The 60,948-nt window shown below is 38.8% G+C and overlaps 2 protein-coding genes across 2 annotated transcripts in view; both read right to left on the minus strand.

Moving 5' to 3' along the window:
- LOC308379109 (diencephalon/mesencephalon homeobox protein 1-A-like) overlaps nucleotides 1-2,181 on the minus strand; it is a gene marked incomplete at its 3' end in the record, with an annotated part of 11,747 nt that extends 9,566 nt beyond the window's left edge. The window contains exon 1 of the mRNA XM_080856165.1: nucleotides 2,131-2,181. The remainder of the gene's footprint in view (nucleotides 1-2,130) is intronic.
- A 15,702-nt stretch (nucleotides 2,182-17,883) lies between these two features.
- unkl (unk like zinc finger) lies at nucleotides 17,884-56,913 on the minus strand (the record flags this gene model as incomplete). Its single annotated transcript, XM_080856428.1, has 13 exons — nucleotides 17,884-18,529; nucleotides 18,884-19,065; nucleotides 23,605-23,784; nucleotides 23,871-23,963; nucleotides 24,835-25,000; nucleotides 28,056-28,213; nucleotides 28,331-28,415; nucleotides 28,608-28,725; nucleotides 34,408-34,543; nucleotides 45,766-45,899; nucleotides 51,187-51,363; nucleotides 55,172-55,381; nucleotides 56,849-56,913. 13 exons carry the CDS (start codon nucleotides 56,911-56,913, stop codon nucleotides 18,242-18,244), a joined length of 1,992 nt encoding a protein of 663 aa, XP_080712554.1. The 3' UTR covers nucleotides 17,884-18,241.
- Between the last annotated feature and the right edge of the window lie 4,035 nt (nucleotides 56,914-60,948).

Here is a 60,948-nt window from a genome sequence, read left to right on the forward strand (position 1 = left end):
TGGTGTGCAAACGCCGTCAAAACGCATCTTCCACTCAAAATGGCTGACTTCCTGTGGACCTGCCACCATGGCGTCAAGAGACTTTTTGGTGCGTCCATGCATGATGAAGACGTGTACCAAATTCCGTCAAACTACGCCAAAATAACCCCAATGCGCAGGGTTTTTTGCAATGTTCTAGGGGGCACTACAGAGCCATTTTGCTCCATCCATAGATAAAAACTCTACCGAAGATAGACGGTTACAGGCTTGATGTCCCTGGCAAATTTGGTAATTTTTCGAGCACTTTGACATGTATGCGATTGAGTTATAAGACACTTTGTGTTTTGTGGCAAGCACTAACAAGTTGGCAAAGTTTGAGGGTCTGCCACGCCCACACCTTCCGATTAATGAGAAAATACAATATAACTTTTAGTAGCCCATGGCTGAAGAGTAGCCGGACCACATTTCAAGGCGTTACCATTAAAGCTGTCGGAGGAGTTCGATCAGATGCGAGGTGTGCAAACGCCGTCAAAACGCATCTTCCACTCAAAATGGCTGACTTCCTGTGGACCTGCCACCATGGCGTCAAGAGACTTTTTGGTGCGTCCATGCATGATGAAGACGTGTACCGAATTCCGTCAAGCTACGCCAAAATAACCCCAATGCGCAGGTTTTTTTTTCCAATGTTCTAGGGGGCGCTACAGAGCCATTTTGCTCCATCCATGGACAAAAACTCTACCGAAGATGGATGGTTACAGGCTTGATGTCCCTGGCAAATTTGGACATTTTTTGAGCACTTTGACATATATTCAATTAAAACACCTAATTTTTGCTTTTTAATTTTTAACTAGGTGGCGCTATACATATAATGACTGGTTATGGTATGGGTTGACATGGCCCCTTGACACAAATATACAAGAATAATTTGGCCCTCCAAGGCCTTACGGTTCTCGGGATATTAAAAGAAAACTGTGTCGCGCCACCTACAGGCCAGATGGTGTATAATCATATAAATCAATTTATTGCATGCCCCCCCGTGAACGGAATTCCACGAAACTTAACGTGCAGTCAGAAGGTGTCATAATGATCCCACACCTCCGATTTCGTGCAGTTCTGACCTTGTCAACTTACAATTAAAATGTTTTACAACACTCCATTTTTGCTTTTTCATTTGTAACTAGGTGGCGCTATACATTAAATAAGTGGTAGTGGAATGGTTGACGTGGCCTCTTAAGACCAACATACAAAAAAAATGTGATCCTCCTTAGCCCTACGGTTTTCGACTTATTCACAGAAAACTGAATCGCCCCACCCTCTTTAAAACGGGTCCAGTCCGACGGGGGTGTAACGGATCAAAACGAAAATCAATGGTTCCACGCTCATCTAGTGGGGCTACATGCCCACCTAATTTCGTGCACCTTGGTGTTTCAGTGTCCTGTTAATTGTTGACAGAAAAATCGGCAAACAGAAAAAAATAAAATAATAAAATAAAATAACCAGAAAAAAAACTCCGACTAAACGGATGCTGTCGCGCGGCGGTCATAATAATAATAAAAAAAAAAATACTTAAGGAAGCTAGCTTTAGGCCAAAACTCCTTACTGCTGCTTTGAGTTGAATTGGTCTTTGGCATTTTGACTTGTCAGGGTATTTACAGAATATACACACTTCAACAGTAAGATATGATCCACAGGTGTTTGGTCAGTTTGGGAGATACAAAGTGTGAACTCAAACAATTAGCTGGGCCTCCAGACCTTTTGGTAGGGACAACAAATATGGTAGTGCCTTCATTTATATGCAGAGCTGTATTCAATAGTGCCCGTTTCAGTGTGTAATATTTAATATGACAGCTGTATTTTAACAAAATGTAATAGGATTTACATGCAATTTAACCTAGTCCTTTGGGCATACTGACCTTATAGAACGTAGGCCAAAACCATTCTGCTCTTTTCTTCATGAACGCAGAGTGTTTGCCATTTCATGATCTGTTGCATTCTATCAGTGAATGCAGTATAGTCTCCACTGTTCCCTTGTTATAGTTGTGGCACACTATATATATATATGTCGTCTATTGGTGGCCAGGTTTGTCTGCTTGTGGAGTAGCCATATTGTAGCATGTATAGGCACAGAGCTGTGCATTGAGTAAATCTCACCTCTCAAAGCCTCCTCCTGCTTACTATCCCTCTACAGGGCCCGGTCTCAGATGGGTTGCATTTCTGAACTGGGTTCTGCTCAAGGTCTCTTCCTTGCCACCATAGGTTGTCCTTGCTCTAGGGGGTTCAGGCCTTGGTCTCTGTAAAGAGACAATGAGTATTTTAGAATTGATTTTAAGGTCCTTCTCCTTATATACAAAGCCCTTAATGGGCTATGACCAAGTTACACCGTAAACTCCGTTGTCAAATACTTGCCTTCAAGAAACACTGCAATCATCTAACGCTGGTTTATTGGAGGACAGCTGTAAGGAAATCGGGGAAGCAGCCTTTCTCAATTTCTCCCCTAAGCTATGGAACACACTGCCTATAGGTATCAGGGAAGCCAGCTTGCTAAACATTTTTAAAAGAAAGCTAAAAACATATATATTCACCTTAGCCTTTAACTAGCTATGGCTTCGCACTATCTTACTGCCACATTTTCTCTATTTTATTTAAAATGTATTTTACTTTGATCTTGGTTTTTCAGCGTCACTTTTGTTGTGCTGTCCACACACTGGCTTCAGGCCTTTTTAACTAGCACCCATTGCCTGCTTCCATGCCTGCTACCATGTTCAAGTTCAGTGCGGGACTGTTCTTGTCTCAATTCAGGTTCCAAACTGTTTGAAAAGGATCTACCTTTCCTAGGTGTGAATACATCTCATTAGTATGGGAAGAAAATAGCCTATAAATTCACAGATAAAGAATAAAATGAAAAAGTGATGCAGGTTATTATTACGCCGTAGATTTAAAATGTTTTAAATGCACATATTCTATTTGAGAGATAGAAGCTTGCTGAAGACTCAGTGTCTTTAGTCAATTAGTCATGTCCTCACCATTAAAGGGGTTAGTAAACAATTGAGCATTTGATGTAATGTGTTGATGAGACATTGATTTGAATATTGACTCAGACAATAGTCATTTAAGATGATCAAGATGTTTTGAAAGGTTCTCAAGGAACTCAATAGATAAGAAATCTTTGATCTCGTTCTCATTAAGGGTAATTGGGCAAAGGAGATGGGTATCTCTTTCATTCTGTTTAGAACTGCCACTAGTGAATTAGTCATTAGTGAAATGCTGGTGAAGTGACACGATGGTGACTTGTGGCAAATATTTTTTCAAATATGTTTATCTTCACTGTCTGAAAGGAGTGTGTGCAAAAAAAAAGAAAAAAAATGAGGAGGACTGAGGGTATTTTAAGCAGTTCTTTGGATCTGTATCCTTCTGGCAAATATTATTTTCTGCCAGTCATATGACAATCAAATTGTATTACTGTTTCAGGAGTTAAATAAGGACATTAAAGTAGTAAATGCTTATAGACAGATAAAGTGTGTTGGCTTGTAAAAAACTTGAACCTTTACCCTTTGAGCACTGGGTGAGTTACACATCATGTTAGGAAGATCATCTTTATGATCTATTTCACAGAAAACACTCATTTACATCCAATTTCCAATTCATTTTAATGTAATCCTTTACCAATACAAAGAAACCTTCAGTTGACCTACAGGATTTTAGCCTGGATACCAGTTGCTCCGTTGGGGAGAAATTATCAGTTTTCAGAAAAATTATCTTACCAATCAAATTGTAAGGGCAGGCTTTATACGATGATGGACAGATGATCAACTAACGCTTTAGTTGAATTAACGGTAGATTCAAAATCGTACCAAGATGGCGGCGTCTCGGGAGCCTGTATATTTTATGTGAATTAAGCTATCTACACAACTTTTTTTATGTCTACATTGACTCGGTTAGTTATGTATGTGCAACACGATTGTTGCAGAGTATTGTAGGTATAAACTGAAGCTGTAGACCATTATTGTTAGGTTATTGCTAACGCTTAGACCAAAAATCCATTGAAACACATAGTAGCTAGCTAGCCTCGCTGCTAACAAGTATTATGCATATCTCACAGATATTGACAGCGCATTCATTTTGAAAGAGCAACAGAGAAACGCGATCAAGGCATTTGTCGATCGAAAACATGTTTTTGCCGTCCTTCCAACGGGATCCGGTAAAAGTTTAATGTATCAGATGGTCATACTACATTGCTCTGATTGGTTCTAGGTATCCAATTGAGCGAAGAGGCATTTATTTTCCTGGTTCGTGAAACACGCCCCATAATTACAGCTCAATGGAGCAGTATCAGACTCATGACTAGAATTATGAGTATGACATCGTCAGGCTAACATGAATTTTATGTCAAACTGTTAAATATTAAATGTGGTCCAACACCAGCATTGTTGTCTGGACCATCAGCCATCTTCTTTGGGCCCCCTCCTGAACATGACATGAGGGCCACTACTAATGCAAGTAAAGGAGCTGACTATCTGGAGCAAGAGTGTATAGAAAGGATTAGAGAGAAGAAAGGAAAAAAGAAAAAGGTTTGACTCCATCCTGCCAATATGGTGGCACTTTTGCACTCAGGGGAAACACGTGCTGTGTAAAGTCGGTGAGTGACCCAGAATTAATACACGATTGTTTACCTACTTGGCCTCAGAGCAATCAATTGATCAGTAAATAATTTACTCCTACCATAGGCTGATTAAAGTTCCATTTCAACTGCAAATGGCACTCCTTCCCAATCAAGCTGTCTATTAGCACAGGTTGCACTTGGGGTCAATCTGAAGAGAGTTAGGGGAGTCCTCCTCTTCAAATTCTTTTCGAGAACTTCAAAAGATTACTTTACTGAGGAATAATTAAATCAGTAAGCCTATTATTCAGTAACACTCAAATTAAAAGTTCTTACACAGTTCATACCTAGTTAGGCATCTGGCATACCACCACCTTCTAGTACTACTACTACCAATAATAATAATAATGGCTACATAAAACTGTGTATGCCGTTTAAAAAAGGTGTAGGCAGACAGTTTCAGTGAGTAGATCAGGTGGAGAGACTACACCAGTATCACACATTGGAAACAGTCTAGACTAGGATGGGAAGAAAGAGATAAAGTGAGTGGGCAGAGCTTGGCTAATATGCGTACATTTACTTTATTTATTTTATGGTTGGTGTAGTGATATAGTGAATGTTTTCCTGGCCATTTGCATTTGCTGGCAAAGGTCACGCTATAAGTGAGAGGAAATGTGTTTAGTAGACATCAAATTGATAAACAGATAAAGAGATAAAGAGATACAACTAGGTAAACAATTAACAGTAGGTAATATGGCCACTTCATCATTATTAATGCCTTAGCAGAATGTGATATAGATGGAGATGAAAAGGGGGAGGTAATATGCATATACAGACGTGGACAAAATTGTTGGTACCCTTCCGTTAAAGAAAGAAAAACCCACAATGGTCACTGAAATAACTTGAAACTGACAAAGGTTATAATAAATAATAATGTACTGAAGGCCAGTTTCATTAGTTTTATTTTTTTAATTATTCTGTTGAACAACAATTCAAAAGCAATGTCTGATTTTGATTAGTTAATTTTCAGTTCATTTTTATGTATTATTACCTTTGTCAGTTTCAAGTTATTTCAGTGACCATTGTGGGTTTTTCTTCCCTTAACTTAAGGGTACCAACTATTTTGTCCACGTCTGTATATAGTTCTTCAACTACTTTCAAAAATGTGGTATTGCACAACATTGTAACTGATGTGCCTTGTTGGTTCAAGAAGGTTCAGGCACAACTTGAGGTATGTAACATAATGATATGGTTCATTTAGGAATATAAACTGAAAATGATACATTTTATTAAAAAATCATATTCCATATTCAGTGGTGCATTTCCACTGGGGTAAAACCACACTGTCTAGGAAAAAGCCTTTTTGGTTTTCATCGCTTAGGCTGGACTGGGGCCATGGCCCAAAACAGCCTCAGATTTGGGGCTGAAGAAGGGACAACTTAATTTCATTAAAAGTTAAAATTTCTGTGTCATGTAGGCTGCTCATGGGACTGTTACTAAGTTGGCAAGCTTTAGAAGTTTCTTGATGTTCTCTGTTTTGGGATGTACACAATGTTACAACTTCAAATGGTAACAAAAGACTGAGGTCATTCACCGGTGCTTAAGACAGAGGAAAAGCCTTGGGCTGGTCTTAAATCTCAAGTCTGTCTAGTTGCAGTAATGGTCCCTAAAAGAAATTCATTAGTTTAAATAAACCGTTAGGAAAGATTGCTCACCCCCCGGAACCTTCTGGTAAATTGTTTTTATTCAGACAAATAAAAGGGAGCAATATGCAGAAAAATGCACCAAACGATGTGATTGTCTCTTTATAATACATGGCAGGACTTCATGTTTTCCCCCATTCATTTTTATGTAATTAAGTGATTTGTCTCCTCCCTTGTGTCTCTGCTACTTTTCCATTAGGATCAGTATACGGCAGTTTAGGCCTACAGTGCAGAGTTCCGAACATAGCTTAAGTGTGTGAGATAACCATAAGTTTGCTGTTTTTTTTGTTTATGTTAAAAAATTAATGTTTTTTTGTAAAATTGGCAAAAATAAAGCATGAGCGAACCAACAGCGTAGAAAAGCCAGTCTGAGTCCAAAGCCGTGTCCGATTCATAAGTGCTCAAGTCCAGGTCGAGTCATGAGTTCAGAAAATCAGCCCAAGTCCTGGACTTGAGTACTACAACACTGGTTCGACACTGGTAATAAAAAAATAATAAACACAATGACATGTTTTTCTGAAATGATAGGCTACAGCCTGTGCCATGGGATTTCCTTTTCTTTCATGAAAAATATATATTTGAAGGCATTGGCATAATATTGTCGCACATGTATACATATCAGAAAGTCTTAGGAGGGAGAGATTCACACCCCTGATAAGCACTCATTTGTGGCAGAAAGTGTTCTTGTAATATTTATTGCACCCCTTATAGATGAAATTTGTGTCAAAAGAATGTGGTCTTCTTTTTCTGTAGTTTTGTCCCACTCAATAAATGACATGACACAAAGTAAATGTGCTCATGGGGGTGCTCCTTAGTCGCAGAAATGAGTAATTTTACAGGTACACGACACATTTCTTCATTTTGAATCTATGGTAAAGATTTGGTGTGTCCATTTTAGTGGTATATGATGCCCAGACATTTTTAGAAAACTAAAATAATCTGAGGAAACAGACAATAAGGTTAAAGCAACTTCCATGCGTGGACCTCTAATAATTAAATGAGCTTCATATAATAATAATAATACAAATAATAATAATAATAATAATACTACATCATGTGTAAGCACTTAACATTTGTATGCGTACATTTTTTCACCATGCAGGATCTACACATCCTAGATGTATACATATCATGATTCTTTGAAGGCACTGTAATGTGTAACAGCTTTACATTTGATTCTTCAATAATAACGGAAGCAATACTTCTGCACATTTGTAACATCTACAAGGCACAATTTAATTACTGCTTTGCTTTTATAGGATAGACGTTTTATGCAGATATGACAACCTTTTACTGAAAGTAAAAAAACATGGAAACTTACAGACAGTTAAAGGCTTGGCATCTAAATAAAGAAACTCACGGTCAACAACACACCAAAACATATCAGCCTTTCAGCACAAAGAGTAGAGTGTGTAATAAACTAACCAACTGCACATGTGCAAGAGCAACTGAACAATTCAAATATTTTACTCTCTCCAGAACAACAAAATACACTTTGATTTAAAAACACTACATAGGTAAAGGACTGGTATTTAGCAAATGCTTTCATTCAAAGCGACATACAGACAACCAGTAGCGATCGGCAAACAAATCCAGGTCAACTGCTTGCAAGGCAGCGACGCAATTACATATAAAATTCAAACATAATTTAAAGCACTTACTCACATGGTCTCATGACAGAATTTTAATTGATTCATCTGACATTCCTTCATGTCAATCTCTACCTATACTGAAATACAGCTTTGACTTAATGCTTCAGTAAATACAATTCTGGAAAAACTACAACATGGGCATAACCTCCATTAATAGCTTAACAGGTATTTGATAAAAATGAAAAGAAAAAAAAAAGTATCTAGTCAAAGGTTTCATATACACGAGTCACAAAGCAAATGTGATAACTTTGGTTTAAGATTTGATCTGTGCAGTGATTTCAACCTGGTGTACCATACTATGAAGTGGCAATATGATCTGTGATCCACTTATCTCCATGACCACAATTATGTGCTAAAACTACTACTACTGCTCTCCCCATATATAAAGCACTGTTTACAAAGTTGAACTTACATGTATTTATCAATAAAATACATTATTTTCATCTTGTGTTTTTTTCTTTCTATATCAGTGTTTAAGTGTTTAACAACCTATTATATAGTTATACAAATTTGGTAACATACAAACTAACCTTATTGACCACAACACCACTCACAGAAAAGATCTTCTGAGAACAAATGACCAAAACCTTCCTTTTCTTCACAATTTCTAACAGATGTAGTGAACATGCTGTTGAAGTACAAGGCTGTTTTCTCAGATATCACAGAGAAATGTAACATTAGTTGGTCTACTCTAAGCTTATCCCACAGTTTAACTTTGAGGGTACATAATAAAACAATACTGTTTTTGAAAACATTGTAGATTATAATTCAAAGTGCAATCGCAAAGTGTTTTAGACCCCCTTTCAAGTTTTCCACATTTTGTTGTTTCATCTTAAAATGGATTAAGCTCATTTTTCCCCTCATCGATTTACACACAATACTCCACAATGACAAAGCAAAAAGTGTTTTGTAAATGTTTTAAGAATAAAAGAAAATTAAACGAAATATCCCATTTAAACAAGTATTCAGACCCTTAGTTATGACACTTACAATTGAGATCTGGGGCCTTTATCAGTGGTCCTTGATATGCTTCTCCAACTTGATTGGAGTCCACCTGTGTCTAATTGAATTCATTGGACATAACTAGGAAAGGAACACACCTGTCTATGTAAGGTGTCACAGTTGATGATGTATTTTGCAGTAAAATCCAGGCCATGAGGCCGAGAGAAGGGTCCGTAGACCTATGAAGCAGAATTGTGTCAAGACACAGGTCTTGGGAAGGATACAAGAAAAATTCGGAATGATTCTCAAACAATGAGAAGCAAAATCCTCTGGTCTGATGTAACGAAGATTGAACTGTTTGGCTAAAATTCCCTGCATGTGTGGTGGAAGTCAGACACTGAGAATCACCTTTTCCAGAGTGATCAGGATCTCAGGCTGATTGAGCTTGAACAAATTTGGGGGAAACTTCCAGAAGAAAGGTTTGCCAATCTTGTAGGATCGTTCCCAAGAAAACTTGAGATTGTCATTGCTGTCAAAGGTCTTTAACCAAGTACTGAGTGAACTGTCTTGTCTATGTAAATGGGATTTCAGTCTTTTATTTTTAATAAATTAACAAAACACTCCATAAAACTGGCTTTACTTTGTCATTGTGGTGTACTGTGTGTAGACTGGGGAAAAAAATAATCCATTTTAAGATGAGTCTGAAACAAAACAAAGTGTGGAAAACTTGAAAGGGTCTGAAATATTTCCAAATGCACTGTACTGTTTTGATATCCCCTATACTGTTTTGTGTAGGGCTGTCCCCTGACTATAAGAACTGTACAGTTTATACTACCTGATTAAAGTGACCCATTCCGATTTTTTTATTATTACTTTAGTTTGCATCCATTGCCGTGTCGGCTGGTTGTTTACTTTTGTTTGGGTAACTTTCGTTTCAAGTGTAAAGCAAGTGTGAACACAGGTATGGGTCACTTTTAAAAGTACATGTAAACAGGCCATGAAAAAAAATCAGATATAGACAAGAAATCTGAACTGGGCATCAAGACCTGCAGTGTAATTCATCAAAGTCTTGCCATACTCATGCCTTACCTAAAGTCATCATAGTCTTTGGTTTACTACATTTCTGGCAGTTGACTATTTGCATACTATATGTTTCATGAATTATTTAGTTTGGCTTTGTCTTGAAGTTGTATATTCATAGGAATGATGTTTAGACTATGCTTCTTGTCATGCTTCTTTACTGAGCACATCATTCATATGCAGTACTCCTGAAATGTGGTATGAAAAGGTATGTCAGAAAAAGGAAGATCCATAAGAAATGAAAATCTAAAAAGAGATCTTCCTATTATCTCCTTTCCTCCTAGTAAACAATGAGATGAACTATAATTAAAAATGACATTTAAGCTTTAAACTCCTCATTTCTGGATGGACTTGTAGTTAACAGGGTCACACATTTTAATTTTTCTACTAAATGTGGACATCTCAGTAGAACCTCCTGTTTTTCTCTCAAGACAACATTGGTGTTTGGGTGTGAGGCACATATTTTCACAATAATTTAAATTAAACTAGCCTCTGAGAAGACTGTTCAAAACTGTTGTGGAGAGGGTTAGCTAGGAGATCTTTTAGTCAATGATGGTAGATTTGTACAATAAAGTGCCTCATCTCTCACATCTCAGGAAGTTTAGGAGAAATATCTGTGGTTAAATTGATCTGTAAATGAAACAATAATGAGTCACATGAAAGATCAATCTTTGAGAACTAAATATTTCTTATGGGGATACAAATGTATTGTTAATTGTGCTGTGGTTTACATACCACAGCCCAATTTGTAAGATACTGTACCATTCAACACATAACTGTTGATCATGCAGTGGCACTGATTTTTTTGAACATTTAGCATTTTAAATGCCACTATTTTAAAGATAGAAATTCAATGTATTCAATAAATGCAGAGCGAGTATGCAAAGTAATGTTTTGTAGAGGTACAAGTTGAAGGTAAAGGTTTTGTATTCTAGTCATTAAGATGAGCTCAATCGCAGTCTTTGGAGGTGGGGGATTGAAGCACACCTTTAGTTGGGGACAGCCCTGGTATAGTCAAAGCAATAACGTCCAGGTAAAGCAGTCACTAAACAATCTATTTGGAGGGAGACTGTAGATGCATCCAAACCCCCTCACTGAAAATGAAGCGTAGGAGATCATCCACAGAGGTTTTAATTTAGAGAAAGAGCAGAGGAACTGACAAAGCTGAAGCCCTCTTCTTTTCATACATCAAAAAGAAGTATGTCTGGCTTGACAGAAAAGCAAGCAACAATGCAACTGAGAACAGTCCTTACATTGATTTGCAAAACTTTGACTGCCTGTGGTTGTTCAGACTATTAAACCTCTCAGAGAGATTTATTTTCCTATGATAAGGCACTTTACAGTTTGTGGTCAACCTATGACCATACATTGTTTTGACAAAATAATGACTGCAACTTGGTCATACATTTCCAATAGGCTAAAACATACAATATGTGCTATTTATGTCAAACAATTGTTCAGAAATGGTCCGATTTGGTTGAAAATGTTAATAATAAAGTAGAAGTATTTTAACGTTCATGACAAAATGATAAAAACCTACACATGTAGAATGCATACCAACTCTATACCAGGATTACGAGCATTAACAACCGATGGTAGAGTACACACAGAGCTTCATACATGTTAACATATTCAGAATAAAAGTTAAATCTTACAAAACAAACAAAAGCAAACATGAAGCAAAAAAGTAGAAATCCATTTAAAAATCCCCAATTTAACAAAAGTGCTTTAGAATTAAGAAAATAGATTTATTTACATACAGCAATAAAGACGTATGACAAATTGCGTGAATCCAAAACTATAAATTCAGTTGTTACAAAGACAAACTGATATCCTACATAGCAACAGTAAGGGCAATATGCATTAGTACTTCTTCTTCAGTGGCCTACATCTCTAGTACCTTTACTTGTATATACAAACTTCACTAAATTAACCTTAAGGATATTCTCTTTCACTAGGTACATAATTTGTACTTTTGGTGAAGCATACCAGTTCTATTTCTTTGCATGGAAAGGGTATAGCCTATTATTTGTCCTGGGAACAGTTACAATTATGCCACAGTTATTAACTTGTCTCTCTCTGTCTTTCTTTCTGTGTGTGTGTGTGTGTGTGTGTGTGTGTGTGTGTGTTCAGTGTTTTTAAACAGAAAGTGTAAGAATCTGTGAATTGAGCTCACAGAACCCTATAGTGGGAGTGGATGGAAGTGTGAAGAGAAGCGAAACTGAATATGTGTGTATAGGAAGCACTGGACAGCAAGGTGTGCTTATTGTTATTGTATTGTGGACAATTTATTAGCGTTTTTTTTTGGAAACGCAGTTCTTAATAAAAAAAAACGTAGAAACAGTACCTAAATGCACGTAGAAACAACGGAAGCAGGTGTTTACAGGCCATTCCTAATGTAAGTGCACTACTGATGTGTGGTTCCAAACCAACAGGGCTATGCTACATCACTATCTAGCCAAACACTGCAAATGAGATGTGTGCTCACTATGTCTGAGCTGAAAACATTTACATATGAACAAGAAATACCTGAGAAGTCATGACTCTTTCGATGAACCCTTAAGAGTTGGCACCATAGTCAGTAAAAATAAGGATATGATAATACCATTGACATAAACCTTAATGCCTTTACCTTCCATTAAATTCACTTAAAAGTAATGTTATTGATTAATAAGTACCAAAAACAAGTTCAACGTAAAGGTTCTTTTTTTAGCCCCAGTAAGACAGAATGAACCTGTATTGAGTGTTCCATTCACATGCATAAGACATGGTCATTAGTAATGGTTTTAGTGAGGATCACGCGGTAGAAAGCCCATTGTAAACATAACAAAATACCATTCAGTTTTAAGCCTTTAACTGTTTCCTGCCTACCACTTCTTATTTAGGGGTTAGCTGACTGCTTAATCCAATAACAATAAATACTACAACCATAATTTCCATCCTCAAGTCCTGATTATGTTTGAATCTGAACCTGTTGGGTAGCGCTCAATATCGATCAATATCATAAAAGGGTTTTTTCTGGGGATCAAACCAACAGAGTGCACTCTCTGCTCAAGCCCTGAACAATTCAATTAAATTGTATTAATATAACCCCATAACAATAAAAAGTCTCAAGGCACTTTACAGAGCCCAGGTCCTGAAACCCCTGAACACAATGCAGTAGATTGTTCAGTCATAGATCCCAAAGCCTTTCCATCTTCCAGTAAATCTCTCAGCTCCAGCCAATTTCTATTGACTTGGCCCTCAAATCTCTCTGCCCCAGGTCTCTGCAAGTCAGTCTTTAAACTTTTTCACTTCAATCTCTCATTAAGCTTTCCGAGTTTCAGTACAATAACCATCTTCCCATGCCAATACTTTTCATTAGATTCAAATTTCCAACATCAAGGCATACATTATCCATAAGCTAGTTTCAGCTCTGAGGGCCTCATTTACTAACAGGATTGCGCCAATTTCAGGCGCAAAATAGCGGGTGAAAACATAAAACCGTATTTACAAAGGAGTCACACTTTAGATTACCGCTGCTGGGGGTGTACAAAGGGAAAGTGTGTGTTCGTCGCAAAGAGATGGGAGGAGATGCGTAAAGTGCGCCTTATTATGTATTAGTAATGAACCAAGAGCTGTTTAAGCATGACAGCTACTATATCAAAAATATGCGTGTGCGAGAAATTTGAAAAACACGAACATCAGATTCTTTATATTTGATATATCATTTAATATAGGCATATACAAAAGTGTCCCACCAGCTAGCTGTTCGGCCACGTCTTACCCAGAATTGCCGCTATTTGTATGGTTTACTTTAAACCGTATTTTCACCCATAGTTCAAGCACACCGGGTAGGCTACAGTGCTCTCCTTTATCGGGGTGCTATTAACACTAATGGCCGGGGTAAGGCTCTAATGACACGACAACGTTATTGTTTGATAAATAGGATGCAAAATACCGTGCGGTATTTGGGGTTTGGCAAAGGCGCAGATTAAGCTACGGTCGCAACTTTAGTAAATGAGGCATTGAGTACCCTCCTTTTCCGACGCCACAATAGGCTCATTAATTAAAGGTACGCAGACAACAGCCACACCTACTTATCATTGCTAATATTCTCGCCACCTCCCTTATGTGTGTAGTAGGCTGCTGAGAAATTTAGTTTTTGGGCTGCTGAAGCAGTGACTCTACCTGGCCTGCTTCCAGTTTTAATTCTGCCGTAGGCTACATCCCTGTGTCTCAGACCTACAGATTATAGATAGCGACACAATTCAGGTTTTTATCAAACAGAGCAAACCGGTCAATTTAAGAAAGACCACTTGATTCCCACCTTCAGCCATTTCAGTGCCTAGTTCACTACATCCACCATGCAGCCCTCACTCTGTGACAGATAAAAGTGCCCCTGCCTCGCCAATGGTTCCAGTCACTCCTAAAATCTTTCCTACGTCTGGATTCCTCCCACAACGCCAATTCATTTAGTAAGGATCTGCAACTATGGCTGCAATCAACAAACTTTTTGAGCAGCAATTAAAAACACCTGGCAATTGGTCCTCAGATGCCTACCGATCTTACATCTGTATCTGTAATAAGAGTTTCTCATTTGAGTGAAAAATTACTAAATTAAAAATATATTTTTTTTTAATTAATTATCTGCTTTCTTCATCCACTATATTGATAATGAGAGTTATTCTGGAGCAGCTTGTTATGAAATTGGAACAAAGTATTAGTTTCCCTCAAACAAATAAAAGTCCACATTTCAGCTATTGGAGGTAAAAATTGAATTAGGTTGATCATTTTTTTTATGTCACTTTGACAGTTAGTGAGAATCACTCGTATATATCCCACATATATGCAAATGTTTTATTCTGACTAAAGTAAGTATGGTTTCATCTGGTTGCTTCTTGATTGACGACCAATATTCCACATTCATTTGACATTCACACAACACAGCTGGATTCATAGTGTCTATCTCATTGAAAATGAAATGAACTAATTACACATTATGTATTTCTGCCTTGTATTCAGTTGTTAAATTGTAACTAGTGATTGTGGCATTACACTTATAGCATAGGCTACAAGTTGGATGGTCAACACATTTATCTTCTGTTCAGATTTCTTTTTAACAATAGCACAGGATTATCATTACTCATGATTACGGTTTTGGATATAAACAAGAACAAAGGCTCAAAGGTTTGGCCTAGTTCAAGTGACCAAGCAAGGCATGATGTTTTATTTTCAGGAACATTCTAGTAATGATTAAATTACAATGTAGTTATGGTTGGAAATGTTTGTGAAATAAGATAGGCCTATCTAACATGCATATCTAAAATGAGTGCATGTAATTAAGCTAGAGGACACACACACACAGAACACAACATATTCATGTAGCTAATATATGATGCCGGTCATTTCTGTGTCTCATGATTGTGTTAGCTGCTAGTATATTTAAGTGGGGGTTGATGAGAAACAAAAATCACAAAATTTCTTGCATTTGTTTTTTTTTTCGAAATCACCACCACTTAATTCTGATCACAAAAAAAATCACAATACTGTTTGAGGACCCTCTTCTATTAGTTTTATCATTTAGAAAACAGTGACCACTGAATGCCATTATCTGTTCTAATCTGTTTAAATCTACTGTGAACACCTATTTACAGTGGTGAAAAAATATATATATTGTGTGTTAGTGGTCAAGACTTTTGAGCTCTGAACATTGTAGACACAGGTTTTGGCTATTTTGATAAAAGCATTCATTACTCCCCACTGTCAAAAGGTTATAACCCAACAGTCTACAATGTCATTGTAGCACTCTGCCTCCAACAACCATAATTTAAAAAAAGTCAGTGTTGACTGTGAATAAATAAAAGATTTTAAAAAGGCCTTTTGACATTTTTTGGAAAATGCCGTAGTCCAAATGTAATCACAGTGTATTATTGGAATAATACAAAACATGAAATGAATCTAAAATCAACCATATAAGATGTCATTCCAGGGGGCTTTATTACAATGACACTTTAGAGAGAGAAGAAAAAGTCGGCTCACATTTATAAAATGACTGAAAAAACAGCTTAGGTCTTACATTGCTGGCTACAATATGTAGTCTACAGAAGCCTCTGGTACAGTTTTATGATGTACTGCACCTACAGGACTGGCCCACTCCTCGGCCCTTATAGGTCTTTGCTTTTTCACTCATCGTAGTAACCACCTGACCCATGAACTGATGAAGTATTTGCATTAGCTTAGAATTTAACATGACCCCAGATAACAACACAGAAATACCTACGCCAGGGTAGGTACTCATTTGTCCACCTAAATTGGCCCAGAATAAGGTCCTACAGGAAATAGCTTCAGACACAGTTTGATTGTTTACTGTACCGACAGAGAAGTTGATGCATTAAATAATTCAGTAGAGCCTACTACATCTTTCTAAGCTCCTAGGAAGAGCACACATTCTTAATGATTGCCATAAAAGGGCCTCTGCTGTAATAACAATAGAGAAATAAAACAGTTTGCATAAAACCCGTTTCTGTGTATTAACTGATTGCTGGGTCTGATATAGCTTGCTGCAATGCTACCAACAGATTGACACAAATAAAATAATTCAGTCTTTTCTGAACATATAATGTGTACTGCAATCCTTTAAAAATGTTGCTCTAACTTTGTAACTTCAGATTGTGTGTGTATCACAAAGTTGAGATAAGCTATCCAACTACTTAATGATCTTAACACTTTCACCCAAAAAGAAATTACAAGCAGGGCAATGCTTGAACATATTGCAAGGCATCATCCATGGCCAGTGAAAATCACCCAGCCATGTGTTTATAGCATTCACATTTGGTGTTTTCATGTTCTCTTCCCATGGAATGACCCAGTAATGGCCACCAACATACAATAGCATTATCAAATGAGCGGGTATTCATGCTAATGGACGTGCGGTCTAGATGCTTTGTGGCTCAGAAGATAAAATGTCCTTGTTTGTTTTACACTCCTGATTTAGCCCTACGAAACAGATTAAATGTATCACTGTAAACATTTTAAAGTATATTGTTCAAGGGTTCTGAGCTTTTTCTTCAAGTTTGTATGACAAGATTTTCTTCACTTTAAGGTTTGGGGCAGTTTTGAAAATTCTGTGCTTTGTACCACCAGCGGCATAGGCGTTCCTGGAGAATTAGCAGTAAAATATAGCCTATGAAAGCCCAGAGCGATAGTTTAACAGTGCCTGTTTTTCTTCAAAGGTTTGCAGCCTGGGGTGCCCCTCCCTATATTTACTTAGATTAATAAAGTAAACATGAGAATGTGGTGTTTGTGTTCATTTTTTTTATTAATCTCACACCATGTAGAGATTGCATTAGAAGTAAAACGTTTTTATGAACATACCCACTTGAAGTAAGCTAGAGTTGCCTGCATTGTACCCTTGGGTTAGGGTACCCTTGTAAAGGGTGCTGAAATCAATAAGATGGTGTTGCAGAGCAAGAGATACTACTACATAGCGTAGGAAATAGTTTTCCTTTTGGTTTTGCCTAACAATCATAACTGTTTATTAAACAGTCCAACTGATTTGAGAACATCATTCTTTAGTCAACCCAAAGTGTAAGTTATATTTGTGTTTGTAACACTAGAAAATGAGTCTGGTTATTTTCAAATTTGGCTGGTAAATACATTTCAATCCGAATGAGCATATGTACAATGTGGTGGACTAACACTCTGTAGTGGCTCCACCTTACATCTTACAAGATTTAAATGATCGGCTGTTAGCGTCATAGGAATATGATGATGGCGTGAAACTGACAGACTGCTAGGACAAGCCTGACTTTTCAACCATGTACCTGGTTATGTAAGCAATCTCTTAGTTACTAACCAAGGTTTCCAACAGAAGTGGAAGATACCAAAACAATAATTTATGAGGTGAAAAAAAGTTTACTTCTAATTGTGTAACTGAAAATTAGCCACTCTGTCCATTTCTCCCCTTAACCCCATAGTCATCTTGACTATGCATGTATTCATATAAGTTTACACATTGTTGACTGAGGGTGAAGGCATTGAACAGAACTGAACATTGCAATTATACTTCTAATGCACAGAAGCTTATCTGCACCCTCCCCTCACAGCTCATTGCATGTGGATAACATGGTGTGTGCTCAGGTCACAGCTCTTTGTGCTTTCTGTTTAAGAAACCCCTTAAAGACCTTAAATACCAACTGTGTGTGTGTGTATGTGTGTGTGTGTGTGTGTGTATATGTGCTTAAATGCACTAATTTCACTAACTTGAACATAGATGTGCATTACAGCATTTCAGTTGCACATTACAGTTAGACATTTTGGTACCTCGTCTGTCTTACCCCATCTATCAGATCTAAATCGTTGCGCAGCTGTTTCTGCATGGACAGAAGTTTCGGCAGTGTGAGCAGGTCCAACTCCCCGTAGCTGCGTAGGAGTGGTGTGCTTGGTGAGCGACACAACGTGTCAAAGTCCGCTTGAAGCTCCTTCAGCTGATGTTCTATGTCTCTACGTCTTTGCTCTGCCATCTGTCGCTGGACCTCAGCTAACTTTGCTTGTTCCTTTGCCTCCTGTGCGTCTTTCTGCCAGGCGTGACAGGCCTACACACAACAAAAAGCCTGGGTTAGAGCATACATTTAAAAAAAAGCTTGTTATTTTTTTTTAAACATGCACAAAAGTTCTCATGGAGACCAGCGTTCTTCAATGTTTCATTTTTAATGTAATTTTGTGTAACTGATAACAGCACAAGCCAGATATGGAATTACAAACAGCAAAGATAGTTTACATTAATTCTGCCTAGATTTTAACTCACTAGCCGTCAGTTACAGTTCAAACTGGTATTGGCTGGACAAAACACAATGCCTTTAACTTCGCTTTTTGATCCTGGAGAAACAATGCTTTCCTAAGCATGTGACAGTCCCCTTTAGTTCTTCCATGATTGCTTTATGTCTGACCTGTTTGATCTGATGCCAAGCCTCCTCACATTGTTTGATTTTCCTTTTTGCTTCATCCAGCTCAAGTAGGAGTTGTCTCTGGTCAGCACTGGCGGAGGCCAGGCTGCTGAAGACTGGAGAGGGACTGGGCGAGAAGCTGCCACTCAGCAAGTCCCAGATATGACCAGCTCCACCATTCAGACCTGCAAAGATTAACATACTGTTCATCAAGACATCCGGACAAACAGTTTACTTATTTAAAAAAAAAACTAGGAGCATTGAAACTCTTTCGTGGCTCTTGGTAAAAATAGGTTCTGTTACTGTTCCCAGTCTTGATCGAACCTGTTACACTCCCACAGTCTACACTCAGCTGTGCTCTGATCTCTGTTAGACTAGACCCGCTATTCTGGTGAGTTGACCTGTGATTTTTCTCCCACAGAACAATTTCTCCCTCATGTTCTGCACTAATCTTCTAAGCCTCATTTCACAACGTGTGGAGGGAATAACAACATTTCCATTTGATAAATTATATGATTTTGTGGCTTGCAGTATAATCAAGGGGTATGATAGGCTGTTCAGGCAGTGAGCATGCTCGGATTTGTTCATACAACCCAATTCTGATTTTTTTTACTTGCGCTTTCATGACGCATTGTATTTAACCAGCCAAACTATTTAATCTGTTATCAGTTTTCAACAGTTTTGCTATCATTAAAGATAGTGTCTACTGCGGTTAGTACATTAGACTTGTTTAAGTTTGAGTGGATTCGATCATGGAGAAAAACATATGATTGATTGATTGAAAGTCTTTAATGTCCCCAAGGGGCAATTTGATTTACAACATATAGCCAGCACATATAAGAGGACACATAAAACATGAAGTAATAAATAGTTAAGAACATAAATTCACATATAAACCACCATGCTATAGTACACTGTACTTAAAAAGATGAGTGCTGTAACGTGGGCAGGGATAGAAGATGACCTATCACTTGTTGAGAAGCCCAATAGCTGATGGTATGAAAGATCGCAGGTATCTGTTGGACCTGTTATCTTTTCGGTAGGTATACCTCCTCCCTGATGGTAGGAGGCAGAACTCAGAGTGTAGTGGGTGAGTGATGTTAGCCAAAATGGCCATTGCCCTCTGTGTGACCCTGGCCTCATACACATGCCTAATGCTGTTGAGGTCAGTGCCAATTATTTTCTGACATATCTTGACAGTCTTACCCAGCCTATTTTTGTTGGTCACACTGAGATTGCCAAACCAACAGATCATAGCAAAGGTTAAAATTGACTCAATAAAAGATAGATAAAAAGTTTTTAGAAGTGAGCTGCTGACATTGAACACTTTCAACTTTCTTAAAAAGAACAGTCTCTGATTGGCCTTTTTACATATATAGTCTGTGTTGGTGTCAAAGTTCAGTCTATCATCCAGAATGGTGCCCAAGTACTTATATTGGCCTACCACCTCCAACGCTGTGCCATCAATCTGAGTTGGAATGATGGTGGGGGGATTACGGCGAAAGTCTATGCACATCTCTTTGGTTTTGGAGGTGTTGAGAGGTAAATAGGAGTCCTTGCACCATGAAATAAAATTGTCCAGAACTGGGCCATGGCCGGCCTCTTGGTCTTGCAGAAGGCTAATAATCACAGAATCATCAGCATATTTGATGATATGCCTTGATTCAAACATACTCTGACAGTCATTGGTGTAAAGCACAAACAGAAGTGGTGACAAAACGCATCCCTGAGGTGACCCTGTAGAACACATGAGGACCTCAGATAAGGTGTTATTTATGCGGGTTCTCTGTGACCTCAACGTTAGGAAGTCAACCAGCCAGCATATGGTACCAAAGTCAATATCAGGGAATTGTAATAGTCTCTGAGCAAGAATATGGGGCTGCATACAGTTGAAGGCTGATGAAAAATCAACAAAACACAGGCGTGCGTGTGTCTTCTTACCCCCTAAGTGACCAGTAACAAAGTCCAGAAGTGTTGCTGTAGCGTCCTCAACCCCCTTATTTGGTAGGTATGCAAATTGGAGTGGATCAATTCTGTCCTGAGTCATGACAAGTAAGCTCCTCTTCACAATACGCTCAAAACCTTTCATCACCAGAGAGGTCAGGGCCACAGGGCGGTAGTCATTCAGCGCCTTTGGAGAGGGAACTTTTGCCACCGGGACCACTACTGATTCCTTCCATACCCCTGGAACTTTCCTTTGTGATAGTGAGAGTTGAAAAATATATGTGAAAATACTGCTCAAAAACAGAGCACAGTCCTTAAGCAATCGTCCACTGATGTGGTCAGGCCCCTGGCTTTTCCTTATGTTAGTCCGCTCAAGTGTCTTCCAGACGTCATATTCGTCAATCAGAATCTGACTTCCCTCAGACTCAGATCTAAATTCGGCCAGATCATCCTTAAAATCCTGAGAGTCAAATCTTAAGTAAAACTGATTCAACTCCTCCACCAAGACAGTGTTGGGTTTATCAGATGCAGCCACCCCTTTTTTCTTATTACTCATTCCCACCATAGTCTTAATCCCTTTCCAAGCACAATAAGCATTTCCGTTCTTCAGTTGATCTTCCACCTTGTTCTTAAACTGGGTTTTGGCCAATTTTATTTCCCTTTTCACCATCCTTTGAGTATCTTTTTTTTTGGTGTCTTTCTGTTGAAAAGCTATTTTTTTCTTATTAAGAACCTGCTTAAGTGATCTACTCACCCAGGGTTTATTATTGGGGTATAATGTGATCGTCTTTGTAGGAATAATCATTTGCTCACAAAATTTGATATAGCTTGACACAGTAAAAGTCAGTTCGTCTAGATCTGTGCATGAGTCTTTAAAAACATCCCAATTGGTACTATAGAAGCAGCCATTCAACTCTTTAATGGCGCTATGTGTCCGTACTGGGACCTCTTTACGCTCAACTTTTCCTCTCTTAAGGGCTGATTTATAGATCGGGGCCAAAAAGACACTACTATGGTCAGAAGATCCAAGGGGTGACATCGCGTAGGATTTATAGGCATCTTTAACAGTCCCGTAGCACATGTCTAAGATTTTGCCATGCCTGGTATGACTGCTAACATACTGATAAAAGTGGCCAAGGTGTTTCTTAAGACTGCATGTATTAAAATCGCCCAGTATAAAATGCGGGGCATCAGGGGAAATGCTTTGTAAACGGTGAACAAGTTTAGTGATTACAGATACAGCATCTGCCGAATTGGCTCTTGGGTGGATATAGACCAGTGTAATAAAAAGTTGGGGAATTTCTCGTGGCAAATAAAACGGACGCAATGAGATAGATAAAAGTTCGATATGATTACTGCAGATAGATTCCCTTATTGTGATAGTTGTGCACCAGCGCGGGTTGACGTATATGCACACGCCCCCTCCTTGTGTTTTGCCAGTCAGCTGTGTGTCTCTGTCTAACCGAATAGGCTGACCAAAGCCATCGATTTCAAGATCCTGGCCCAAGTCATGTTCTTTTAGCCAAGTCTCAGTCAAAGCTATGACACAGGCATTCTTATACTCCGGTATGCATTTAACGTTTGCCTGCAGTTCGTCAACTTTGTTCCTTAATGATCGCACATTTGCGAGTATGACAGAGGGAAGTGGCAAGCGGCGCAAGCCAGCTCTGCGTAGCTGTTGTCGCACTCCTCCTTTCCGGCCACGCTTTCTCACCCGACCCGCTGCTGTCGACCGTGATCCGCTGCCTCGGCCATGAGTCATCACCTCCGGCGTTGTATGCCGATTGAAGCAAGCAGACCCTCGCCTGCGAATCTCTGGTGGAATTTCATCGCGTAGGATCCATGGAGCTGAACAGTTGTATTGTATTAAAAAGTCCCGACTGTACTGCAGTCTGTGAGACACGTTGGTTTGACCATGGTTCACAACAGTCCCAAGAGTAAGCATGCTCATAAGCACCGTGTTGAACATATCCATATTAATTCCGAGGTAATGGGCTACTCTTCAACTCCCGCAACTGGTTCAGACGTGACAGACGAGATACGAAGGACACATTTAGACAATTACGCACACAAGCGGCTACAGTTGTGTGTCGCCGCAACAAGGCAGCGCCATCTTGTTCATCATAGGCCATTTGTGAGAAGTACAAACAATTTATTTGTGTTAATTCAATTAAAAATGTGACTGTTATTGTTCAATTGCCCAAAACTATTTTAAAAGTAAGTACACGCTTTCTGAATTCTAAAATCGCCTATAACTAACGCATATGTTTACAAGGCTCAGTGTTCAAAAGTTTAGAGCCGAAATCTTTACAATGTGTTTTTCTTAGAGTCTGAGCACCTCTGAAAGTAGGTTTTTGTAAGGGTATGGTTACATTTGATTTAAATACAAAATTGTTTTACTACATTCCTTTTACTCTCATGTTATTATTACTGAGGTCTTCTAGAATATAATCATATATGCCACATTTGCCTCAATGTTTTTAGTTAGGTGAAATACACAGAAACATCAAGGCATTTCAGACTACCTAAAAGAGTCTAGTAGGCATTGGTCTCCTGAGTGTTTACCCTTTTGCTATGTCTGTATCTATAGAAACATGCCCAAATACATACCTTAGTGCAATTGGAACTTAGAATTGAAACAAAAATCAAGTCTAATAGCATTTAATGGAGCAGACAGCAGTACAACCAGCAGCACAACCAGTAGAGCCTTTGGTAAGACTACAATGGTCCCTGTTCTCAATTACCATCAAAGTACAACCTTATGCCAAGTCGCCACTTACTTGTTCCTAGTTGGCTTTTCTCAAGTTTTACCACCAAGGCCTGAGCCTGGCACTGCTGCAGGGACAGGGAAAGGGAACTGAGAGGAGAAGCTGATAATGATGATGAGGAATGGAGTGGAGAAGATCGGGTCAACGAGCCAGGAATGTTTACTGGAGCTGAACCTCCCAAGATCCGTTGATCTACAGAAGAGATGAGGAGCACAAGCTTATTTAAGGCATTTAGTGCATTTATAATACTGTGGCTTAAGAATCCAAATCATTCTTACATGTGAAATCATGACCACTGTTTTCTTGGTCTTCTAGTCCTCTATCTTGTGATGCAACATTAACATCAGTGAAATTCAGATCGAGTGCTGAACCTGGAAAGGAGAAGAGGGCTTAACATACACAACCATAGAGGCTTTGCCACAGACTTACAAGAAATTAAACTCAGGGTCAGAGATGGCTGGGGGAACAGGGGGTGAGGTCCCCTCCATCCTTGGTATAATATGAATTGCCCCAACCCCCCACCAATGCTATGTACCATTTTTGATGATGACTGAAACTGAGAAATTACTAATTTAATTTAATACAATTAAGACATGTAATATGATAATTATGCATTTTGTCACGTTAGGTAAACTTTTGAACCATTTTCTTTTGTTCTGGGAATACTACTACCAAGAAAAAAGACAAAAATAAAGAAGCCACCAGATCAGAGGCTCCGTCAAACTGACACGCACACATTCGCACCCATTCCCGTCAGTGTCCTACTTACATGGTCTAGTGTGAAGGACTAGCTATTATATTTTTGGATCTTTCTTTACTAAGCTACAAATGGCATTGTAACATAATTGTAAGAAAATGATTTTCTTTGAACGATTTGGGCATACTCTTTGATATCATGGCTTTTCTGCTCACCTTGTAAACTCTTTGTAAACTAGCTACAGTAAGTGGTATGTGAAAGGCTGAGAGAAGGTAAGTGGCATGTGTTGAGCAATGCTTGTAAGGGTTGTATTTTAATCCTATAATGGTAACTAATTCCACTTTACTACTTTTGATGTCCCACTCAGGATTTGCTCTTGAAAAACACTCATGTCATTATCCCTCCACATACTCAGGTGATCAGAGGCAACATGAAAATAGTTTGTAAAGCCTTTGTGATCTACAAAGATAATTAGTCATATGAAGGAAAAGTGAAAATAAATTAAATATTTTATTTAAAAAAACAAACAAAACACTGAAAAGTACCTAGGACTGATTCCACAGTATTACTGCCAGGATAAAAAGGAGCTGCTTTTGCATTCATAGTTGATAATGTGGTAGGTGATGAGCTGTCAGAACCTACGCTGGAGGCCAGGCTGGACGTAATGCTGGATGTCAGTGGGTTCACTGCAGGAAAGATATAACTCTGCATCTAGGAAAAAATGACACATTGTTCATGATTATTTAAACTGAAAAAGGACTCTTTTCAGTTGCAGACAGTAACACTACACTACATGACTTTATGGCATGAATCCCTGTCCTCTGTGACCACTGTCAGCAATTGGGGGTTCCGCACTACACAACGTGTCGGTGACAGTTGTGGCCAGTTGACTTGCTACTAAACTGTGATGTTTAGAAAAGATGTTTAGGTGAGCCACTTCTGCCACGATAGAAACATGTTCAGTCTATATATATGTATGTGGTACGTATGCTGGCTTATTCAGCAGGATTGTTTCCAATGTTTTGAAGTTTGAAATCACCCGCATTTTTTCCCCCAGGAAATCAAATCAGGTGCAAAACTGATCAACAATTAAGTCAAGGTATTGAAAATGATTTCTGCTTGAAAATATGCTTTTGCAACCACGTGAAATACATCCATTATAAAAAAATATTATAACTATTACTTTATATTTATTGAAAGATATTTGAATCTAAACAGGAAGTTCCTCCCACCCCCTTGTGCCACTGTATCAATACCCCCTTTGGACCTTTATTTATTTTCTTCTTTCTTGAGATGTCAAGTTTATGTTTTTTTTTGATAATCTGTAATTTATGTGAATAGCAGTTACTAATACACAGAGCTTAGATTGTCCGCTAGCATTAGCATCTCGTAGCTGTAAGATTTCAGAGCTATAAAACCCATATTTATGTTTCAGTAAAACATCTTCATCTTCATCAATTACAATGAAAAAAAAACACATGTACACATGCAATTGCAATGCATTTTGCTCTGCTGTTAGCGTATGATAAGGAATGTATAGTGTATGAGATTATTATGACAAGTAGAAATTGTGAACTGCCTGCTGTGTATGCAGGCCAGGTTCTTTATTCCACTATAAAAGAGAAAAGAAACTCTTCAAAGGACTTTGGTGGAGTTCCCTGGCCTTAAGAGAGTACATTTGTTTTAAATGGCGAACCACCCACCAAAGTGTACTTGGCTACAATCCCTTCTTCTTATTAAATGCTTTGGATTTTTTGTTGGACATTAAAAAAAATTTCCACCTTGGATATCTTCCTATTGGACACTTTACTCCGCCAGAATGGCTGGTGTTAAGGTAAATTAGAAATTGATTGAATTTAGCATAATCCTACTTCATATCGAATATTGAAATCATAATTTGAATTGAGAATATTGTGTGTGTGTGTGTGTTTGTTTGATGAATATTGTACTTAATTGCTATTAATACAGTAACGTTACATGATCAATTAGTAAGGTTGCACCCATAGCCTTCTTTATGTATTGATGTATTTAATTGAACCACTTAACTATTGATAGATTGCATAGTAATATATTTCATAGGTTTCCTTTATTTGTTTATTGTTAATAGACTATTTAAACTATTGACTAACCAAATATTACATAATAACAATATTATTTCACTAATCTCTTATAATTTTATAACCTTGTATTGCTATTGTCATTCCTTGCTCCTGCATCGAACCTACTGGCCCAAAATAATATTTCGTCAGATATTACTGAGGTACCTTACACTTTCATCAAAGAATCCTCCATTTGCAGCAATCACAAGCTTTGCTACATTACAGTTCGACTGCTTCATCCCTTAATATGTCTGTCAAAATTTGAAGCAATGCTTTGAGACATTGTCAATTTCTGTCCACAGGGTATGACAAGTGATGGAGTTGTGGTAAAATGGAGCTTTAGCCTTCTTTGTTAAATATTCTTTTTGCTCTGCACAAATTACATACTTTACCAGCACCAAATAACCCTCATATCTTCTGTTTCTTGTCAATTAGCCTTCATTTCTTAGAACAATAATAAACTGATACGTTTGTAAAGAAAGCCTTTCTTAATGATCATTTTTAGATAATTGTATACACACGTGCTGATACTCCAGATATGCAAGTAGCCTAAAGAAGGCCAGTTGTATTGCTTCCTTATACAACACAACAATCTTCAGATGTGCAAACATAATTTCAAAAGGGTATTCTAATGATGAATTAGCCTTTTAAACATGGTGAATTAGGATCAGCTGACAAAAAACACAGGATTGACGGTGGCAGAAAATGGGCCCTTTACACCTATGTTGATACTCCATGAAAAAACAGCTGTTCGCAGCTGTAACAGTAATTTGCAACATTAACTATATCTACACAATATTTCTGATCATTTTTGGTTTTCTTTTTCTTTGAAATCATTCTCCGTGATTCCAAACTTTATTAGCTCTTCACTATAATATCAGCTCCTGCAAATGCCATCCATTGCCCTAAAGTATTACAGTAGATAGTAAACCAGTTTGTGTTTGAGTTAGTTATATTGGATGTATGTAGACTTATATTCATCTTGCTCAAAGATAAGCATTTGTATTTGTATCAGTCTGTTATTAATATTTTTTGTGAACCATACTGGTTGGATTGACATGGAAAACCCATCACATATTATGTATGCATAATGTGGTCTCAAGTAACTGGTTGAAAAATTGTTGTATTCTTGCCTTTTATGTGTATTAACAAGATTTGCTAGTCTGAAACAAATGTATAACATACGATAGTGAAGTTTAGCATTGAAATCTGGAGACCTTCACTGACCAGTAGATTTTTGGGGAAGGGGCTAATTAGCCTGACCTAGAAGTAGTACTGTTGATACTTCTCCCCGTGAGACACTGTGTGCAGATAAGGTGGATAGGACTTACCTATTGCATGCAGACTCATCAATCTTAAAGCAGCTAAAAACCTATTGAATTTAGGCAAAGTTATAACCTCTCTATGTGTGCATTGTGTAAATGTGTGTATTCCAGCACGTGCAAATGCAAAAAGCAAAGCAATAATGATAGAAGTGAGAAGAGAAGAGAAACTGAAGAAAGAGAAGAGAATAGCGCAGTATTGAACAAGAGAACACACATCTGTTCATCAGTGAAATCAAATAAAATATCAGGCCAAAATATCAAATCTATCCAGTGAATCCCTTACCAGGTTAAACAGAGTACAGAGTAAGAAGAGGAAAAGTGCAATTTGTGTCTACATCTTACATTTCCTGCCTGACCATTGTTGCAAGAAGTGCTGGCAGAGGTCCCAGCCCATTCATTGACTAGACACTCAGGACACTGCGGTGAGCCAAACTTCGAATGGGATCTTGGCTGCATGCTAGTCAGCAGGGAGGCCATGGTGTCTTCACTCAAGGGAATTCCTTAAGGACACACACACACACACACAGACAGACCGACAGATACACACACGTTGTACACTGTTATTACTGGTTAACTAACCATATAATTCTATAAATGTTTGGCAAATGGAAACATACTTTCCACATGTGCAAAAGCACAGAATGGTCCTCTGGGACAGTATCCAGTTTGCTTCATGTCATTGCACTTTGTTGATTTATAAATCTGAAAAACTAGAAATATTAAGGCACATACAGATGCACTCACTCCCAACCAAACCTAACAAATTCAACTATTTTATAGACTGAAAGTGCACAGTAATAATAATTTATTTTTTAAAAACACTACTGAGACAATGAAATTAATGTGTTCCCCTGAAGGAAGTACTACTGTGGATTTTTTCTGCGGTAAGCTCACCTCTGGATGGAACTGTTGTTCAGTGCGGGAGTGACAATACTGGCAGTGATCACTGCTTTCACACTTTGATGGCTCTCCCCATTCATCCCCATGCTTCACACTGGGGCAAGGCGTTGACCTGGGAAGGAAAATCCATGACCGCAAACCTTACAGCAGGAAGCACTAATGCCCCATGCTGCCCCATTACCCCCACAGAAACACTAACACTAGTTTGGGAACAAAGGTTTAGGATCACAAAGAAATATTCATGTTTTTATAGAAATTATTATCATGGTTATTTACATTAAATACTAGGGCTGGGGGTAAACGATTATTTTCTAAACAATTCATCTGGCGATTATTTTATCGATTAGTCGACTAATCTAACAACTAATTGGACGATTAGTCTAACGATTATTTTTCTGTTGCTCGATTAAAACAATAATGTATCTCAAATAAATACCAAAAAAATCTTAATAATATACTTTATTGAGTACCGTTTTGTACAGAAAAAGTCCAACAATGCATTTCATGTTTATCTAGAGGCACAGTCAAAATGTTTGGTACTCAAATGAGCCCCATCACACTTGGATGTGGTGCTCATTAATTTAAATGTTTTCAGTGCTCATAAAAACATAATGCCCATAACATCATTGAATATTAATGTCTGCCTAATATTCATTCCAATTATAGGGTATATATATTTTGAATAGGCCTAATCGAATTTATTATAGCCTATTAACAAAGTTTTGAGTCAAAGCTATAGTGAAAAGGCAGGCTGTAGCCTAAAACTGTGTTGGCTACAAACACTCATTAAAAACTGATGCTAATTATCTGGGGAAAATTCTCTAACTGGAGTCAAGTTGTCATTGCGTGTATCAAACCATTGTGAATTTGTCGTAACATTAAAACAGCAGACGACTTACTCCCTGTAGAAGACTGATGCTCAGAGCTCATGGTTTCCTCAGGTGAATGAAACTTTCAGAACATCAGTAGCGCGCAATGCCAGGATGCTTTATTTTAATTGGTTGCTGGGTTAAATCTTACCCAGATACAACAGATACGTTTTTCCTGATTGGCTATTGTGTAGCCCATTTCTTTTTTTGGATTGGCTGATAAGTGGCACCTGACCTCACGTCAGAACTCAAGGGGATTCGGGGAGACTTGCTTGATTCCTCCATGGTGAGGGCAGCGCGGCCAGGTTATGTTTGTGCGCAGCGGCACATTATATAGCCTAGAGGTTTTTTTCAGCGTGAGAAATGTGTGGCGGGAGTGCGTGATTAAAGACCGAAATGAGTGACTGTCACGCTCAATGCCTGACACTTGAGAGCCCTGCATTGGCGATGTAACGTAGTGAATCATGATACATACTATAAGCTGGCCAACGTTAGTCTAATGTTATCTGTTTGACTTGCAAATGACCACAGCATGAGTTAGCTCTCTGTGCCGTTTGTTCGTGCTTGGTTGCCGTGTTCTGCAGCCGTAAGTTAGATGCTAACTAACGTTAACTAAACTGGCACAGCTGTCTAGCCTCTCTAACGTTAACTACTAGCAACCAAGCACGAACAAACTGCACGGAGAGCTAAGAAGATAGTTAGCTAGCACCACAAAAGTGCGCAGAGCTCAAGCTACACAACACACTGAACAAACGTTAAATTAATGTAACCAACGTTACTTATTGTCCCCTTCACGTGAGACAATGGGGTGCCTCCACTTCAGATGCTCCCACATCGCTGTTGTGCTGGTGTGGTATGCCAACTCCATTTGGCAAAGACTGCAAATAAACGACACCTTTACGTTTGGGACTGAATTTGAAGTATTCCCATACCTTCGATGATTTAGGGCGAGGTATTTGGACTTTTTATTTTAATGGGGCTTTTTGCAGGGCTTTGATGGGCATCCTGCTGTGAGGTGGTTGGCGTTTCTATCTCTAATCTAATTGCGCAATGTTTGTTTCTGTTTGGGTCAGCCACGTGTATGTGCCGAAGCGTCGGCGTAAAAAAAAGGCGTCAACGTAATTTTGAAATTGACGCGTCGCTACAGCACTATTAAATACAATGACACTCCAGCAAACATAATTTTTTATTTCATTGAATTGTTCTATAAATCAAACTTTACATTCATTTAAAAAATCCTCTATTTGCCTAAAACACAGCTGTGAAAATCTGTGGCATTCTCACTGTTGATTATGGAAGTTATTCAAGGTCAATTTAAACCCATGTCTTCTGTAGCATTTCCCAAAGACGGAACAGGTTTGAAGGGCTTTTTGTTTGTTTTTTGGACTTTGTGTGCTACAATTTCACAACATCTATGACCCATGAAGTTGAAAAATTGCACCCCCCAAACCTCAGCCTGAACCCTTATTAACCCCGCTGCGTCACTTCATAACAGCAACAACATAAACAAAATCGTTGTTGTTAAGAAGCTGGTTAGGAAAGGGATGCCATTTACAAGCCACACTTTAATCTATCACTGTTTCATCTGTTTGTATCAGACCATTCTTCAAAACTGTCTTTTTTTTAAGTGTTAGCAACAGTCTATATGAGCAAATCTGATGTGAAAAGATTTTTATATAGACAGAAACTTCAAAAAGGTAACTTAACACAAACGAGGGTTATGGTGAAGTGCGCGATTCTAACTCGTCCTGTTTGAGTGCTGTGGTAACAGTGATTTCAGGTGGTAGAGAAAAAAAACTTTTTTAAAAAAATCGCTAACTGACACCTAAACAGCGGTTGATTCCTCTGACCGCAAGTAACCTAGTATTCTCTGATTTCGATGGTCATACAGGGGATAGTAACGATAGTAACGGCAGGGGGTCTGTGATTGGTCAAACTCGAGACAGACTGTGAAGTTTGAACCCGTTGAAAACCGGCAATGCACCAAAGTACCTAAGCAAGCAAGTAGACTAGGCTAGTATATTTTGTCATTCAACTAGTAATACAACAATGTCAGTAGAAAATATATGGGAAGATCATTTAAGTTGTCATTCGCCAGACCAGGTGTTCGTACTTGTTTAAACCAGGGAATTGTGTCAAATAATAAAGAACATCGTTGGGTAGGCTAACTATCTTACAGTAGCTGGTAGCTAGCTATTAAATGGCACTCATCTTTGCTCTGATTATTTGCTCTGGTTTTCACCTTCCAGACGACATCGTTGTGAACCCAACCACTTCTGAAAATGAAATAACTATCTGTGTTTTTGTAGGCTTTCAGTTTTTGAGATGTGTATGGGGACGGATTTTCTATTAGATAAATGTAAATATCTTCACACTGGAGCTCAGACAGGGACGTCGTCGAGGTTAAAGAAATAAAAATGTAAGGACAGCTGCAGTAAATATATCACAGGTTCCAATTTTTTTTTTCCTTCTAAATATTTTTGTCTGGCTACAGTGGTATGGTCTGTGATGATGGCGAACGTAGTGAGTAGGGACTGTTGGACGCTTTCCACTGTTTCGCTGTTCTTTCCCCCATGTCACACCTATTGTTGGAATGCGTTGATGCGTCAGGGTTCGTGGAACTGAATTGTGGCTCCGTTGAGTTCGCGCGCGTTGCGTTTCATGCTTTGAAGAATGTTCAACTTTTCGAGAGGCAATGCATGCGTCAGCCAATCAAATTGCCTTTCATGCATAACTGACAGCACAGGCGCTAGCCAATCATATCCCGTATATGCTCACGTCTACAGAGCGGCAAGCTCAAAAAAAGAAAGTTGGTTGTTTGACTTTTTTTTGGTTAGATTTTTTAAAAGTTACATTTTTTTAAAGTTACAGAGAAATAGACACTGTACAATGTAAATACCCCTGTTGTATGCTAGCATGCTAGGGTGTTAGCATGCTACCACTCACAAGGTAAACAGCTTGCTAGTGGCGTGATTGGTTTGATGACCTGTCAATCTCACTATAACGTCTCTGGTATCAACAGAACCCCACACGCCAGACACGCCATCAGTAAACGGTGAACAGCTAAGGCTCAACGTCAACATATGGGGCTGGTTTTAACACCAAGGTTTATGATGTTAAGCTTCATGTGTATTGAATTATTAGTTAAGCAGTGCATTCATTACTAGTAACAGTAATACAACAAAGCCCCATATGTTGACGTTGAGCCTTATGCTGTTAACCGTTTACAACACAATTAAATAAACCAGTAAATATACCCACATTATGCCGTTCGAGCGCGACTCACATACGGCAGCGACTCACATTCGGCAGCGACTCACATTCGGCAGCGACAATGGCTGCCGCTGGAGAGCTAATATGTGTAGATTCTGCCATTGAGTCGGTTTTATAAGACCTCGACAGCCCCTTAACTTTGAAAGAGGAACAAAGAAACACAATCAAGGCATTTGTAGATCGTAAAGATGTTTTTGCCGTCCTTCCTACGGGATCCGGTAAAAGTTTAATGTATCAGATGGTCATAGTACGTTGCTCTGATTCGTTCTAGGTATCCAATTGAGCGAAGAGGCATTTTCTTTCCTGGTTTGTTGAAACACGCCCCATAATCACATCTCAATGGAGCAGAATCAGACTTATATTCGGACTAAAATTATGAGTATGACATCGTCAGGCTAGTGTCTAATCACTCCACACCACGATAATTAGGTGTTCAATATAATATCAATAAAGAAAACGTGTTTTCAAGATCAAACTTAGAAAGATATAATCCAGGTAAAAATGTCCTACAATGCATGCTGGGTTGGACTGAGGCTATAAATGGAGACGACCAAAAATAGGCCACAATTGCAGAGGTCTGCAAGAGTTGTAGGTTTGCTGGCAAGCTAAATAAATGTTCTGCCTTGTCAGACACTACAAGTAGGCCTAAGTACGACACAAACTGAACATCAGAAACTAGCCAACCTTCTCATAACCCAGTAGTAGATGTTACAATCTCTTTCACAATCGATAATTGGTAATAAAAAATATTGCCCAACTCAGGTGACCAGCTTTCTTACTCAGCAGTGGCGTTCTCCTCTCTTGTTGCTCAAATGACAACCTAATAAAATCGTTTTGCAACAAATATTCAAGGGGGCATCCGTTGCTTACTACGACAATGATCACTGACCAATTACTCACACTCTGGTGGAAATTCAGTTTATTAGCTAGTTAGACAGCCACTATTTTCATTTCTGATCTGATTGGTGAGAAGACAGCGGCAGGTTGTCTGGCAATTTACTGTATGTTTTAATTGATGCCAAACATTCCTGGGCCTCCTCTACACACCCACTGGGCTTTTTTTTCCATTTACAGTCCAGTCAACGTGTTCTAAACGTAGACTAAATACATATCTATATATAATATCTATATATTACAAAATAAATTGGTGTTGAGTTTTTTGCTGAGTATAAGCTTATGTAGCACTTTTGGATGGATAGATAGATAAAATAAATATAAATGTCAAGGCATGTCAGACTACCTAAAACGTGGTTGACAGACCTCAGACTCCAGAGGGGTTATTTTATTTGATTTGTAAGTGTGGCCTTGCAAGCATAGTGTTTCCTTCAGGAAATGCAAATCTTGTATTTCTGTGAATACTTCCTCAAGAACCGCTCAACACAGAGACTTTGTTCAAACTACTTCTTGTGGGTGCCATAAATGACACTTAAGATATGCTATTTTGAGATATGTTATGTTGATATTGGTACACATACAAATAAAGCACTAGTTTATCGTTCAGGAAATGCAAGTCTAGTATCTATTTGTTATACTACTTGAAAACAACAATTTTGATCGAAAAACATGAAAAGTCTGGAAATGTCCAAACTTCTAAATAGTTATACATATGCACGCATGTGAGTGTGTGCAACTTTAATATCAACACTGCATACCGGTACTTAAACTTCCGCGGGTTTCTCCGTCTGTCTCTGCTGTTGTGGTAATGAGGGCAGGCATAGCCCTGTCTGCACAGACGTGGAGGCTTGGTGCATTGCTCTGTTTTGTAGTTCGCCAACACAAAGTTGGTATCTAAAAAAAAAAGAAAAACCCACAGCTAATGTCAGTTAATGACAGAGTTTAAATTATACATTCGTATGAAAACGTTCAGGCACCCTTCACCAAAAAATATCACAGTGGTGTATTATTCATTTTCTAGTTAACACTGAGTAATGGGGTTTTCCAGACCAAGATATTTAGTGTAGCAATATTTAGCTGTGTGAAATGAAATCAAATGTGAAAAATAGGCTGTGCAAATATTTGGGCATCCAAAAAAAGGTTATTCTTCACGTTTTTTAATTCCTGTTAAAAAAAGTCAAGCACTATTAGTTGGAGTACATACATTTTATATTGACATGACTGAAAAGCATGCAGCTGGTTAATTTAAGCTGTCTGCATGCAGCCGATGGATTTTAGCTGGTTTGTCCACGAGGAAGGGTGTAAGGGGAACATTAGGAGAGTACCTGCCCATCAACTGGTCAGAGCAAACTTTGTAATATTAGTTATCTGCACAGCTTTTTACTTCATTGTTATAATATGGACATTCAGACATGTAATTACTTCATTAAGTTAAATTAAACCAGATACCTGAATCTAACCAGAGTTTGTCTAAGACCCGGTGATAATAAGAGACCAGTGTTTATTTTACATGAAGACTTGCGTTGCTAAAACACAGCTTAACTAGATTCCATAAAATGACTTCGCTTCATCAGTTAATGTAACTGTTAATAACTGAATATCCCTTGGTTTACAGTTAAATCCATCATTAAGAACTGGAAGGAATATGAAATGGCAATAAATCAGCCCTGAACAGGCTGTCCTCGGAAACTGATCATGCAAGAAGGCCAAGACTCTGAGACAGTTACAAGCTGAGATGGAAGAGAATGTGCACACAACAACTGTCGCACCGGTTCTCCACCAGTCACAGCTCTATAGGAGAGTGGCAAAGACACTGAAGACAAGTGGAAGAGGTTGTATGGTCTAATGAGACCAAAATTGAGCTGTTGATGGTGGATGTTTTTTTTTTTTTTTTTTAGCTAGGTTTATGTAACAGCGGATTTAGAGGAAATTTAGAGGAAATAAGCAGATGCCAGAAGAAATTAAACCAGAGTTTCAGACAGGCAACTCTGTCGCTCACACGTATGTTGAGATACATTTATTAAGTAAGATACGAGTGACATGTTTTCAGGCCCTTCTCAGCCTCTTGAGAAGCAACACAAATATAAAACAAAAATCAGTCAATATTATATCCGCTATATAAAACAGTTAATTCAAACAGACTAAGCTGTGCTACACCATCTCTTCTGTTTCATTAATCACAAATGGTGATAGATGGATATATAACAGAAGGTTTTTCATCCAGTCAAGTTAAATACTAATAAATAAGTATTAACACAATACATTCGTTGTGAGACCATGTTTATGTGATGTAGCCCACATCAGTCTTAATAAGTCAGGATAAGTAACATTATCATGCTTTGTTAACCATTAAAAGGAGACTGCTTTTAGGATGGCCTTTCATTCATAAGATTTAACATAAGCATATGTTCTATCTAGGCTACACAAAATGGGAATGTATATAAATAAACAGTTTTATTTTCATTCAATGTGCATTTTTAGAAATTATTAGTTATGTTACGATTCAACAATCTGAGCTTAGATTTAAAAAAAATTGATTTGGGGGAAGATTATTTTTCTCCAGCAAGACACTGACCCCAAGCATACAGCCAAAGCTACACATGAATGGCTTTAAAACAAGAACATTCAGATTCTGGAGTGGCCAAGCGAGAGTCCAGACCTCAATCTAATTGAGAATTTGTGGCTTGACTTGAAAAGGGCTGCTCACTCAGAATTGCAAAGAGGAATCAAAGGATCAGGATCACAGCTGTAATTGCAAAATGCACACTTTGCTAGCATGCTAACTGATGTCCTCTGGTGATATCGCCCTTTTGTGCTGTGAGAAATGTTCTTACAACTGGGAGGTGTATCAGGTAGAGGAACTGAAAAGCGTGTTTTATGGGTCTGTAGTCTGTATTGATTAACAATGCACATTACCCATATGGGGTCTATAAGGGCACCACTTATTTTCAAACTGAGGATCTCAAAAACTGGTCAGTTATTTGATTACAATGAAGACGAAGGTTTTATACACCAGTAAAGCAAAGCAAATCCCCCTCTGCCCTTGATTCATGGACTGTTACTAAATGTATAGCTGTGTGGACATAACAATTCAATCATCTGAAAATCTCCACCTGCCCTTCCTTACCTTACAAGTTTCAGGTAAAAAGCAAGAGGTTGAGGTGTACCAATTTGATAAAGTCGTGAATAATAAACGTGTTGTTAGGCACAGATCTTAAATTAAAATTAAACTTAAACTTAAACCAAAAAAAAACCTTACACACACTAGGCCTGGACGGTATTAACTACTTACTAACCAAAGTGAGTTCATGCCAGGAAATATATAAACTTAGGCTTTAACGTATCGACCGAGTGATAGCGAGGTTGATACGCCAAAGCCGAAGTTTGATATTTCCCAGCATGAACTCACTTTCGAACAGTGGAAGTTAGTAAGTTGTTTATTTTATGGCATTTTTCGCTCCTTTCAATTTGTAAATGAAAATAAATGGTAATTGTTATTATAAAACATTATCCGTCAACATACCAACAGTTTGGGACTTTTCACTGCTCATAATAAATCACTCCGCGATGAAATATTTGCGTTGATGATAACCGTTAATTCAAAATTCTAAAAATTCCAAACCAAGACGTTGACAATGGAACAATTTTTTGTTGCGGAGAAACAATGGCGAAATAAACCATTTTTAATCAATAACTTTGTGTTGTAATGTTAATTTGTTGACGGTAGAATTGTTTTATAAAAGCAATATAGCACTCGTGGGAGTGGGGTAGGTAAGGGATAATCCCACGGGTGTTGTTGTCTACGCCACTCAGCCTGTGGCCTCGGTGGTTACGGCCGACCAACCGTGGGATTATACCTTACCTACCCCACTCCCACTCGTGCTATATTGCTTCAATAGAAAACATGCAGTTTTGTTCACCTCTCAAGTCTTCTCACGACACAATTGGTCAAGTCTTCTCACGACACAATTTGTCAAATTACAATGATTAATAGAAAACGGACAACACGGCCTAGCTTAAATGGCTTTAATTTACAGTAAAGTACCAACACAAGTGTTTTAGTTTTAAGACTTCAGATTCACTTTCAATATCAAATTTCGAATCTTCTGAATTTCACCATGGCTGTTGATGTTTTAATTTTCGTCTGGAAAGTAAAACTCAGATTGAAACACTCTCGCTTATTTTGAAAATGTCGTCAGAGGGCAATACGGATCCGTATTGATCGTGAGGAGGGCAAAACGCAGCTAGCATGATTATGCATTAGCCAGTCACACGCTTGTACTGTTGTTGCCATATAATGAATGAAAAATAACAATATATTCAATACATTTTAAACAAAAAATAATAAATGACCATATTTGTAACATCGGATATGCGTAATATAGGCTAGGATACGCAGGTTTACCAATCTTGAAATTTACTGCTGAGAGTTAGACTCCAACTAGCCTATGGAACTCATTTGCAGAATTTAAAACATAATATTACATAGCCGTATATATGGCAATAATCAGGATCCAAGCTGATTTGCAGCAGGCGCAAGAAATGTTAAGATTAGATGTGCTTCAAAGAGAGAAAGAAGAGGTGAAATTGTAGGAAATGTTAAAATATGTAGTCAATACATCTTACGCACCATTAGAGAAGAATAACAGAAAATGCATGGTGGTTTGTTACAGTGCCACCTTATGGAAGATATGTTTAAAATACACTGTAACAGGTGTCCATCTTGCTAAATAAATGTCCATTCGGAGTCGTAAACTTGCAGTTAAACTTTCCATACAATTCACAGCATGGAGCCTCTGGGCCCACTGGTCCACGGTAGGTGGGTGGGGCTTGAGCCAGTTTACTGTGATCATTTTGTGGGCAATTATCATCATAACTCTGATTATGTACAGTGTGTTTTTCCCTAGCCCCATTGAAGGCATAGTTCCCAAAATCAGCTGCTGTGGGTCAATCGAACTGTCTAAGTTCAAGATCTCCTTTATCTTCCCCTTCACCTCCTCCCAGTACCTCTGCAATTTAGGGCAATCCCAGAAAATGTGGGAAAAATCCCCTATTTGACCACAACCTCTCCAGCAGAGAGGGGAACACTTCTTGTCATACTTAGATATTACTAAGGGTGTTTTAAAATATCTCATCCTTAGCTTCCAACTAAATTCTCTCCAGGTTGGACTACTTAAACATTTGTGCCAGGACATCCAAGAGCTTTCCCATTCTTCATCTGTAATAATGATGTTAGCCTCCAATTCCCATTTACCTTTTATATCCAGTGTATCAATAGATGTGTCCATATGAATTCTACCGTATATACAGGATATTATATGTTTTGTTTCGATTCGATACTCAGCTATCTCCACCCAATACTGTTCAAAATTGCCTGGTGATTCCTTAATTTTCCCCCATTCCTTGTGTGTGGTCAAATAGTGCCGAAGTTGGAAGTATCGGAATAGATCCTTAGATTCAATACCATACTTAGCTTGAAGTTGTGCAAAAGCCCTGAGAGTCATTCCTTCAAATAATTGACTTGTTGTGGTCAAACCCTTCTCCGCCCATCTTCTAAAACCACTGTCTAATTTAGCAGGCAAAAAATCCGAAAGATCAGTTATTTTTGTTGCCCTAGAGACAGATAATGATAGATTTAATACCTGTCGTATTTTCTTCCAAACCTTTAATGTATACTTAACCCATTCATTTTGTATTCTTAGTTTACGCAATGCTTTTGTCGTCAGAAAGGGGAGGGCTGAGAGTGATGTGTTTACTGAACTTTGCTCTATATGTACCCATTTTGTTTCCATATCCAATCTCATCCAGGAGACCAGTACTCTAAGTTGTGCTGCCCAGTAATAACTTCTGAAATGAGGCAAAGATAAACCGCCCTTTTCTTTATGTAAGCAGAGAACTTTGAGTCTCACTCTCGGCCTCTTGTTCTGCCATATGAATCGGGAAACAAGCTTATCTAAGATCTTAAATGTAGATACCGGGACAACAATAGGAAGAGAGCAAAAGAGAAATAACAGCCTTGGCAGAACATTCATCCTAATGGTTTCTACCCTCCCAACCAAGGAAAGAGGAAGCATCTCCCACCTTTCCAGGTCGTTTTTGATCTGGGAAATAAGTTTGTCATAATTTGTGCTGTATAATTGAGAGGAAATAGGAGTCAAAATCACCCCCAAGTATCTAAAGCCCCCTTGTGACCATCTAAATCTCACAAGTCTGTCCAATTGTGTAGGCCAGCTTCCTGTGATCATCATTGCTTCTGATTTCCCCTCATTAACCTTATGTCCTGAAACTTCTCCATAGTTCCTCAGACATTGCATAACCGCTGGTATAGATGACAAGGGATTTCTTATAAACAAAAGAACATCATCTGCAAACAACGATATCTTATGCATCATGCCCCCCTTATCTGCTATACCTTCAATTTGATCATTAACCCTTATTAACTCAGCCAATGGTTCAATACTTAGTGCAAACAAAATAGGAGACACTGGATTTCCTTGTCGAACCCCCTTCTTAAGTTTGAAGAATTGAGAGCAGTGTCCGTTAACTCTAACTCTTGATATTGGGTCTTTATTTAGAGTGTTAATCCATTTAATAAATGTCAAATTAAATCCCATTTGTTCCATAGTATAATTTAAATATGACCAGTCCACCCTATCAAACGCCTTCTCAGCATCAAGACTGAGAAGCATTGAAGGAAGAACAGAGTCTCTTGCTACTGATTGTAAATTTAGAACTCTTCTAATATTATTTGCACCTTGACGGCCCGGGATAAACCCAGTCTGATCAGGATTGATTAAGTTCCTTAGGTATTTCTGCATTCTATTCGCCAGTATAGAACTAAGAATCTTTACATCACTTCCAAGCAGACTAATTGGCCTATAGGCGCCACACTCTAGTGGATCCTTCCCCTCTTTGTGTATGACTGTTATTATAGCCTCTGACCAGCTCTTGGGTGGGTCATTCTCATGCAATGCATAGTTAAAGAGCCCACAAAGCTTAGGCACAAGCTCCTTCATAAAGGTCTTGTAAAGCTCTCCAGGCAGGCCATCTGTCCCTGGGGAACGGTTGTTTTTCAGAGATCTGATGACACCTTCTATTTCACTTTCTAAAATTGGGGCCGTCAACTCCACTGCCTCTGCATCTGATAGCTTTACTAAGTTAAGATCTTTAAATATTCCCTCCATTTTCACCATGTTTGGTGCTTCCTCTGGTGCATCATAAAGATTCTTGTAAAAAGTTTGAAATGCCTCTGCCACTTCTACTGGATGTGAAACCTCAGCTAAGGATGTTGGGTGCCTTATTGTAGGAACAATACGGTTTGACTGCTCCTTTCTCAACTGGAAGGCAAGTAGCCGGCTTGCTCGATTCCCCATCTCATAATATCTTTGATTTGTATATCTGAGCGCCCCCTCGGCTTTGCGTGTAAGTAATTCGTCCAGAGCAGATCTACACTCCTCTAGTTGTGTCAATATATTTTTGTCCCCAGTTACTCTATGCTCATGTCCCAATCTTTTTAGATCACTTTCCAATTGTTTCTCCTTTTCAAGTCTCTGTTTGTTTAATTTAACAGCTATTTCTATACATTTCCCTCTCAGCACCGCCTTAGCCCCATCCCAAAGGGTGGAGGGGGATACTGCTCCATTATCATTTATTGCAAAGTATTCTTCTATAGTTTGTTTTAGTTGCTCTTGGGTTATCGGGTCTGTTAGCAAAGAGATGTTTAATCTCCAGTATTTAAAATGCCTTTCGAAACCCAAGTTCAATTTCAGTCTTACTGGGCCATGATCAGATAGAGTAATAGGTTCTATAACACACTCCTTAATTTTATGAAGGCTCTGCTTTGAAATGCAAATCAGATCAATCCTGGAGTATGAGCCATGAACCATAGACAGAAATGTAAAATCTTTTGTCGTTGGATTCTTGACTCTCCAGCCATCTTCAAGCCCTAACTCTTCCAACATATGTTTTGCAGCTCTAGCTTTCCTGCTAGGGGGTCCATGGTCTGTAGGTAATTTGTCTAATTTTGCATTTAAGACACAATTAAAGTCTCCTCCTAAAATGATGGTACCTTTAGCTTCCCTTGCCAATATGGATGCAACATCCTTAAAAAACGAAGGATCATCTTCATTCGGAGCATAAATATTCATGATGGTCAGATCTATTCCACCTATTTTTCCTATGACTGCTATATACCTGCCCTGAATATCCTTTACTTCCCTATGTACTGCAAGACCGCTGGATCTACTAATCAAAATTGCCACTCCTCTCTTTCTACTATTTGGACAAGATGCATAGAACACCTGCTCCACCCAATCTCTTCTCAATTTCTTGTGCTCAGCCTCATTTAGGTGAGTTTCCTGTAGTAATCCTATTGAACAATTTAATTTTTTTAACTGAGATAGAATCTTTTTCTTCTTTATGGGATGATTGATACCTTTAACATTATAACTGACAACCCCTAAATCAGACATAAATAATCTTGTTTCTCGTTTTTTTTCCTTCCCCTAAAATCCCCTGTGTTTAAAATAAAAAGCCTTACTTCAAAAATGACCTCATTAACTTGTGTGGACTTAACAGACATGTCAAGGATATAAGAACTAAGAACAAACACATTTAAATGAACAAAATAAACACCTTTAGCTTCCATAAACCCAGCTGGCTGAAGAAATGTGTTCACCAGCCCCTGTTGTATTATAGGCAGAGAGTTGTGACCTCTAACTCTCTCTGGGGAATATGCACAAAGTGCCAAACAAACCACAGACCAAAGAACATAACCAATTCCCTGGTGAGGTTTTCGTCCCATCTTGGGTATTATCATAAAGAAAAATAGGAGCCTTTCACTCCCTCTTACCTTAAATATCACTCACATATACTCATCACTTATATTCAGTGTGGCTAGCCGTTTCAAATGTCATATGAGGGGATAAAATGTCTCATTCCTGTCATGCGTTAAACTTTCAAAAGTCTGTTAGCGTAACCTGTGCACAAGAGTCATTTTCTCAATCCTGCAGAAAAGACCGTAAATCTGTGTCCCTCAGAGATGCCGCTCCTCTTCCTCTCTTCCCGTCCTCCTGCCTTTGCCATGTCAATCTCGAAAGATCACGTTCCATCTTCTCTCTCTCACTCACATGCAACACGATGCCCAACTCCCCAAGGGTCGGCAGAGCCTCTACCAGCGTTGGAAAAGTTTTCACTCCCGTCTCCAAGGTGACTCTAAGCTGCGCAGGAAAGCGGCATCCGGCCCGAATCCCCTTCTCCTTCAGCTGCTTTATTACTGCACGTACCCGCGCTCTTTTCCTCTGTACCTCCGGAGAGTAATCTTGGTCAAAGTATATGAGCTTTCCCTGAAACTGGACTTGTTTCTGCGTCCATGCTTGTCGTAGCACCGCTTCTTTCACTGTGTAATCCTGAAATCTCACAATGATGGAACGCGGAGGTGCGGTAATGTCTGGTTTTAGCCCCAAAGATCTGTGCGCCCTCTCAATATGTACGTTCATTTCAGGCGGTAGCTGCAGCGTAGTTTTAATAAGTTCTTTTACAAATCCAGCCATATCTCTTTTCTCACTTTCTTCAGGGACTTGATAGATTCTCAAATTGTTACGGCGCATTCGGTTCTGCAGGTCATCACATAGGTCAGTGAGGGCCGCCTCACGTCTCACCAGGTGCCGGAGCATCCTGTCATGTCGTTGACTAGTATCTTCATCTACGCCGACTCTGGTCTCCGTCTCTTCAACCCTCTGTTCGAGATTCTCCATGCGTTGTTTAAGATCCGTTACCGACGTTTCAAGTCTAGACAGCGAGGCTTTGGTGTCAGTAAACGACTCCTGATTTTCTTTCCTTAATTCTTTCAGTTCTCGAAGTATCTCCGCCATATTAAATGCTCCTTCTTCTCCACTAGCGTTGCCCGGGGCAACGTTAAACAGCGGCCCTTTTTTTCCTTTTGCCTCTTCTTGGGATTTTTGCTGCTTCCCTGCGTTTCTTGTATCTCTGGACGTGGTCATATCTTTCCTTAGAACTAAACGTATCCCCTTTATCATAAGAATATTATTTTAATCTAGCAAACAGCCAAACCACACTGAGTTTAGAGGGAGCTAACACTCCTTGCGACTTTCTCAGAACATGGCGTCACCGGAAGTCCGGCAATGTTGTTTTTCAATTAAATTAAATTAAATCTTTTCCATGTTGATAAGGGCATTCAAATAAAATAAAAATGATGGAAAAAAAAATTGAAGGGGCATTTAGAATAGATAAAATTTGCGATCGCGATTAATTTTGATTAATTTAATCGCGATTCATTTTGAGTTAACTATGACAAAAATGCTATTAATCGCAATTAAATATTTAATCGTTTGACAGCACTAGTATTAACATAATTTATAATCACTTTTACTTTCTAAAAGGTTTAAATGGTGTCCAAAGTCACCCATGTGTATTAACATAACATTTATAATCACTTTCTATTACCTGTAGAAAGGAATGGCACTGTATGCACCATAACACATTTCAGATGTGTGCATTACTTCATTATCACCACCATATATTTAAGTATATATTATAGGCAACTCATAACATTTACTCTTGAGGTAGTTGTGCCATTGCTTTAAGAACAGACTTTTATCTGTTCAGCCTGTTAAAGTCTCACCATTTAACAAGTTGAAGTGAGCACTGTTGATACAATAATCTGACCAACACCATGTGGTTATAAACACAATCAGAAATCTCATTGTGATTATTCTGTACATCTAAAGGAATTCCTGTATTTAACCATTCCCATCTTTTTGGGTGAAAATGTTTACTAGGGACAATTACTGATTGAAATCAGTCTAGTATTAAATAAGAACGTTGCAACAGGCCACTGCAAACGGCTAAACAATATAATCCCATGGGGCATGCATACGCGTCAAAGTAAACAGTTTTTTACTATATGGAAAATGTTATATGTTTGACTATATGGAAAGGATCCCTACAGAGAAAGACCTGCGTCTGTTTACCTCAATAATTTTCCATTTTCAACAGCCATTTTTTACAGAAACAGAAACTTAAACTACAGAAACTGTGGAAACAGTAATTTTCTACAGTCTCTTTACATCATTATAACATTTTTCTAATATATTTGCCAATATTTTTGTGCAACTTTGCACAAAAATATTGGCAAATATATTGGCAAAATGTTGTAATGCAAAGACTGTTTTGCTGTTTAAAGAAGCATTACAATTGGTGTTCTTTGGGCTGCCTGAGAGTTTGGAGCATCAGTGTTTGTAGAATAGATAATGGTGTAAAAATGGTGAGGAAGAAAGAGCTTTCTTAAGAAAGGCACCAGTCTGTTCAAAAAAAAAATAGGGCTATTCCAAAGAAGAGAGTAGCAAGGAACTGAGGATGTCTTAAAAAGGTGTGCCTCACATCCTTCACAGATCACTACACACACCAGCTCTTACCAGAATACGAATAAAAGCAAGAGGACTCAATGATGAAAAGGATTCATCTCGTCTAGTAGTGCAATTGCTTTGTCAATAATCTTGATTGGTTGTAGGCTGTTACTTTAGTACAATATGGTTATGTTAGAGGTTTATGTAAAGGGTTGCAATATGTAATAATGTGTTACAAAATGGAAACATTTTCATTGCATCTTGTAGGTTTGTGAACGGTAAAAAACAAAATGCGCTAATTATTACATAATAATTTTAGAGAGTTTAGAGAGCAGCATTATTACCTAATGTGGTGTAACAAGGTACGGCCCTGGCTAAGGTGGGCTTTGTGTGTCAAAAAGAGCATATCAGCCAGAACGCCTGCTTTACTTACTGCATACCCTCCAATCCTTAATATAATCAGTTATCTACTTTGAGAAAGTATTTTGAATCATAAAAAACTCATAAACAAGTCACCATACATAGACAGACTAAAGGCTGCACACCAGCTATGTCTGTTAAACCTGTCCATCTTGATTTCATCAGGTTGCTGCCTTTATGCTATTGGCAATATGTCTCAGGCACAACTATGAGTTTAGCACTGTGTTATTATAAGATTACACATGAGGGAGAACAAGCAAATGATCACTGCATTCAGTAAGAACAAACCTATGAACACAATCTGTTTGAATCAGAATGAAAAACCCTCACCCTGCCAACGAGGTTCTTCACTTAGAGTCTTCTCTATCATCGCCTGGCTAGCCAGGACTCCTGGCTGCAGGTCAGGGATCCCGTCTCCAGATCCAAGTTGCCCGTTCTGCAGGGCCTCTTGTGCCTGGATCTCTCTGTGAACACATTGAATACACTCAGGTAAGTTCTCCATTTCTCTCAACACATTCATTGACATTTACTCTATCTAAGGACAAAGTTATTGAATTAGTGAAATTTGTGAAGTTTGTGAAAACAGTAACTTTTTTTTTATTTTTTTTTTATAAATTGTGAAGAAAACCGGTTATGTATCCAAAAAAATGTATCAGTTTTTGACCTGTACACATTAGTGTACAAATACGTATAGGTCCATATGACGGCATTCAGATTAAACTCTTCAGTCCAGTAAGTCCCGGATCACTCTCTGGGAAAATCCAACCGCCCTAATGGCATATTACTCTTGATCTTCTTTAAAATTACGGCAATCATGACAAACACACCGTCAAGAGACATTCATTGCTTTTATTTATCAAGCTCAATTTCAAACCAATTTAAGCAGATAAATGACTAGCTAGCCATAAAACATGACTTTCACTAAACAGAAAATTAGCAGGTAATGTGACTGCAAATAAAATATTTTGGCACATAACAGCAGCAGTAAGGAGTTTTTGTGTAAAACCAGTGAGCTAATGACCTAAAAGACTAGCGCCTTTTGCCAATATAGATATTATGCTTTGTTTGTTTTTCTTATAATTTCACTACAGAACTACAAAGTGCACAGCAATGAGAGCTTGTGAGAACAACAAGAGTGACGCACTGAAGACATGACCATAACGAATGTCAACGATACCAAAACTAGTTGCCCTTAAAAATATCAAAAAGTGGAAAATTGCTACATACAGTTGGCTTAAAGTGTAGCTACCCAGCTAAAAGAGACCTGTCTTTTGTAGCTGATGGTAACTGTTCACAAGCAAGCGAGGGAAATAGATGAGAGACAGCAGCTTTTCAAGCAAAGTAAGGGCAATGGATGAACTGGCATGAGAAGATGAGCTGGAGAGAACCTTGGGCTATGAACGCTAACCCAAGACGTGAGCTGCAAGATGTGTTTGGGTGTTGGCTCATTCTGTCTGGTTGAAAAACTTCCCTGACCATGGGTTGCTAGACATGGAGGCATAATCTGGTTTTAAAATCTTGATTTTGCATGTTTGAAAATGAAAATTGAGGTTAACTCTTTGCCAGTGAATGGCAGGGACAGTAGAATTTTTTTTTTTTGAGCGAGGGGGAGGAAAAGTGGACCCAAGGAACGTACAAACAGTACTGTCAAATGGGGCAAAGTGTGGAATTGGAGATTGCTGGCTGATGTCGAAAGACAACTTGAAGTTCCACAGTGTATTGTTGTGACAGAATACAACACCATGTCTGGTTTATAGCAGAGTGAGAGCGTACTGTTTTACTTTAAGTTAAAAGTAAAAGTTCCCTTTGAAAGTTCAACTAAGGAAGCCTTTGAGCAGAGGACGCTAAAGAATGTGTATCTGGTAGCAAAAGTGAGGGACTGAGGTTGGCAAGCAATTACAAGACCAGTGAAGATAGGTGTTTGAGGCTTTTTAGCTGAATCAACCACAACACTTCTATTGGGTTTTGGTTTTCAAAGACAGTCACTCAAATACAGTTGTCTGAGGCTGCTTAAAAAGTGAGCCAGTGGTTGTGGCTGAGGTGCTTGCAGACTACTTGGAGTCATTTATTAACCTGAACTAACACTCAGTGCGGTCACATGACGGCAGTACCCTGATTTCGGCCAAACCCCGACTTCTCTCTCTCCATGGGGGGTTAACTGCGTTCTCACGGTACATGACAGTGACAAATCCAGATCTTGGCCGCGTCAGTTCAAATCAAATGTGGAATGTTTACAAGCGGGCATCTGCTACCGTTGATTATACAGTAAATAAGTTGTGAAATGAAACAAAAACACATCACAGTTAAAGTTGTATTAGTATTGATTGATTCACATCGATATGAATGGATTACATGACTAACAAGTGGTGGAAAAGTAATATGAAAATATTTGTTCAGTGAATTAGCGCGTTTCAGTTTCGTTTCAGTATTTCAACGTGAATGAGAGTGAGCACAAGAACAGTGAGCGTCTAGCAGCGATTATCATATCATAGACATATATGATGCATGTATATGTCTACGGGCAGGATCTCAAGCATGCGCAAAAGTTGTTGTTGTCCAGTTGAAATCTAGATTCGAGAGTTACATGCGGTACATGTAGCAGCAGTCACCAGCCAGTTGTGCATTATTGTTCTGGTTGGGCAGTTATTAAATTGGTTATGATTATGATAGCTTACGCTATCTAATAGTGATGTAAACAGTTCTTGTGCCTATTCGATCCTATGATTCAATGACCAAGATGGCGACTTGTGCACAACGCAAGGCTCAGCGTCTCTCCAGATTCTGCAAATTAGTTGCCATCTGCCTATTTGTTTCAAGTCTTTTGGACATCGGATCTTGTAATTGTCAAATGTATCGATGGTGTCCTGCTCATTCCTGAGATCACCAAGACAATGGAGGCTACCAACCCGGGTCCGCAGACGGGAAGTGCTCACAGGCGGCGTAGAGACTGTAAACAAATGCGGAGGAGGAGATGAGGGCTAAGGGCTTAGCTGAAGCTAACTCCTCACCAGCTATGTCTACCCAGCATTGTCCTCGCCAATGTTTGGTCTCTGGCGGACAAAAAGGATGAGCTGCGGCTACGGATCACCACACACTACAACACCATGATTTTCACAGAAACAAGGCTCACAGCAGCGTTCCCGATAGCGCCATTGGGCTAACCGGGCGCTAAGTCCTCCAGGCGGATAGAACAGCCGATGACTTCCACCTGAGGTGGGGGTCTGTGCATCTATGCGAACAAAGCTTAATGCACGGACCCTGCAATAATCGAGTCACTGCTCTCTTAACCTAGAGTATCTCATGGTTAAGTGTAGACCTTTCTATCTGAGAGTTCACATCTACTGTTGTGACTGCAGCTTCTATCCCACCAGATGCTAATGCCTTTAATGTTCTGGGTGACTTCAACCACTCAAACCTTAAGACTGTATGCCCCAAATTCCACATGTCTCCTGCCCCACGAGAGGAGACAAGACTTTGGACCATGTGTACACAAGCATGGCTGGTGCATACAAAGCTGTCCCCCTCCCCCACCTAGGACAGTCTGACCAGCTCTCTGTGTTCCTACTCCCCAAGTACACACCACTAATCAAATGTCTGTAACCTTTAGAGAGGACAGTTAAAATGTGGCAAGAGGGAACAGACTCTGCACTACAGCTACGGTTCGAACACACAGACTGGAGTGTATTTGCCATTCAGGCCACACTGGACTCCCACACTGACATCGACTCCTATGCCTCTTCCTTAGTGGCCTTCATCAACACCAACATCAACAGTGTCACCACCCTCAAACAAACTACTACATTCCATAACCAGAAGCCATAGATGAACAGAGAGGTCTGCCAACTGCTGAAGGCACACGACACCGCTTTCAGATCAGGTAATACTTAGGCCTACAGTTCATCCAGGGCTGACCTGAAGAGGGGCATCAAGAAAGCCATGGTGCGCCGAAAAAAAGGAGTGGTGCGCCGAAAAACAACCTGGCTCTCAACACCAAGAAGACCAAAGAGCTCATTGTGGACTTCAGGAAGACCAAAGGTGGCACACATACCCCCATCCGTATTAGCAGGGACGGGGGTTGAGCGTTTCGCCAGCTTTAAGTTCCTGGGTGTCCATCTCTGAGGGCCGCTCTTGGACCCTCAACACCTCAGCGTCTCTTCTCCCTGAGGAGACTGAAGAAGGCCCATCTGTCTCCTCAGATTCTGGTGAACAAATCTGAACTTCTACTGCTGCACCATCGAGAGCATCCTTACCAACTGCATCTCAATAAGGTATGGCAGTGGAAAAAACTTCAGGGGGTGGTGAAAACTGCCCAACGCAGAACCAGTTCCTCACTCTCCTCCATTGAGACTGTACAGAGCAAGAGATGTCTGTGGAGGGTTCACAGCATCGTCAGGGACAGCTCTCACCCCGGCCACAGACTGTTTGCCCAACCCCCTCTGGGAGGCGCTACAGGGTCCTCCGTTCCCAGACCAGCAGGTCCAGGAACAGCTTCTTCCCTGCGACTGTCACCCTGCTGAACTCTGCACCACGGTTATAGCCCCCCCTGGTTACCCTCCCCACACACACACACACACCTCCTCCAGTGACTGTACTGCCTGGACTTCCACACCCTCCTCCAGCCACTAAACATTTGCACTACACTGTTTTTTTACTACTGTATTATCTCACTTATAGTGTATTCATATTTATATCTATTTATATATATAGTGTATTCATCATTCCTAAAATCATACCATACCTCTTAACTTACTCTATATATAACATTACTACTACCATTTCATTAAATTTGTCTCTTTTTCATTTCATTTCCTACCATCACTGGTACTTACACTACCTGCAATTTATATGTTTATACTTTACTTCTATCAATACTGCTCATACTCCAAATCATATATACAGTATGAAATAACTTATTTATTTACATATTATCACTTTACATTTGCACATACTTTGTATTTTTGTATTGTTTTTTTGCACTTCTGGTTAGATGCTAAAATGCATTTTGTTGCCTCAGTACTTGTACTCTGCGCAATGACAATAAAGTTGAATCTAATCTTAAATCTATCAAAATATGCAACTGCCATTGGACAATTTACAACATGCGCCCCCCCCCCCCCCCCCCCCATTAGAGCGCTACCCTCTACCACTTTTGAGTTAATGTTGGTGTGCCTTTATCACGTCGTCAACGACATTGTATTAGATTACACATACTTCATATTCAGGCTGTAAACGTGACAGCCCTTCAGCAAAACTAAAATGTTTCATTATTTTTAGAGATACTTTTGTTTATTGAATCGTTCGTCTCCGATGTCACAATAATTACAACTATGCAGAGTCATATTTGTGTAAAATCTTGTAATATTACTCTACCTTGTCAGTCGACATGCTTCTTTGGCTTCTGGCGTTGTCTTTGTCGGTTCCATATCTTTCAGCTTGTCAACAAATACATGTGTACCACTGTCCATTAGGGGGTCTCAAAGCGTGATTTGTATTTACGACAGTGGTGTAAAAGTAAACTACACTCTGCAACTTTAGGGGAGCTCAGAAGCAAACATGACCAATTTTCGCATAATGGGGCTTTAAAAATAAAGTATTCAATGACTCTTATGAACTGATCCTGTCATTTTGGAAAGGGATAAGATCTTGAGTGACCTTGTAATTAGATGTTAAATTTTGTTAAATATTTACATAATGTCATACACGTAGGCATCTCAGTCTTGTTTAATGCTCCTACTTCAGATCTTTAATTACCTGATGTCATAGACGGGTGGCCGCAGATCGTGAGGGCCATGGGCAAAGGCACAGTGCAGACCATTCTTCATGCAGTGGCCACGACTGTCTGTCTCATGGATGCAACTGCCAGTTTTATAGTAGCGCAGATGGTACTTGCGCTCTGTGTCACCAGTAGTTCTGTGTAAGTATGGGCAGCTGCAAAAAAGGAAGGTTCAAAAGTTTAGAAGGCAACATATTTTATATTGAATTTCAAAAGGTACAACACGTACAAAATTTGATTTGATGTGATGAAACAATTATTGTGATGGTCATTACGGTCTGAGGAGTGTTAAGCCAGTTGAATAAAGCAGAAGAATTTGACATGTTCCAAGTGTAGAATGATTTTAAAATTCATCAACACATAAAGCAAACAACGCATAAAGCTTTATCATAGGCTACTGTAGGTCTACATATGGCAGCAGGCTGCAGAAATCAGTGTTTCCCTAATGTGCATTCAACAGCAGGTGCCCCTGAAATGTATTATTCATGATGTAACATAACATAAGGTCAATAGTAATAATTATTATTATTATCATTTATTCAACAGTTAGATCAACCCATTTATTAATTTCTGAGGGGAGAGGCACTCCACAAGTGTGGACATCGTGTAACAAACCCACTCAGAGTCTTCACCACTAGCAATCACTCTGCTTTTGATGTATTTTAGCCGATGAATTGTACCATGTCAACTTTCTTTTAATTCAAAGCAAGACGTAAGAATATCAGGCAACAATTCTAGAAAATTACGTTTACAGTATTCAAGTCAGGAAAGGAAGCAAATATCCTCTCTGACTCAACTTGGCTGTAGAATGACAATATGCATTTCTTGGCAGCACTTGATGCTGAAACTCCAGTTGGAACTATTTTTCAAAGTGGAGAATAAATAATCAGATTTCAAAATCTGGTGTCATCAAACTAAATTAGATGGTAGTAGAATGGTAATATAAAGGCAATATGACACAGAAAAGACACAGTCATTATTATTAGAAAAAAAAGTTGTACATATGTATCTGTCTTAGAAAACTATTTGTTTTATGTTTGTCAGTTTGGTTTTTATTGCCAACCACAGTACAGAAACTGCCCTGGCCTGCCCTGCCCTGAATTGTTAATTATCTTAAAATGAGCTCAGACAACCATGAGTCTCTATTCTGGTACCTCTTGACCTTAGTGTAGTCTTTGTGTGAATGGGTCTCTTGCTCATTCACATCCGAAAATCATATAGATAACATTGTTATTCACACACCGCAGGGCATGATGTAACGTTTAATAACCTGCTGTTAATACTAGGGTGCGGTCAATTCATTTTTTTTTATTAAAATAACATAAAACACATGTAGTTTATATACAGTATGGTTAATAGTCAGGAAAATATAATATTAAAATCTGAATGGCCTAATGTTTTATAGCTAAATGAGGACAAAACAGAGATTGTTTTAGTAGGCCGCAAGGTCTTGAGGCACCAGATTCACTCACTGTTAACCCCTCCGTCAGTAAAATCTTGAGAGCATTGCCAAAAAAAAGGCACAAGGTGGTTCATGCTTTTATTTCCAGTAGACTAGATTATTGTATTGCACTTTTTTGTATTTTACTTTACTGACAAAGCAGGTGTTAAATAAACTCCAGCTTATCTGGAACATAGCCAGAGTATTAACTAAAACCAAAAGATTTGAACACATCACCCCTAACCAACTTCTCTTCTCTTATTATTGTTTCTAACTCTTTGAATGGCTTGGCTCTTTCCGATGTTACGGAGATGCTCACTGACTTCACACCAGTCAAATCCTTTAGATCATCAAGCAAAGGTCCAGTGGTGTAACGTAGTAATGACAGGCCCAGGTGCAAGATATTATGATGGCCTACCCTAGTAAACGCTTAGAAAAAAAAAAAAAAAAGAATTTTAGCGTTCCCTACTTCTGCAACCATGTCTAAAAAAACGCTAATCAAAGGTGTTTGTTATCGATATAAATAGTGTTTAATTAAATCAACCTTACCTATTTCAGAAGCCATGGGTGTGTACACAATGAACTAAGTCTTGTTTGACTCTCAGCAGTAACATTTTTTACCGTAAAAAAATTAAGAAAGTAATAATAATAGCGACCACTATTTACCCAACTTGTAGTCTAGTATTCCTGCCCTACCATAATTTATGTAGGCTATTACTTGTCTTGAAATGTATATCTATCACAATAGCCGTAGGTTAACTGTTGCATGGTTGCTGTCACACCACTGAGGGCAGCGATGCTGATCTCAGCTGATCTACTGTACTGCTGACTCCGTAGACTGGCGACTAGTTGACGGGCTAGTTAAAAAGGCAAAATAATCTAACTTAGGCATCTTTGCCGCCTACTCCTCCTGTTCTTTTTTCTCTTGCCCATTTCTACTTCCACTCTTGTGCTTAATGGGCCTGGTTACGAGTAAAGTTGTGCTGTGCGCAATTAACTAGGTTATCAGACCTTCAAATTGGTTGTCACATGATCAAATAGAGACTTGACATTGGACCACAACATACATATTACCCAGAAATCATCATTGCTAATCACAAAAATACCAAAGAAAATAAGAACCTATTCATTTCATTGAATAGTTTTTTGATAGATTCTATAGTGTATGTAGAATAAGCATATGATTTTGTTATAAATTTCTACTTTTCCCCAAAAAATAATAACAACCATGACTGAGATAAGTTTGCCTTAGTGCATATATAGCATTTTACACTGCCCTTAATCCGAAATTTGACGCTGTACTGAGGGTGGTCCCGTCGAGCGACAAGTTCATAATTTTACCTCTACACACACTGCAGTAGACATGTCTATTGTATTTTGGGCTACTTGTGTTCCAGTACATGGTTGATGTAGCACAGTAGGGGGTTGTGAGTAGTACAGTCCAGGAGGCAGGTGAATGCAATGATTTATACAGTCACTGGATAAATGAGATGGTCGTACACTTTGAAATGGTTCTTTGTGTGATTTATACCGGAATTTACATAAACAGTCAACAAATTCTCCCAAATGTGCACACACACTAGTGATGCAACATTAGAGTGGGCCCACAGTTCAGTACATGTGGAAACTTTATATTCTGAAAAATGGTTGAAAAGGCCTTGTTTCTGTCTCTAATAATAAAACTATGTACCGTTGCATCCCTAACACAGACGCACGAAGCAGAGCCAAACTGGACTGGTATTATAAAATGGTGTTATATGATATAATGTTGATGATTACTTTTGATTACTAATGTGACATTTGTCTCTTTTTCATATACTTTGGTTGTGAAATGACCTACCAAGTGTGCTATTCGTCATGCCATGGTACATTGTGTTAAAAGTCCTACAATATTTACATTATTATTATTGTTGTTAACCACCCTTTAATACATCACTGTTATAAGCCTTTTGTTGTCTTGTGGTTGTTTTTCAAAAAATTAGTTTTGGTCGACTAAGCATCTGCTACATACCATAACCATTTTCATCCTTTGTGCTTCAACAGCACAGCTGATTTTAGTTAAATAATACACGCATGAAGGCTTGAGGGCTATCTGTTGTTGTATTCTTGTAGACTTTGTTCAACACAAATTCATGTGTGTGCATGTTTTATATAGATAAATGAAAATGACAGCAATATTACTACAGGAAAACAATGTGCCACAGAGTTCAAAGGTTAAAGGGTAAAATTCTCAAACTTCAGTAAGATGCACAGTGATATTTATGATGACTTGCAGTCTGTGCTTGTTTCTACATAAAACATTATCTTTTTTATTTGGACAAGTCCAATTCATTTCGAGCAACCAAAATCGGAGGCATGCCTGCCCAGGGGCTACCATGGATTTAGAATTTTTTGATCTGCAGCATGTTGCGAACAACGAAACTGATTCAGTTTGAGAATCTTGACATGCCACCACAAGCCACACATAATGAACACAATCTAAATAGTTAAAATATACATTATGGAAACATTAGGATACTTACTCATCCCCATCAGGACAAATGCCTGTGGTGTCATCATACTTGGTGCAGTATACATCTGGACTATAGTTGAATGTTCCATCTCTTCTCCTTATTGGTCTTCTCCTTCGCTGGTTGAAAAAATGCCAATAAAAACATGTATATGGTCTGTGCAGTGTGCATTTGTGCTGCAAAAAAAGAGGGCACTGCTCCGTCCTAAATTCCTTTAAATATCTGCAAAGAAAGAGAGAATGATGACTGTGAATGATGGCCGTAAAAACATAATGGTCTCCTATATCCTCACTTCTAGACTGTTAAACAGCTTTGTTATGAAAGGGTTCAATATTAATTATTTTCCAATTGCCCAGGCTGAGTGAGAAAAGGGGAAAAGATTGTAGACCAAAATGCTATGTTACATTTTGTACTCAGAAAATAGCAGAGACAAGCAGCGGGATCCACATCTTTAACCAACATGCCATGAACCAGTCTGACCCAAGGCAGGATGCAAAATTTCGTACAATCAACACACTGCATTATAAACACAGAAAGGAGGGGTATCATTTGATTGGATGTTGAGCTCAAATATCAACAACCTTTCTCCCGAATCACAGACTGAATCTTTAAAATTAATGTATCTAGGGTTCTCGTTAGTGATGTACCTCACATGGAAATATCTTTTCTTTCCAAATGGAAGTTGATATACGGGATACACCAAGCTTCAGGCAAACTGAGAGTTAACGATGTTCTGGTTACACGAAATTTAAGGTAGCGTCAAATCGTATTATATTAATGGTGGCACCACATTTATTTTATCCATGCTTTTAACCACAATTAGTTGTTGATTACATTTCTTATGCACAACAAATACCTTTAGTTAGTAAGAGGTAAGCTAAATTAAGATGCCAGGGTATATCACACGGCTAGCTAAATAGCAAACGTTGCCTATGATATAAAGGTTAAAACGACTGTAAAGGGAATGGCTATGTTTAAATACTTTTTCGGCAGGTTAATACTATCTGTTTAACTTACATCAGCTAACTAGACAACACGTTGCTAATGTCCAAGGTTCATTGGTCTTATAGTTGTCGCTTACTAGACAGGTGGTTTCCCAAAATGGAAAAAGTAGATGACTAACGAGGTTTGATTAGACAGCTAACTTCATATCTTAATTGATATCCATTTCAAAACCAAACGTTAGCTACTTGACAAGACAAGTTGGCTACCCACAGGACAAGTCAGCCAATCACTGTCTAGTTTGCTTATAAACTTATGTAAAGTTCACGTTGCCTATAGCTAGCACTCGTGCTACAAACTATTAAGCAAAGGCAGATCTAGGGTGCTATGGCCAGCAGATTGTTGTTCCAGTTGCTTTGCTCTTACTCCAGTTTGTCCATGGAAAATGTTGATGTAGGTAACATAAGTTATTGAGCAAAAGTATATAATGACATAATGGCTCTCTGTCGTAATCGGGATAGTAAACATAATGGGTTAGGTTAATAGCTTGTAGATTAATAATTTGGTCTCAGCTAACCTTCGGAAGAATTTACAAAAGGAAAGCCCCTTTTTTATAGCATGGGGCTATATTGTTTGCCAAATTAGGGTTACACGTGTAAATTTACATATTAGCCTCATAATTGCAGACATACAGTTTTCCGATACCGTCTATTTACTTGCATGGACCATTCGCTTATCATAACTTACGTGTAGTGGGTTGGTTTCTCGGTTTGAGGAGAAGCACTGGCCGCCGTTTTCGAAACCGACGGCATCTTCAGTCAAAACAATAAACTGCGCATGCGCGGGTCTGATGTACACCACTGGCGCTCATACTAAAAAACTGAACAGCGCCATGGAGAGCCATACAGACGCAAAAAGAGAACGACTTAAAGAGACACTATGCAACAGTTTGCCACTTTTTGAAGCATGTTTTTACAAGCAAAGAATCATCTTCAACTGAATCATGTGAAGGACTGACAAACACACTGGCGTTACAACTAGCCGCCTAATACAGTCCTGTGGTCCAGGGAAGCACCTGATCTCCATTAAGGAATTTAAAGACTCCCATTGTCTTTTCAATGAACCTCTAGAAGCATGAAATGCAACTGAATGTTAGGAAAGTGAAATTTTAGAATAGGCCAACTACAGCTTTCCGCCGCTAGTTTGAAGTATCTTGGTTACACGTACCATAATAGGCCTACATATAGGTTGTCTACAACCTCTTACATTATTTAATTTTCTTGTTTCCTTTTTTTGTCTTTTGCAGTGATCATGTGTCGCATTAAGCATATATCTAATAGGGCAAGTCAAAGTCCCTATAGGCTAAGTTGAACGTGATATGTAAAAAAAAAAAAAAAAAAAAAGCTGGGTTCAGCTGATAGGCCCACACTTACAAATCGTCTGGAAACCTACTATATCCAAACCATACAATGATACAACAAATGCTACATATGGATATAAATAACTAAGTTAGATCAGTGTAAATATTAATGTATTATTATTAAAAGAAAATGGTACTACTCCAAACTTGAGCTATTCACCTGGCATGGAAGGATAGCCTTATATTATATTTCAACAAAGCACTTTCTGATGCGATATCAGCCTGTTATTTTTCATTAATTGAAAACAAAAACAGATTTGTTTTTAACATAATTTCTAGACTAACAAAAAAAAACAATGTAATCAAACATTCTGTTCATATAACCTGCTGAATATAGCCCTTCTTTTAATTATATGTCGACCTGAGAAGAGCTCTAATCAGCAAATTAATTCAAAACGCAAAAAAGTATGTTAATTTATGCACTCAATACTTGGTCGAGGCTCAAATTATTGCATCAATGCAGCGTTACAGGGAGGCAATCAGCCTGTGGCTTTGCTGAGGTGTAATGGAAGCCCAGGTTGCTTTGTTAGGGGCCTTCAGCTCGTCTGTATTGTTGGGTCTGGTGGATCTAATTTTCCTCTTGGCAAATCAAGAACAGTATTACCATGGGCAGAAAAAACAGATACCAGTTTGTTTTGGCACTGTGGGCAGGTGCCAAGCCCTGCTGGAAAATGAAATCAGCCTTTCCATTTTGACCAACACCAGCTGGTGACATGGCACCCCAAATCATCACTGACTGTGGAAACTTCACACTGGATTTAAAGCAACTTGTATTCTATGCCTCTCCACTCTACCTCCAGACTCTTGGACCTTGATTTCTAAATTAAATGCAAAATTTCCACTGAACAACTGTCCAGTTCTTTTTATCCTTTGCTCAAGTAAGACGCTTCTGACATTGTCTCTGGTTCAGGAGTGGCTTGACACTAGGAATGTGACACTTGTAGCCCATTTCCTGTACACGTCTGTGGTTCTTGATACACTGACTCCAACCTCAGTCCACTCCTTGGGAAGCTCCCCCAAGTTCTTGAATCAGCTTTGCTTGACAATCCTCTCAAGGCTGCGGTCATCCCTGTTGCTTGTGCACCTTTTTCTATCACACTTTCCCCTTCCAGTCAACTTTCCATGAATATGCTTCGATACAGCACTCTACGAACAGACAGCCCTTTCAGCAATTACTTTCTGTGGCTTACCCTACTCATAGAGGGTGTCAATGAGTGTCTTCTGGACAACTGTCAAGTCAGCAGTCTTCCCCATGATTGAGGTTGTGTGTATTGATCCAGACTGAGACATTAAAGGCTCACCTTTGCAGGAATTCAAGTTAATTAGCTGATTGGAGCTCTTGTCAGGTTGATATTTCTGTACTTTAAATTCTTTATTGTAATATTTTGACATACTGGATTTTTGCTGTAAGCTGTTAACATGCTACTTTATGTGTAATGATTCTAGAATACAGCGGGTAAAATAAGTATTGAACACGTCACCATTTTTCTCAGTTTATATACAGTGCCACTTGAAAGTATGTAAACCCCTTGAGCACTTAAGAGTTTTCTGTTGTTTTACCATGATTTTTCATTTTTTTCATCACCAATTTTCCATAGATGAAATGTCAGGTTTATGTGTATCATTTGCATGAACTTGTTTAGAGGGAATTGTTTGAGTAGCCAAAAAACTGCATGAAACATGGAATTAGTGTATTTGCAAAAGTAAGTGAGCACCCAGCTGCATTGGTAAAGTCAAGCAGGTAACAAATTTGGTAAAACATATTTGGGTGCTTAATTAGTCAATTAAGCAAACCAATCAACAGAGACATCCTTAGGAAAAGGGTTGGGCAACACAGATTAAAAGAGAGAGGAAACCTACCAAACTACTGTAGTGCCAAGGTGTACCCACACAGATCAACAATGCCGAGAGGAAACGAGATATCCGAGGGCATCAGGAAAAAGGTACTGACACCCCCTCAGTCTGGGTAAAGCTATAAGACCCTCTCCAAAAGATTCTAGCTCCATCCATCAACTGTAAGAGAAATAATTTACAAATGGAGGACATTCAACATGACCACGACTCTGCCAAAAGTGGATGCCCATCAAGACTCACCAAGAAGCACCAGAAGAAGAATAAATAAGGTAAAAGCCAACCCACATATCACCTCTAAAGAGTTGCTGACCTCTCTGGCAGCACCTGATTTATTCTTCTTCTGGTGGGCTGTCAGTACCTTCTTGCTGATGTTCTCGGATATCTCGTTTCCTCTCGGCATTGTTGATCTGTGTGGGTACACCTGAAGAAAGGGATGTGCAAAAAGGCATGGGAAGCCAAGAAAAGAGCTGAAATATATCAGTAATTTAATAGCAATCTGGTCCCTTGTCAGTCCAAATTAATATCCGAACTGATGGCCTGTAAAAAGGTGTCCCATTACCAAGGTGTCACACAAGAAACATCTCATGATGGGTAAAAGCAACCTTATTGTTGCAAAACAATTAACATGCTGATGGCATTGGTTACAGACGCATTTCTAAACTTCTAAATATTCAAGTGAGCCCTGTTGGGGCCATAATCCGAAAGTGGAAAAAACATAATTTCACCATAAACTGGTCACGACCAGGTGCTCCTCGCAAGATTTCTGACAGAGGAGTGAAAATAATTATCAGAAGAGTTGTCCAAGAGCCAAGGACCACTCGTGGAGAACTTCATTACAATAAGCAATGCACTCAACCACCCTGGCCTGTATGCACACCAACCACATAAGACTCCATTGCTGAAAAAGCATGTTGAAGCTCGTTTAAAGTTTGCAGCACGACATTTGGACAAGCCTGTGAAATACTGGGAAAATATAGTCTGGTCAGATGAGCGTAAAATTGAACTATTTGGATGCCATAATGCACACCATGTTTGGAGGAGAAATGGCACTGCAAATCATCCCATCAGTGAAGTTTGGAGGTGGGAACATCATTGTGTGGGGCTGCTTTTCAGCATACGGTACTGGCAAACATCACACAATTGAAGGAAGGATAAATGGAAAAATGTACCAAGACATTTTTAATAATAATCTGCTGCCATCTACCAGGATGATGAAGATGAAACAAGGGTGGACATTTCAGCAAGACAATGAACAGCCAAGGAAATTCTCAATTGGTTTCAGAGAAAGAAAATAAAGCTGCTAGAATGGCCTAGCCAATCACCTGACTTGAATCCAATTGAAAATCTATGGAAAGAGCTGAAGATCAGAGTTCATAGAAGAGGCCCAGGGAACTTTCCAGATTTGAAGACTGTTTGTGTGGAAGAATGGGCCAAACTCACACCTGAGCAGTACAAACGACTAGTTTCTCCATTCAGAAAGCGTCTTGAAGCTGTCATTTCCTATAAAGGCTTTTTTTTTTACAAATTATTAAATACATTTCAGTAAGCGTGTTCAATACTTTTTCCCTGTGTC

The sequence above is a fragment of the Sprattus sprattus genome, assembly GCF_963457725.1.
Source record: "Sprattus sprattus genome assembly, chromosome: 18".
Classification (NCBI taxonomy): Eukaryota; Metazoa; Chordata; class Actinopteri; order Clupeiformes; family Clupeidae; genus Sprattus; species Sprattus sprattus.